This window comes from Panthera leo, chromosome B3, assembly GCF_018350215.1.
Source record: "Panthera leo isolate Ple1 chromosome B3, P.leo_Ple1_pat1.1, whole genome shotgun sequence".
Lineage (NCBI taxonomy): Eukaryota > Metazoa > Chordata > Mammalia > Carnivora > Felidae > Panthera > Panthera leo.
Window position 1 is genome coordinate 119,584,226 of NC_056684.1, and position 71,020 is coordinate 119,655,245.

The window sequence follows — 71,020 nt, forward strand, 5'->3', positions numbered from 1 at the left end:
GCCTTTTATTATTTTTAAATGTCAGAGCTGGTTCTCTCAATGAAATCTGATCAAAATACATCAAGCCATCTACCACGGTACAGAGATGACTGAGACACCCTCCTTGCCCATAAAATGCAAACAGTGGAATACCTAGCTTGCAGGGATTGTCACACAGAGGTTTAAGTTTAGTTAGAGAAGGACCATCAAGTGAGATGTAAACACAATGGAATGAATCCTGTAGCATGGGATGAGAAGTTTGCATGGTTCATTCTGGAGACTATGAGGAGCTATATTAATTAGGGCTCTTCCGTTTCAACAGGCAGGAACCAATTCTGAGTTAACCGGACAGAAAATGGGGGCAATCCGTTAGAAGGATATCGGGGAGTTTACAGAATTGAAGGAAGAACTGATCAGGCAGGAGGAGATCTCCAGAGTATGAACTCATGACTCAATTTCAAACCTCCCCTTCCTGAATCCCCACTGAAAATTCAGACGTCCAGGAGAGTCTGATTGGCATCGCTTGGGTCTTGTGCCCACCTCAGAGGATCTAGGATTGATTGTCCTCCAGAATTTTGCAGAGCAGGGAGAGGGAGATCGTTCCCAAAGGAAGAGATGCCAGCCAGACCACCACTGGATGCTTCTAAGCAGAAATGATGTGACCCAGCAACGTGGGCACATTTATTAACCCCTATGTTTGAAAACGAGGAAAACCGCAGTTTTGAGAGATAACATGACTTTTCTCAAGAGGGAGATCTCTTTTTGAACACCAAATCCTGTTTCTCTCTCCCATGCGATTTTCCTATTCTTTAGAACCATTGGTTCGGCTCTAAAGTGTTTAAAGAAAGAGAGAGGTAGGAGAGGAGTTAGCAAGCTGTTAGAGCCACACAACGTGGAAAGAGTGAACCAGGCTGGGCCAGTGGGAACAGGAAGGAAGCAACTAGACTTGAGACACAAGGGCTCAAAGAGTAGTTTGCAAAATAGACTGAGCATTTGAACCATCGGGCACCTTGTTAAAAACACCAATTCCGAGAGTCCATTTCTGGCGTGAACCAGAACGCGCCCTGGGTGGCGACGGAGAGTAGAACACACACCCAGCCTGTGGTGGTAATCGTTTTGCAATATATAAGTATATCAAATCAACATATCGTACACCTTAAGCTTACACAATGTTATATGTCAATTATATCTCATAAAGCTGGAAGACATTTAAAAAACACACACCCATCCCCGAGATAGGTGATGATTCTGCAGGCAGCTGGACACTGGTCTGTAGACAGGCATTTGGAAATCACTGACCTATTAGACCTTTTTTTCTAAATGTCCTCTGGTCCAGTTTCTTGTCTTATCTCCCTGCTGTTGCAGTTAAGAATTATCAAGGTATAGCTTTGGAGTCGTTGCAATTTGTACTCATTACGTTTAGAATCACATATCTGCAGTATCTCTTCTGAGGTCTGAGGGATGAGAATAAGGACAAAGAGGTAGGGTGGCTCCTGGCTGTCCCCTTATTTTGTCAGTGTGTCTGGGGCTTGTGGCTTTTGACAGGAACCCTTGGGAGATGACTTTGCCAGCTTTCCCTTTGAGGGAAAGCTTTGAGGAGAGCAATCCTGGGCTCTTGCCCTCCCTTTCACTGTAGTAGGTCTCCATAACAAACACACCCAAGTCTGGTATTTCTGAACTTGTGGCTCTGTGCTGAATACATGCTGTTCCTAGATCGAGGCTCATTTTTCAGTTTCTCCTCCCCACCGTACCCTTTGGTCCTGCTGATGGGCTGATTCAGCCTTGATGTGTGATAACCTCCCTGCAGGCTCTGGGAGTTCTCTCTTTGACACTGTGGTGCAGTTTAGACTTCCAGTAATATCTGGAGGCAAAAGGAAAGGTGGTGTTTGGGAGTGGGGCCGGGTATAGGTTGAAGAACAGGATTTTTGATCTCAAGTCGCTCCCCGTCGCCATTTTTACAGTGAGGGGACTCATCAGAACGAGTCACTAGGCTAGAGTTTCCCAAAGCTCGGTCATCTGAACACTATCCTCACGGTTTTTGCCAACTCTGTGTGCCATCTTTCTGTTATTTACTTAATATTTTTTGTAAGATCAATTGACATGTTCTGCTGGAGTATTTGCTACCACTCTAGCCTTGCCATAAGCAACGCTGTTTATGAGTAATTTTTAACAATTTAGGTTATGTCATTCACGAAATCAGGCCTGATATGTTACCTGTAAATTTTCTTCTAATACACATTAAAATAAGTACACATCTGTTAAAATTGCGTAAATGTTCACCCGTGTACTATTCAAAATCCTCCCATAGAGGGAGGCATATGTATCATTAGGAATGTATGTATCACACTGTGGGGATGTTATCCTAGAAAAGCTCATGTGTTATGAGGCATGTGGCTCCATACTCCTCAATTCATCACAGTTTGGATGTCGACTTTGGCTCAGGTCATGATCTCGCGGTTCCTGGGTTCGGGCCCCGCATCGGGCTCTGTGTTGACAGTTCAGAGCCCGGAACCTGCTTTGGATTCTGTGTCTCCCTCTCTCTCTGCTCCTCCCCCACTCACACTCTGTCTCTCTCTCTCTCTCTCAAAAAAATTTTTTAAAAAAGAATATTTTTTGAGAAGGGTGCCTGTGTGGCTCAGCTGTTAAGCATCTGACTTCAGCACAGGTCATGATCTCATGGTTCATGAGGTCAAGTCCCACATCAGGTGAGCTCGAGTCCTGCTTTGGGTAAGCACAAGCCCTGCTTTGGGTGAGCCCCGCTTCTCTCTCTCTCTCTCTCTCTCTCTCTCTCTCTCTCTCTCCTCTCTTTCTCTCTCTGCTCTTTGTTCACTTGTGCCCTCTCTCAAAACAAAAAAAGAATATTTTGAGAGTCTATTTAGTGAAAAACGATGCTTTTATACCCTCTTGCTGCAGAAGTTAAGTTTTAGAGCAGGAAACAGAAGCCACTCAAGGTATTTTAAACAAGCAATATATTAATAATTTTATAATTATGAAAAGGATTGGAGGACTGAGCACCCTCTTGGAATGAATACAAGAACACCGCAGAACTGGCCTGCCAGGGGAGCTGCAACTCCTCTAGAACCAGGAGGCTACTAATAAGACAGCTTGGTTTAAGAATTCACCACCATGGCTGTAATCCAGGGATCACTTACCACCTGTTCCTCGTCTGTCACAAGTTCCACTTGGCACTTGTGGCTCTGGAAATTGAACACTGGAATGCTGCTGTAGATGTCCAAATGGCCTTGACATTTCTTGTCAGCAGAACATAGCCAAAGTATCAGGAAGGTGACCCCAGACTCTCTTCTGCCTTTTAAATCTCTCATGAGTACTTCTAATTAATGGAACTTAATTTATATCATTCAGAACCCTAGCACAAAGGAGTACGAGAAACAGAGTTGATAGCTCTCTAGCTTTTTTTTAAAAGTTTATTTATTTATTTATTTTGAGAGAGAGAGAGAGAGAGAGAGAGAGAAGTGAGTGGGGGAGGGGCAGAGATAGAGGGAGGGAGAGAGAGAACCCCAAGTAGGCTCCACACTGTCAGTGCAGAGTCTGACGCAGGGCCCCAACTCACGAACTGCAAGATCATGGACTTGAGCCGAAGTTAGACTCTTAACCGAATGAGCCACCAATGCGTGCCTATATATAGCTCTCTAACTTTTAAGAAGACCCAGTGAAAAAGTGGGACTGGATACTGAGAGCCAGCTAATCATATCCAATACATTGCCTGTCAGTGGCAGTTCTGCTGTGAACTAAGGAATCACTAAGCCAAGGGAAAACACAAGGTCAGTGCAAGTTCTTATATCGTCAAAGAGTTGCTCTTTTGTGAATTGGAAGTGTGTGTGTGTGTGTGTGTGTGTGTGTGTGTGTGTGTAAAGGCAGGTGTGTGTAATCTGAAGGTAGACTCACAAACATACCAGCTAAGTCAATAGAAGTGACCTTGAGCACAAATTGACACGCCACACCCAAAACCTCAATGGCTCCTCACTGCCTGTAGAAGTGAAGTCTAGTAATAGCCTTGTGTTCTCTGCCTTTTGCAAGTTGGCCTTAACACCCAGCAGGTTCTGTGACCGCCCTTCACTCTAGGCAGAAAGGTCTGGAAATGGACAAGTATCAGTCCTTCTCTCTGGTCTTTCCTGTCAACAGGGCCCCACCTGAAAGGCTGTTTCCTCTTCTCCACTTACTAGACCTTAATCTTCTTTCAAGGTCCAATTCTGTACTCCTTCCTCACTTCCTAAAACAGGCTTTGCTCTCTCACTCCCTGCTCCCTCTATTAGTACAAACTGCTTGCCTCATTTGGGACCTGGTTTCCACTCTCCGAATCACCCTTGCTGGTCTTCTTGTGACCTGTGACCTGCTTGAGAGGTGCTCAACCCTGTGTCCCTATTACACCTGCACTCCCATCCACAGCGCAGGAAACTGGAAGAAGGAAACCACCTTCATTCACCCTCGCTCCCACAGGAAGACAGAGACTTGGGAGGAGAGCGGTCTTGACTTAAGGACTGAATCCAGTAGATCCTTATATGTGATGACAGCAAAAACTTTAGCCAAACCATCAGCCGTGCCAAGAAAGTCTGGAGCTGAGGAAAATGGAACTTTTGTGCCTATGATAAAGGAGGAACAGGTTGGCTTATGAGAGGTAGGAAGAAGTAAACCAGCGTGAGAAGGGAAGTTGGAGAGAAGAGAGGGCAAGGGGACCAAGAATCACAGAAGACCCTGAAGGAAAGAGGTGTTTAGTGCTACCAGGGGGACTCTGGGGTGCGTATCTCAAACCTCAGTAAGGCCTGCTGCTTCCACCATAACACAATGAGTGGTTTTTTGTGCATAGGCCAGAATGGGATGGAACTCCAGGTCTGGACTGTTGTGGAACATCACAGGGCCCCTTTATGGGGATGGTGAGAAGATTCACAGACTGATCTAACACAGAGGAAAGAAGAGTTTGGCCCCAGAAGTAGCCAAGACCACCAGAATCCTACAGGAAATCAGATAGATCATGAGTGGGTATGAGACCTTCTTTGACTTCGTGCAATCACCACAGTGCTCAGGCACGCCTCCCGGGGGGTCATCAGAATGCAGACTCCATTTCTGCCCTTGCTACAAGTCTCCTTTGGAACTTTAGCTGCTGACCAAGCCCTGCCAGTTAGGATTCCAAACCTTCATTTAGATTCCTAGCTCTTGTAGTAGACAGAATTTCTGAAATGGTCCCCCAGTCCACATCCATAGATGTCCCAATCCCCCGAACCTCTGAATAGGATGAGAGATCATTCCTGTGGTTGTGGTATATTGTATAGCACAGTTGACCTTAAATTAAGACAGGGAGATCATCCAGGTGGGCCTGATCTAATCTCATGGCCCCTTAGTAGAGGAGAGCTCTCTGTGGCTGGTAGAGAAGAGGAAGTTGGAGATTCAGAGCACAAGGAGGGTGTGATGTAGTGTTGCTGGTTTTGAAGACGTTAGGGGCCACTTGGGAAGGAGTGTGTGTGCCATCTAGAACAGAGGGCAGACCCTGGCTGGCAGCCAGCAAGGTACATACATACATACTCTACAGCCATAAGGGACTGGGTTTTGCCAACACCTGGATGAGTTTAGAAGTGGGTTCTTCCCGGGGGGCCTCCACGTAAAAGCTCAGCTTGTTGATACCTTGACTTGTGGGAACCCAAGCAGAGAGTCCACCTGTGCCTGCTGGACTTCTGAGCTACAGAACTGTCACCTAATACACGGGTGTCATTTGAAGTTTTTGGTGATTTGTTATGCAACAAGAGAAAACTAATATATGTACCTCCCATCTCCCACATGGTGTTCACCTTAGCATCATCTCCTGGCTCTATGGGACTCACGCTTTTATCATAGGATGCTTTAGCTGGGACCCCTTCCCTTAACCCCTCAATATTGGTCACACTCTACTGATCCTACCTGAGCACAGGTCCGGCCTCCCTTGGACTGTTCCATCTGGAGGATCCTTGAGCTGTACCCACAAGGCCTCTGATGTATCATGCACCTCTTACCTCCAGTTGTTGAGTAAATACAATATCTAACTGACCCGACCTGGAGTCCCATATCTAATGGGATTGGGACATTTATTACCCATATCCTCAACACCTAGCATGGTGCCTAGCATATAGTTTGCGTTCAACAATACGTGTTGATGATGTTGATGAATACAGAGAGAAGGAAATCTCTGGATCGTCACCATCAAACATTCCCAGTGTTGGCACAGGAGGCTGTAGCCATGTTACACTATGTGCAATTCTCAGGAGACACCATGGTCTCCTTTGCCCCGGAGTCCTCTACCCCTACCTGTTTTTCCTTCACCCTCGTCCCCTGTACTTCCTCCCTCTTTCAAGTGGCTAAATCTTCTTATTCTCCAAGTCTCAGCTCAAATATAATATTCTCTGAAAATACTCTGGTCCCCCAGTTCAAGATTAGGCCCTCTCTTGTTCTCTAGCAGTACCCTATCATCGCGTATGCCTTTGTAACTGTAATTGCCATTTTGCTTGTCTGGAATCCCTACCAGACTCTATGCTCTTTGGTGGCGAGATGAGCTTGCTTTTCTGAGACTCTAGCACCTTACATAGTGTAGGTTCGCAATGGCCATGCTTCTTCAACGCCTGGGGATCTGTTAAAGTACAGATTCTGATCCCTATACCCAGGTGGGGCCTAGAATCTGCATTTCTTCTGCTGCTGGTCCATGAAACACACTTTAAGTAGCAAGGTAATAGGATAGGCACTCCCACCATTACCCCATTCTGGCAAAAAGTTTGCATGTAATAGAGGCTGGACAGGGTTTAGGGTGCAAGTAATGGCCACAGGTCAAAATTTCCCCTGTCATTGCTAAGCCAGCTGACTCACAGACAGACGTGAAACCAATAACCTTGGCCTTATTAGCAACTGAGCTAACGGCCACCAACCAATAAATAACAACATTTGGCTAATTTGCATTTCAAAATCGTTTCCTTCCCCTGCTCTCATTCTAGAGCAGGTGCTAATGAACCATGAAATGTCTAAAGCATTGGCAGCAAGGAGGAAAAGAGGCAGAATTGACCCATGCCTGAAGAATAATAATCCTTAAAAATCAAGAGCCACAAAATGCAATGTGGTATCTGGACTGGATCCTGGAACAGAAAAAGGGCATTAGGAGAAAAACTGCAAAATCACAATAAAGTAGGGAATTTAGTTAATAGTAGCGTACCGATGTTTGTTTCTTAGTTTTGACAAAGGTGCTATTAAGAGAAACTGGGTGAGGGGTATCTGGGAACTTTGTGTATTATCTTTGCAACTTTTCTGTAAATCTAAAATTATTCCAAAATTTAAAGTTTATGAAAAGAATCAAGAGCTAGACTGTACAGGATTTCTTTACTTTGTGTACTAATAGTATTATAAAGTTCTGAACATGTGGAACAATTGCTGTTGACTTAACAATAAAAAATTGGAAATCTGCACCTGAGTGGCTCAGTTGATTAAGCGTCAGAGTCTTGATTTCGACTCAGGTCACGAGCTCATGGGTTGTGAGACTGAGCCCCACGTCAGGCTCTGCACTAAGTACAGAGCCTGCTTGGGATCCTCTCTCCCCTCTTCTCTCTGCCCTTCCCCTGTTCGTTCTCTTTCCCTCTCTCTCAAAATAAATAAATAAACATTGAAGGGAAATGGGTGTTCATGGGGGAAAAAAATCTCCAAGCAAAACTAAGTAGCAATTAGGGAAGGAGACAGAGGGTGGTTGGCCCCAACAGCATACCAGGTAAGGTAGCATACCGGGAAACCTACATTCCAGAAGTGCTTTCACACATCATGAATTTCAAGATATTCTGACTGCTATTTCCTCCTGATTCATGCCTTCATTTCTTTAGTATCTCGGGAATTTCTTCACTCTTGAGAAGCTCTTGATTCAGGGTGGCTTTTGTTTATTTGTTTGTGTAACATTACGTGTTATCTTACAGACTTGGTCACCGTATCACATTTTTGCCTTAACTGTGTTTCCTTACGTGCAGAAACTCTAAGGCTGGTGAGGCCAGGGAACTGGAACGTATCCACCATTGCATGTGCAGCACCTGACTCCAAGTTGGGCACATGGCAGTTGCTTAGTAACTATTCGTTGGAGGGATGAATAAAAGAGGTGCTTCCGCATCTGACGTAAATTTCTGCCTGAAAAGCATGGATTTTCCAATGAGATTTCATTTTATAAATATATCCCTTTGGTAGACCTTGATGGTTCTTCCTAGGTCTTCAGGTCTTGGGAAAAAAAAAAAAACAACTTGTCAACAGGCCCTTGCCAACTCTGGTGAATTCACAGGAAGTCATGAAGATACTATCACGTCTTATGGAAACAATGTCTTCTACTTAAGCAGTGCGTAAGGAGTGGGCTGGTCTCAGGAGGCTGCTTCCCAGGACCTACACTGAGGCCCAGACTCTGGGCTGACCACAGAGGTATAATCAGAGGCTGTGCAGTCAAAGGTTTGTACGTTTATTGCTTTCTCTGTTCTGCAGTCCCGGCTTCCTTAAGGAAGCTGCTTCTCTTTCACTCCAATGTGGTGGGAGAGGAGCTCATGGTTCATCCACCTCCCTGGTGGACCTGTGACTCCTGCCAGGCCAGCCGGCCAGGCTTCTCTGTGGTTTTTAAAGCTTGGAGCCGGAGGAGAAGGGGAGTTGCCTTTTAGAACGTGGAACTGGGAGGATGTGATGCAGAGTCAGTGGTCTGCCAGCTTCTCTGCCATGTGGAGAAAATCTGCAGGAGAAGAGAAAGGGGGGTTGGTCAAGATTGGGAAATGGAGAGAGAAAGAGAGACCTAACATCCCTATTTGTGTCTGGATCCAATCGTACTTCAGGCAACTTCAACCCCCTGAACTTCCCAGGCATGAGAGCCCCAAATATTCTTCTTTCTTAGCTGATTTGGGTTTCTGTCAGTTGCTGTGGAGAGTTCCATGACGCTGGAGAAAAGTGTGCAACTCCCTTCCCACATCTAATGAGACTAGTACCCGCTCAGCCAGGGAAGGGGCTATCTGGGCCTCTGCTTGGCCGGGGTGCTGGGCAGAGATAGCCAGCCCTCCCTCCCCCCCAACACAGCTCAGGCTCTCCCTTTCATAGCAAGACTGTCACTGGGGGATGGCACCCCACCCACAGACTACAGCTCCTATCCTCTCTTCCATCTGTGTGGTAACGTGACTAGCTCTCACCAACGGAATGTGAGTGGTGGTGACAGGTGTTGCTTCCAGGCTGGAAGGCATTTAAGAAACAGTGGTCCCTTGGGACACCCGGGTGGCTCAGTCGGTTAAGCATCTGACTTCGGCTCAGGTCATGAGCTCACTGTTTGCGAGTTCAAGCCCCACATCGGGCTCTCCGCTGTCAGCACGGAGCCTGCTTCTGATCCTCTGTCCCCCTCTCCCTCGCCCCCCCTCCTGCTCATGTTCACTCTGTCTCTCTCTCTCTCTCTCTCTCTCAAAATTAAATAAATATAAAACAATTAAGAAACAGTGGTTCCTTCATCGCTCTCTCCTTCCTCGCTACCTCCGAGCTGGATAAGGAGGATTCCGAGGCCCCTCAAGGATGGCAGAGCCACAGCTGGATGGAGGTTGGGTCCTGCCTTTGGGCCAGGAAAACTCCCATTTGTCTGTTATACGAGTAAGAAGTAAACTTTTATTAGGTTAAGCCACCGAAATGTTAGGATTTGCTTAAGGGAAGGAGGCCGAGAGACAGAAGAAGGAGAACTGCACTCTAGTCAAGTCCAAGGGACGATTTCAAGGATGGAAACAGGAGCCAAAGCTGAGCAACCAGGGAGGACTAGAGGGCGATAGTAAGTGAGGAATAAAAGCAGAGACAGATGCGAGGGAACAGCAAGCCAAGTGGGGGTGCCTGTGGATGGGCTGGAGGGCTGCCAGCAGCGTGGAACATGGGTGGGTCTTCTGGGTTGAGAGGGGCAGGGGTGGGGTGGGCAGGAAGCACAGGTAACATGGGGAATGGTGCCAGGTGTTGAGCCAGGGGGATGAGTCGAACCCACAAACAGGAAATCAGTCGATGACAACAGAACATCCAAGGCTTGGGGACGAATTGGGATGTAGAACAGGAAACACGTCAAGGCGAGTGGTTTAGAACTAACGACCGAGGTATTTTGGAAGCCTCATTCTCTGCGGAGTCCTAGGATGGAACTGGCAGGTAAACTGAAGGAGGGTAGCAGGCCAGGTGGGGATGAGGCCAAGGCAAGGGCACATGCCTAGCCCAAGGGGGCAGCTGCCTCTCAGCTCCTGCGGACTATTGCCATGTGGACATGTAGCCCCGATGTCTTCAGATCTTATCATTTTTTCAAGAAAAGCAGGAAATCCTGATTTGTGTGTGTGTGTGTGTGTGTGTGTGTGTGTGTGTGTGTGTGCGCGCGCGAAGTCTCTTGATTTTTAAATGCTGGCAACTAATAGAAAATTTTAAAAAACACCCTGTGGGCCAAACAAAACACATTCACAGGCTGAATTGGCCCACAGGCTGCCAGCTTTCGGCCTCTGGCTGAAAGGAAATGGGTAGAACCAGAAGCATGTAGAAAAACAAAAACAAAAAACATAACAATCATTCAGAGTGTCCCCGGATTTCCAAGCACCACAGGAAACAGAAGAGCTTTGCGACAATCACCCGCAAAACACAATACGTGTGGTCTTCAGAAAAGCTACGGGCTTCTGGAAGTTGCCAGAGATATACCTCGTAGTCCCCCAAATCTGTTGCAGTTTCCTAAAACTTGAATCCATAGCTCTGATGGAGTATGCTCATTTTCTTTCATCCTTCTCTCGGGTGCGTCAGTTTTTAGGGTTACTTTCTTTTCTGAAAGGCCATCAACTTTATTTTGACAGCCGAGTTTCCAGTAAAAGCAATCACTTGAGTGAAGGCAATTTAGAGAAACAGAACTTGAGCCAAGTAAGAGCTTGGCTAACTAAATTTTATGATAGGAAATGCTTCCAGGCCAAAACCTCAAGAAGTGTTCAAAGGTTTTCAAAGACTGCATCCAGCTAGTGTAGTTTATTAACCTTGGCCTGTGTCTGAGCCAGGGTCGTGCTCAGAGGATGTGGCAAATGCAGAATCTGATTTTTTTTTTTTTAATGCGGTGTCTTAGAGGGTATGTATTAACGTGACTGGCTGCCGAACTCTTTATTGGTGCCCCAACTTAAACTGTAGTTCAAGGCTTTGCACACCCCAACTGTCCTGTTTGCCCAGGACTGACTAGCTTCCTGAGATGTGGGCCCTTCAGTACTAAGACTGGGACAGGCTTGGGCAGACCAGAACACCCTCCATCCATAGGGTCCTTTCCTCAGGGTTCATGCTATAAAGCGTTGACAGTTTCTCACACCTGAAACTAACAGACTATTGTATGTCAATTATACTTAAATTAAAAAAAAAAAAAGTTTTGCCACTTTTTGATTGTCTCCTAAAAAACCAAAACCAAAACCTCTTCCATGTCAACTGCAACGGCTATGTGCTCTCCTGGTTCTCTTCCTATTTCTCTAATTGTTCCTACTCATCTCCTTTTGGCTGCGATCTCTTCCTCCTCCTACCTCTCAACTGTGAATCGCACCTCAGGGTCCAGTCCTCGGGCTTCTGTTCTATTTTCTGCCCATCTCAGTGGACTCATCTTAACGTGGACGATTTCCACATTTAGATCTTGAGCTCACACTCTCACCCGAGATCCAACCCTCCAGCTCCCACGGCTTCACCAGCATTTCCCCCTGGGATGTCCTTGATCGTCTCAAGCCCTGAGTCATCATTATCTTCCAGCCCCATCCAGCTCCCACTTACTCACCAAGTGTCGTCTTCCATTCGAGGCAACACCACCTTTTCAAGCCTTTAGTCTCAAAATGCTAGAGACGCTAACTCCAAATTAGCACCTGCGCACTACGCGTGTCCTCAGCAACTACCATACTGCTGGGCACATTGGAAGGGCTCAGTAAATGCTCCGTGAATCAAATCGGATCTTGGGGAATGAGTCCGAGGAGGAAACCTGTAATAGCATGCTATCAGAGGCTCGCAATATCCAAGTCATTACCGAGAATTTGTAGGGAGAAGCAAAGTGAAGGTCTGACCGACCTGCCGACACAGCTAATTTAAATCTTTACCGAAGCAACTTCAACCGTAGTGTCATGAACACGCTATGAAGACGCACACAGTTGTGTCTTTCCACAATGTCAGCTTTATTCAGTCATAAAGCAAGGCTAAAGGAATTACAAAGGAGGTTTGGAGGAGTGCCTGGGTGGCTCAATGGGTCGAGCAATCGACTTTCGTTCAGGTCACGATCTCGGGGTTCATGAGTTCGAGCCCCATGTCGGGCTTTGCGCTGACAGTGGGAAGCCTGCTTGGGATTCTCCGTCCACCTCTGTCACTCCCCCTCCCTCACTCACGCTCTCCCTCTTTCAAAAATAAATAAACATTTAAAAAAAAAAAAAAAGCAGCTTTGGGATTCCAAACTCAATGACATTTCCCCGGGTGATTAACTTGGCTTCTTCCAGGCACACACGGCAGAACACAAGACGAGCCACACAACAAACAAGATAGAACAAGGGGTAGGAAGTTAACAAACCAAGTGTGAAGTCAATCTGTGTGTGCGTGCGGTTGAGATAAGGCCTCAGTCCGGTCCGGGTCAGCTCTCAGCACTTACGGCTTATTATGTTCAGGCAGTGAAGGATCTCGGTTCTGTTCCGAGATCAACTGGGCAGGGCCTTCAGTGGCAGCTGCCTTTTTGAAGTGATCAGACAAAGAGGGGTCATGTCTGAAGAGTCTGACCGTTTGCTGCAAAAATCTTCCCTTTTTTGAAAGGGATTTAATTGATCTTGGGTCCCTGCAGACCTCCTCTGCTTCTGCTTAACAGTTCTAAGTGCGTTGTCAGCTGACTTTGGTCTCGGTGATAATCTGGTAGCTGCAGTACCCTTACCTGCTGTGTCATTGCTCGAAACGGGCCTCTGCTTGACATGAGTGACTCCATCTTGCTCTCTACACAGAAACATTTGACCACCTATGAGTTAAATAAACTCAAGGGTTATTAAATTTCTAGCTCACTTTTTATGGTGTTGATTTTTTTTTTTTTTTTTCAGGCAGAGTCAAAGATATTTCCAAGGTTCCAGACGATTATAAGGATTAACATGAAAAATACGGATTTTACTCTACTGGTTTATTTGCTGGGTTCCTGACAAAAGGAACTTTTAATTACCAAATGCTCAGAATCAGAGCAAAGCTAGTGGTTATAAACCAAGTCTTTCCTCTTCCGTCCTCTACCCTTTCCTAGGTTCTTAGAAGACAATCACTTTATTTTGTATTCTTTTTCAACATTTATTTTTGAGAGAGAGAGAGAGAGAGAGAGACAGAGTGTGAGCAGGGGAGGGGCAGAGAGGGAGACACAGAATCCGAAGAAGGCTCCAGGCTCTCAGGACAGAGCCCAATGTGGGGCTCAAACCTACAAGGTGTGAGATCAGGGCCTGAGCCAAAGTCAGAAGCTTAACCGACTGAGCCACCCAGGCTCCCCGAGGACAGTTGCTTTAAAAATACTCCTGAAATAGGGGCACCTGGGTGGCTCAGTCGGTTAAGCTTCCAACTTCAGCTCAGGTCATGATCTCACAGTTCGTGGGTTTGAGCCCCACATGGGGCCCTGTGCTGACAGCTCAGAGCCCAGGCCCTGCTTCGGATTCTGTGTCTCCCTCTCTGCTCCTCCCCTGCTCTCTCTCTCTCTCTCTCTCTCTGTCTCTCAAAAGAAATAAACATTAAAAAAAATACTTTTGAAATAGATCTATAGCATGTTTTGATGGGGACCAGCAGCTTGGAAATAATGCTGCTTAGGGAAATTCTCCCCCAACAGGTCTTCCTTTTCAGATATCCCCAAGTCTGGGGATTCCTCAGAACCCCTTTTATTTGCATTTGTAAAGCACAAACATAACTTAGACCCGAGTTAGTCAATCTTAGGCACTATTGACATTTGGGGCTGGATGATTCTTTGACAAGGAAGGTGCTTTCCTGGGCATTCTGGGGTGCGTAGCGGCATCCTAGGCTTCTATCCACTGGATGCCAGCCTCACACACACACACCCTCCACTTATCACAGGCAAAAATGTCACCAGGGGTTGCCAAATGTCTCCTGAGGGACAACTTGCCCATAGTTAATTCTTTTACTCAGAAACAATAGTGGAGCCCTTTTACCTATACTCCTGAAATGTCTCTTTGTTATTTGAATCTCTCTGGCCAAGACCCAGACAGTTGCATTCCCAGGGTTGGGAGGAGAGAATTATCTCCAGGCTGGGCCCAAGGCTGGACCTGACAGGCCCATCCATCAAGGAGGCTCTAATTGGACCCATTACCTTATCTGAGAGCAAATTCTCCTCTGAAAGATCACCCTGCACCACAGTGCCTCTGGGGTAATTTGCTCTGGGGGATGGGACGGAGCTGGGTGCTGGAGAGGGAAGGTCAGCTGGGCTCTTAAGACGCCCTCGAATGGGTGGCCTGAGTCAGCAGAGCTGCTCCAGGCCTCGGGGATTTCCAGGGGGAACTGGGTGGACAGAATTCCCCCTGGATGATGGTCTAGACAGGGCTCACCCTTCCCTCTGCTCATCAGGGGTTTCTGCTTCCCCTTTAGGAAGAGGAAACACCCTGGCTGTTTATTTTGGGGCTGCAGATCTGTTGTGAATAAGCCCCAGGACGGGCAGCGGGACAAGTCTTCTGCGTGTGGGGCATTTTAGGAAACAGGCTGCACTGACTGCAGCCCTTGCCAGAGGGCTCCAGGGGGGCCAGTAGATGAATTACGAACAGGAAGATAATGCCTGGGATCAAATCCAGTAAATAAGAAAATGTAACTTAAAAGCAGTTTAGAGTTCTTGCTAACTTTCCAAATCTTAAAAAAGCAATTGTTAGAAAATACATAATCCCATAGCCACCGACAGCCATTTATTGAAATACCTTCCATGTGCAAAACAGCTGGGCTCGTATACATACTATTACATAATTTTTCCACTTAAAATATGTCTCCTAAACACGATTTCATTTTAACAATTATATATGCTCTATCACTTTTTAAAAAGCAATCTCTATGCCCAATGTAGGGCTCGAACTTACGACCCCTGAGATCGAGTCGTGTGCTCTATCGCTGTTAAGGACTAAAAAATTTTTCTTTTTTTTTTCCTTTCAGCTTATTTATTTATTTATTTTGAGAGAGACAGAGGGCACGAGCAGAGGGGCAGAGAAAGAGAGAGAGAGAGAGACAGAGAGAGAAGCTCAAGCAGGCACCATGCTTAGGACAGAGCCCGACGCAGGGCTCGAACCCTTGCCATCTCAAGAACCATGAGCTAAAGCTAAAACCAAGAGTTGATGCTTAACCAACTGAGCCACCCAGGCGCCCCTAAAACCTTTTTCTGTGGTACAAATATGCCATAATTATTTCAACTAAAATCTATACCCAAAAATTTTAGTTGTTCACATTTTTGCCATCATAAAGGATGCCTGGGAGGCGCCTGGGTGGCTCGGTGGGCTAAGCACGGCTCAGGTCATGATCTCATGGTTTGGGTTGTGAGTTCAAGTCCCAGGTTGGGTTCTGTGCTGACAGCTCAGAGCCTGCAGCCTGCTTCGGATTCTGTGTCTCCCTCTCTCTCTCTGCCCCTCCCCGACTTGCGCTCTGTGTCTCTCTCAAAACAATGAATAAACATTGTAAGAAATTAAGAAAAAAAAAAAGGATGCCTGCCACAAACATATTTGTGCAGAAATTCTTTCTTATGCTTTTCCCAATTATGTTCTCTAAAACTTTTCATTCATTTTCTTTCTTCCTTTTTCCACCTTTTTTCTCTCTTGCTTGCGCCCTCCTCCACCCAAATGAATGTCGACACCTAGTACACATATTTGTACGCCTTTCTCTGTGCCCAAGCAACGACGTGCAGCCTATGTACGCACAGGGGGCTGATTTGTTTGGTCACCTGTTTAAGAGTAACGGAGTGCTGCCCCAGATTCTGAGTGATTTGGTTTTCTCTCTTGATGAGAAACCCTCTACCTCTAGCAGGTTCTTTCTTAATAAGTTATTTATTTCAATTATGTATATATATTTATATTAATTAATTAACTAAAATAAATAAATGAATGAATGAATGAATTAATTAAATAAACTTGTACTTGTTCTGTGGCAGCCAAGAAACATAGCAGACTTTATTTGCTGTTTTCCAAACACCCCGAATACTTTCCTGCCTCTGTGCCTTTGCTTATGCCATTCACCTTGCCTGGAATGCCCTTCCACCCGCCTCACTTATCCAAGCTCCACTTACCGCTTAAGGCCCAGTTCCAATCCCGCTTCTTGCCTGTAACTACCTCTGAAGCCTCCAGCTGGAAGTCAGCTTGTCCTCAGGACATTTTTATTCTCTGCATTCCTCTCATTCATTTCCTTGCAGTATTCGGCTTTAAGCTTTTAAAATCTGAATTTGAAAAGCTCCTGGGGACAGGGACCGCACCTCATGTGTCTTGTGTTACCACAGGGTTCAGCACCATCACCCGTAATGTACTCAAATAGCCAATAGCCATGGAACCCAAGAACGAATGAAATGAATGAATGTGTGAGCGCACGCGCGCGCTACTCTGTCACCCGAATGCTCCCTACGGAGAGTTTCAGAAACAGATTCGAACCCGGGAAGATTCGGAACACTTTGAGAGACAGATATTTTAGAGGTTCTTTATAATATTTTGTCCTCGTTGGAAAGCATTGCCTTGTGGAAAATACAAAAAGGCACGAAGAGTAAAATGAAGATCACTCCTCCTTCAGTCAGGTGGAGAAAATTCACCATTAACATTTTAGTGTATATCTTTTTAGTGTTTCTACGCATATATGAACTTATAAGATATGATATATACATGTATATGTGCACGTATACATGTATGCACACCACACACACAACTTTAAAAATTGGGGGGGTTGGCGCCTGGGTGGCTCAGTCATTTGGGCGTCCAACTTCGGCTCAGGTCATGATCTCACAGCCCGTGGGTTCGAGCCCCGCGTCGGGTTCTGTTCTGACAGCTCAGAGCCTGGAGCTTGTTTTGGATTCTGTGTCTCCCTCTCTGTCTCTGCCCCCTCCCCCACTTGTGCTCTGTCTCTCTCTCAAAAATAAATAAAAATTTTTTAAAAATTGGGGGAGGGGGATAATGGAAGGAGCAACTCTTGGATGCCCTGGCCCCTGCTCCTGGGCTCTTGGTTAAGGGCAACAAGTTCCTGGGGCTCTTTGTGCTCAAGAAGTCATTTAGGTGGGGGAGGAACACTTTGCTAAGAGCTGAGGGTCCCTGGGTTCCTGCATCCTTGTGTCCCACGTGGGACAGAGAAGCAGTGTCTCCCTCGTTTATCACTCCCTCGCGTTCTTGCCCCTCCACGGGGAAGCCCAGTTACCCCAGGAGTTCTGGGTCTCACTCATCCTAGAAAACCTTAGCCCTCAGGCAACAATTTCCCTGCCGTCTCAGCCTCTTCCTATTGGACCCGCCAAAAGTACAAGAATTACCCAACAAGTGAGTGGGTGAATGGGTTCTCCCTGGGAATTTTGACACTCCCAGAGGAGAGAGGGAAGTCCACCCACTCCCCAGAATGGATCCTCAGACAGACTGTGGCTGACGGGCTGAAGGGTGTTCTTGGGGTGGGGCAGTGGATAAGAACTCACCTTCCTTGGGTGTTGACTCAGCGCAGGACACCGCTAGCCCTTTACGCACCTTCTCATTTAACTTTCAAAAAACAAAACAAAACAAACAAACCCTCAAGGTGGTATCCTCATGCCCAGTTAACAAAAGAGGAAACTGAGGTGGGTGCAGAAACCTACAATTAAACTGTGTGATCGTGGCTGGCCCCACCTACGTGGCCACACTACTGTGGCCTCATTCTGTGAGAGTGATGACCTTTCTCCTCCGAGGAATCGAGGAAACGTCCTTGACTCACTCTTTCCCTCGCCTCCACGTTCGGCCCCTCCGCAAGACATACCCGCTCTGGCTCCAAGCCTCTCCTGCGTCTTCCGCACCTCCCCGTCCCCACGGCTCCCACTCTGGTCTCAAACACCTTTACTTTCTCCTAAACTATGTCCTGCTGCTCTTATGGTTTGTTTTCTACACCCCAGCCAGAATGATCTTCTAAACAGATCACAACACTCCCCTGCTCAAAAGCTTCTAATGGATTCCCAACGAACCTGCAACAGACCCCAAACTTCTTGCCTTGGCTTATAAATCCCTACAGGATGTGGGCAGCTTGCTCCTTAGACCTCCGTTCTGGCCACTTCTCCCGACCTCTTTGCTCCAGCCACACTTGTCTCTGTTCCCCCAACTGTGAGATCGCTCTGCCCCGAGACCCTGCAGTTGCTGTTGTTTACTTCTGGTGTAATTTCTCCCCTCAATCCTCACGTGGCTTCCTTCTTGCCATTCAGGACTCTGTTGAAAGACACCTCCCCAGAGAGGTTCTCCCTAACCACCTGTTCCAAGTAGCCGCTCAATCACTTGCGACCACATCATCCTGTCTTTTTTGTGTGTGTGTGTGCTCTTGGCGTCCTGTCTTAATGATCTGCATAAAAAAAAAAAAAAAAAATGATCTGCATAGTACTTAGCACTATGAGTCACTTTAAAAATGCCATCATTCATTCATTCATTCATTCATTCACTCCCTGCATCCTCCCACTAGGATCTATCCCCAATGGCAACAGTGCCTGGCATATAGTGGTTGCTCAAGAAGTCTTTGTTGAATAAGTTAGCAAATGAATGAATGAATGAATGAATGACGTTTTTTCCTAGTTCATGAATTTAATGTGCACTTACCATCTGTTAAGGACCAGATGCTGAGCTGTGGGCTATGTGAAAAGTGAAAATGAACACGACACATCAACCCTCAAGAAGTGTTTGACTTATGATGTCTGAGATGTGCTTTAAAATAATCTAGAGAAAAAAGAAGGGGGAGTATATAAAACAAGGCTGATCAAATGTCGATGACTGTAGAGGTAGCATGATGGGGAAAGGGGGCTTTATTCTGCTCTTCGCTTGATTTTTGTGTATCTTGGAAAATGTCCAAAATAAAAAGTTTCTTAAAAAAAAAAAATCTCCCGGGGCGCCTACGTGGCTCAGTCGGTTAAGCATCCGACTTCGGCTCAGGTCATGGTCTCACAATTTGTGGGTTCGAGACCGGCGTTGGGCTCTGTGCTGACGGCTCAGAGCCTGGCTCCTGCTTCAGATTCTCCCTCTCTCTCTCTCTGCCTCTTCCCTGCTCATGCTCTGTCTCTCTCTTTCTTTCTCTCAAAAATAAACATTAAAAGAAAAAAAAAAGCTTATCACCAGGATGGGGGGAGGTATGCCAACTGGTAATCAAGATACACCCATAACTGCTTTGCTGCAGGCTAGTGAGGAATGCTACAAATGAGGGGAGACTGTTAATGAATCAGCATTTATCACACTGATTGAGCATCTAGTGTGTGTCAGGCACTGTGCGAAGTGCCACGGGTATAATGGCACACACAGGGCCTGCTTTCGTGCAACGTACGATCTAGCCTATAGACATAGGGACGGTAGCTGAGGAAGAAGGACAAACACAGGGTGCTGAGAGAGTGTGTAAGAAAGAGCACTCACTTGGTCTGGAGTTCAGGAAAGAGAGGGAGGTGAAGGGCAGACAGGGACGGCCACCCAGGCAGAGGGAACAGCTTGCACAATGGCTCAGTGGCTCAGTTCCTGCATCTCAGGACCCAGAGAAGACTAGCATTCCAGGGCAGACAGAGCAAGGAGGAAAGTGGAAAGAGATAAGGCTAGACCAGTGAGCAGGGCCCAGACCCCACAATGACACGAAGGTCCTATTATACGTTTGGGACTCCATCCCCCGCCGCTGAAGGAGTGCGGGGGGAGGTTTCTGGAAGTGGGTGACCAATGAACTAGGCTTTGGAGTTGGGGAGCATCGCAACCGGGTAGCAAGGGTAGCCCCCCAAGGCGTTCCTAGTGAAGGTAGCACGGTGAACTCTGATCCAGAGGGAGAAGAGTTCAAGGTATTGAGGAAATAGTGGGTGGCCTGGCATGGGAGGGGCACATGGTATTGTGCGGAGGTATAGCAGGCAATAAGGCTAGATAGGAAGGTCAGAGACAAGCACCAGACAGCAGGCTAAGGAGTTTGGACTTTATTCCTCAGACAATGGGGAGCCACTGAAGATCTTTTTGATCATTGGACAGATATGATCAGAGCTGCCCTAAGCAAGGATGGATTTGATGGGGAAAGCAGGCAGGACATTATTATATATGTGAGAGGCAAAGTGGGTCTGATTTTAACACTCACCAATGTATTAAGCACATACTATGTGCCAGGCATTGCATTGAAAGCTGAGGATACAAAGAGGACAAAGGGACTGCCCCTGTCCTGCCCTACAGAGCTCTTAGATGGCCAACGTGACAATGAGAACCCAGTGTGATACGACTGTGACATGACCAGGATGTTATGGAAATCCGTAAGAAAGGGGGCCACTGGGGGCGCCTGGGTGGCTCAGTCGGTTAAGCATCCTACTTCGGCTCAGGTCACGAACTCACGGTTCGTGAGTTCGAGCCCTGCGTCGGGCTCTCTGCTGACAGCTCAGGGCCTGGAGCCTGTTTCTGATTCTGTGTCTCTCTCCTCTCAGTTCCTCCCCTGCTCACACTCTGTCTCTCTCTCAAAATAAATAAAGATTAAAAAAAATTAAAAAAAAAAAAAGAAAGAAAGGGGGCCGCTGGACCTCCCTGAAGCAGGGGATGTGGTCAGGAAAGGCTCTCAAAGAGATACAAAGCCTCCTTGAGCCTCTCTTGAGGGATGAATTACCAGAAAAGATTGGAGAGTAGCATTCCATGACAGGTGGTCACAGCACAGGTAGAAAAGTCTGGAAGTCTGAGAGCAGAATGACTGTAGACTTGACCAGAAGATGGGGAAGGCAGTGCTGTGTCCCGAGGGGAGGCCAGGGAGATAAGTGGGAGACACAGGGAGGGTTTGCATGTCAAACCCATTTGTTTCTCAACATTAATAGCATTAATAGCATGAACAGTAATAGCATAAGTTATCCCAACTTCTCCCCCTTGTTCTGTCAGCCCTGGGGGTGGTGGTTGTCGCTCCCGTGATACTTCAGATCTTTCTGTGTTTTCAGTGTCCTCCTTGATAACTTTAGACTTCATCAACAATTGATCTGAAAAATTAATCTGAAATCTTAACTGAGCTCTGTTAGAATCGTCCCTATGGGGGCAGCTGGGTGGCTCAGTCAATTAAATGTCTGACTCTTGATTTCAGATCAGGTCAGTTTCGAGTCCTGCACCAGGCTCCGAGCTGCCAGCGCGGAGCTTGCTTGGGATTCCCTGTCTCCCTCTGGCTCTGCCTCTCTCTCTCTCTCTCTCTCTCTCTCTGTGTGTGTGTGTGTGTCAAAAATAAATAAATATTAAAAAAAAATAGCTGGTGTGATTTCAGTTCCCTGGCAGGGCCCTGACTGACAAAGAGAGCTCGAGGGATTTTAAGAGGAGATCTGCATTTTAGAAAGGTCTCTCTAAGAACGATTATAGAGAATGAAGCAGGGAGGCAGAGCCTGTTCAGGCAGTGGTTGGAGTATTGGAGGGGAAGCGGGGAGACCAAGGACAACAGCCTGCAGGATGGAGGTGGAAAGGAGAGGATCCAGTCAAGAGTGAGTAGGGACATTGAATATTGACAGAGGTTGGGGACTGTAATTGGAGGTTTGCTTAGGCTTTTGGCTTTGCATGCAGTGCCATTTACTGGGGCGCAAAATCTAGGAGAATTAGGTGAGTGTTGAGGGGATTGAGCCTGAAGGGCTGTGGAACCACGGGTGGAGATGTTCCAGAGGCAGCCGCACGTCCAAATCTGTGGTCAGAAAAGGAGTGGGAATGGGACAGATGGATTAGGCGATCAAGTATGAATTGTTGGGGGTGATGGCCCTGGGCACGAGCCCCCTGGGAGCATATGGAAGACGAGGAGAAGATGGCCAGGGGTGGAGCCCCGGGAACTGCAACACTTAGGAGTGCCCGGGGAAGAGGAACCCACGGAGAATCCTGAAGAGAATCATGGAAAGCACGAAAATGGCAGAGGGAGGACCAGGCAGGACATTTAGAAGGAGGATGGTGTCTGGGCACCTTGTGCTTACCAAGGGGGTGTGCGTTACACGCACAAGCGTACGTGTACATTTTTAAAGTCATTCCTTCCCCTAAGTTTGGAATATTAAGCAGAAACTTGTTCACCTCAGTCCTGGTGTCACCATGCGACCTGGCCCAACCCTTCATCATTGTCCAACTGCGTCAGGAGAAGCCACCTGGCAGGAAGGAGCCAGGTGGAGCAGAGAGCAGCCGGGTCTTGAAGTCAATAACTGGTGATAAGGCCAGATGTGTAGTCATAGCAAATAATAAAGAACCAATGCCATCCCAGGTAGGAAGAAGTGGTCAACTGTCTTCAGCCAGGAGCAAGGAAGGGGCGGAGGGGTGTCCCAGACACCTGGGAGGGGAAGTGGGAGGGCGAGCACATTTATGGAGTGGGCCAGGCCTCCTGCTAGGCTCTTTGCATGTTATCTCAATTAACCTTCCCCTTTCAAAGATAAGGAAGCTGAGGCTCAGAGAGGTTGTATAATGTGCCCAAGGTCATATAATAATGGGGTGACTTAAGATTTGAACCCAGGGGCGCCGGGGTGGCTCAGTCGGTTAAGCGACCGACTTCGGCTCAGGTCATGATCTCACGGCTCATGGGTTCGAGGCCCGCGTCGGGCTCTGTGCTGACAGCTCAGAGCCTGGAGCCTGCTTCCGATTCTGTGTCTCCCTCTCTCTGCACCTCCCCTGCTCATGCTCTGTCTCTCTCTGTCTCTCCAAAAATAAATAAATGCTAATAATAAAAAAAAAAAATTGAACCCAGGTCAAAGCCTGTGCTGCCTCAGACGAGCCCTTAGTCTCCAACCAGATCTATTTTCCTGGTGACCTGAAGGGCCACGTTCTTTAATTTTTGGGCATGGAGACAAAGCTTCTTGTTGAAGCTTGAGCTGAGTGATGGCTCAGCGCCCAATCAGCGGCCTGAGTTAGGTGTTCTCCATGAGTGGCTTCTGATGAAACCAGACTTCCTGTTTCATCATGCTGCGTATTGTCTCGCTCCTGGGTTTCTTGCCAAATATCTTCCTTGCCACTCCCGGATAGGGGTGAGGTGACGGGGGAACAGGCTGTAATGAGGTGTCTGTCAAGACCTGCTTACCTTCCAGAGACCCTAAGATCTGAGGAACAGCCAGCAACTCTGGAGGCAGGTCAATTGCCACCCCATGTCTGAGACCCTGAAAGACCCCCTTGGAGCCTGATTATGGGCCAAACGATGATAATAGCTAAAGGGCACTGGATGGCTTTCTGTAAACCAGGCTTTGGGCTGTGCATCTTACATGCATTGTTTCTGTTTCATGTAGTCCTTAAAACAATCCCGTGAACTAAGTGATTATCATGCCCCCTTTGCATGCAAGGGAACCACTCAGAGTAAGGTTGTCTATACCCAGTAAACATCAGGAATGTCTGAAGCAAAGGCATAGAGAGAGGCCTGCCTTGCCACCCTCACTCTCTCTCCTGTCCTTGCCCCAGGGTCCTCGGTTTGGATTCCCTGATCCATGAGAAATTCCTCTTTCTTTTTTTCTAAGGCCAAAGGAAATTCTGGCCAGCATTGCAAAATGGTGGCAAAGGAAACGTGTGCCTTGGGGGTATCCAGAGTCCCAGTCAGGAGCTTTCATTCCACGGATCTTTTTACATAGAGAGAAATATGAAACTGTGTCCCCTGTTACAGGTATTTCGTATGCCTGTACGAAGGGGCGGGGTATGCATGTATGTCTGTGTCCGTGTATGTGTTCACATGCGTACATGAGGGCAGGGTAGGAATTAGGCAAATCAACCTCAAAGACCTGTCGCCTGCCTCTATGGCCATACGTGGCTTCCGCGACTGCATTTTCTAAGCCAAAGTCAGGACACATGGACCGGCTGGTATAAGTGCCTTTGCAACAATGAAACTGATACCATTCACAGGAGATACAGAGGCTTTTGGCCAACAGTTCAGCAGAGGTGCTCTGGTGTGCTTTGGGGGATGTCCTAGAGGCCCCTGGGAGAGACAAGGTTTGGCTAAGAGTTGAGACCGGAGTATGTAAGTGTGAGCTTGCCAGCTGCTCACAGCCCACTAAGGATTAGCATTATTATATGTGATTTTAAAGATGCGGTTACGGGGGATCTGATATTCCCAGAACATCCAAGAGAAACATGATAGCCTAACGCTAGTAGGAAGATCTGAAACAATAGCTTGTTTTAGGGGCTATTATGAGATGCATCACATTAATAATTGAATCTTTATATACTCACAAAATGTCATGGAGAATTGAGCCAGGCTTACACAGGAGGTCAAAAAGATTGCCTCTGCTTAAAATATCCGGTGAGTGGAGATCAAAGTGATTGGCTTTGCATGACGCGAATTTAACAAGCATGTATTGTTTCCTACCACTGCTCCCTACCAGCCTCCAGATCCCGGGTGTCAGGCCCAAAGAGGACTGAGACGGGGTCTGCAGAGGTGACAGGGGTGACAGTTGTGCAGGGCTAATTATGATGCCATGTGACGAGGGTAGCTTATAACAGTGGCAAGAGTGGAGTCCACGGGTGCCTGGGTGGCTCGATCGGTTAAGTTGGCCGAGCCGACTTCGGCTCAGGTCGTGATCTCGTGGCATGCGAGTTCAAGCCCCGCGTTGGGCTCTGTGCTGACAGCTGAGAGCCTGGAGCCTGCTTCGGATTCTGTGTCTCCCTCTCTTTCTCTCGGCTCCTCCTCCACTCATGTGTGCTCTCTCTCTCTCTCTCTCTCTCTCCCTCAAAAATAAATAAACATTAAAAAAAAACAGAGGGTGATTAATTCATTCGCAGGAGGGGTCTGGTACTAGCTTTCTCCTCATTTGTCACATAACACATTACCACAAACTTAGTGGCTTAAACAGCAAACATGTATTACCTCACAGTTTCTGTGTGTTGAGAGTCCAAGCACTGCTTAGCTGGATCCTCTCATCAGACTGTAGTCGAGGTGTCTCTTGGGCTGCCTGCCTTTCTGGAGCTTGGGTCCTCTTCCAAGCTCACGTGGTTGTGGGAAGGATTTCGTTCCTTGTGCCTGGATGATTAAAGCCCCTCTTTTCTTTCTAGCTGTCGGTGGGGATACCCTCAGCAACCACAGGCCGCCTCAAGCCTTTGTCACGTGACCCGTTCCATAGGCCCTCTCGCGATATGGCAGCTTACTTCTTCAAGCCCAGCAGGAGAATCTCTCTGATTTCAGGGAGGGTCCCAACCCCTCTTTTGAAGGGCTCACCTGATTAGGTCAGACCCACCCAAGATAACCCCCCTTTTGATTACCCCCAAATCAACTGATTAGGGACCTTACTTACATCTGCAAAATCCCTTCTGCCAAAATCAAGGGGGTGATATCACATCATATTCACAGACCCTACCCAAACCACACTCAAGGGTATCCAAGGCATGTACACCAGAGGGCAGGAAACTTGGGGGCTATCTTAGAATTCTGCATACCAAGAGTGGGGGAGGGGGAAGGAAGAGGAAAGTGCCAGGGCACACAACCTTTATCCTGAGTACTGAAGAATGAATTTAAGTGCTTCTAGCACTCCAGGGCTCCAAGGGAGGGAGGCTGTTGGGGAGGGGAGAGAGAAGAGTGGCAAGAACATTATGGAGACAGAAGACCATACATACAGTTACAAGGGCATAAAGAAATCTGCTCGGTGGCAATCGAATTGTCTAGTGGGGCCATAGACTTCAGGGGCGTGGGGGCCAATGTGGAGAAAAAATAGAATATTAAGTCATGAACACCATGCTCTTTCAATGAGTTCTTGGCCTCAATTCCTGAAACCAGACAAGGTGGGCTAGAGACAAAAAAAATGTCAGAAAAACAAGTCCTTTCCCTGGAGGTCTCTCTCCAGGGATCCCTGACCTCACCCATCAGTGCCTCATAGTCCTGTTGTTCTAACAAGATGCATATCCACACTCTTCCTGAACCCTCATGCCCAGGCTTCTAAGGGGGACCAGAGTCTTGCTTACTGAGTCAGCTTCTGGATGCTCCTTTGTGTGTGTGTGTGTGTGTGTGTGTGTGTGGAGAAGACAACCAGTGAGCATATTGGAGAGAACTAGAGGAAGCCAGAGATGCTAGGCAGCCTACACAAAAATGAAGAGCTAACTGAGAAGAAGTTGGAAGAGGGAGAGAAAAATCCATGAGGGCTGGGTGTCTGGAAGTTTTAGGAGACTCAGAGCAGCTACAAGGTCTAGAGAGGAGAAGAATGGGAAGGTTCAGAAGTGTGGCTAGGTTTGGGGCTCCTGGGTAGCTCAGTTAAGCGGCTGGCTTCAGCTCAGGTCATGATCTCAAGGCTTGTGAGTTCGAGCCCCGCGTCGAGCCCCGCGTTGGGCTCGGAGCCTGGAGCCTGGAGCCTGGAGCCTGGAGCCTGGAGCCTGCTTCTGACTCTGTGTCTCCAGCTCTCTCTGCCCCTCCCCCACTCATGCTGGCTTTCTCCTTCTCTCTCTCTCTCAAAAATAAACGTTAGAAAAAACTTTAAAAAAAAATAAAGAAACGCGGCTAGGTTTACCGATCAGATCTTTTTTTTCTCTTCTCAATATTTAAATAAAAATGGGAATTCATTTTTAAAACCAGTTTTTTTTTACGTTTATCGATTTACTTTGAGAGAGAGAGAAAAAGCGTGGGGGGGGGCAGGGCAGAGAACAAGAATCCCAAGCAGGCCGCACTGTCCGCGCAGAGCCTGATGCGGGGCTCGAACCCACGAAACCGTGAGATCATGACCTGAGCCCAAGTTGGCCACTTAACCGACTGAGCCACCCAGGGTCCCCTAAAGCTGGTTTTAAAGCAGTTTAGATTATTTCTCCTGCGTACAAGTGGTTTTGTTTTGGGAGATGATACTGTGCAGATCCTGGGCCACCTGAGAGCTCCAGGATATATTCAGGTTACCTTAAAAGGAAAAGAATCTGACACATCTCTGATACCTCAGTGTGAAGTGGTTTAATATGTTAACCTCTCTCCGAAGTATTTACTTAAAAGACAGCTCAAAGGTCAGAAACACCCCTACTCCCCAGGAGTGGATGTGCATATGCTAGCAGAATTTCAGAGGTAATAGGGTAAGATGATGACTTTCTTCAAAAAAAAAAAAAAAAAAGACAACCCAGTTTGATTCTGTATTGTTCTTCCATACTATTCTTGTAATTTCTCTGGTCTCTGGTTCCAAGGGTCGTCTGCATTTCCTCCCTTGGAATTTTTTTTTTTAATTTTTTTTTTAATGTTTATTTATTTTTGAGACAGAGAGAGACAGAGCATGAATGGGGGAGGGTCAGAGAGAGAGGGAGACACAGAATCTGAAGCAGGCTCCAGGCTCTGAGCTGTCAGCACAGAGCCCGATGCGGGGCTCGAACCCACGAACCGTGAGATCATGACCTGAGCCGAAGTTGGACGCCCAACTGACCGAGCCACCCAGGCGCCCCTCCTCCCTTGGAATTTATATGTGGTCCTCAGCGATCAAAATGACAAACCTATAAGTATACATTTTGGGGGGGGGGGGACGACAAAATCTTTCACCCTGCCTTTCCTCAAGCAGAAAGAGAAACCAAATCAGCCAGCTGCCTCAGCTGGCCAGCATTTCTGCTCGTCACACCTGTGAGCAGGGATTATGGCTTCCACATAAGGCCAAGGCCTTGAGGAGGCCTTCAGAATAGTCAGCCAAATTCATCCAGCCTTGTCCCCTTCTCTCGACTTCCTGGCCTAACTTTTGACCTCCGGATTGTGTGCGTTTGGTTGAACTTAAATAGACACGGTGGGGTTTCGTTTTTGTTGTTGTTTGTTTGTTTTGCAGAATGGGGTGCTAAAGGGCGGGGGGGGGGGCAGGGGAGGGCGGCTATCCTTGACCTCAGCCAACCTTGACCCCACATAGGCCAGAGAGAGGTGGTGTGGAAGGAAGTGAAGAGGAACTGCGAAGGACAAGAGGGTGTGGAAACTGACTCCCCCCCAACCCCCCCCCCCCTCCCCGCCGAGGCCTGGAACATCCTTCTCAAAGCCCCATACAGCCAAGCTCCTTGCACCAGCTCCTGGCCATTCCTTTGAAATGTTCTCAGAGCAGGGCTCCACGTGGTGCGCACGTACGGCCCGAGTACACACGCCACACACACGCGCGCGCACACACGCACACACCCCCCTCTGTCTGGCGACAGATGGGGCCTGAAGGATCTGGCAGTGTGCGTGGCCGATGGCAGAGAGTCGAGCTGGCTTCTCGCTGTCTCCCTGGAGTCCCGCTGCAGACGCAGGTGCGCGTCAGTGCCTGCTTTAATTTTGTCCCCGGTTGATGGAGGAGACTAACCGAGCAGCAGGGAGGCTGCTATTTTGGGTCTCTCCCTGGCTCTGGGTTATATAAAGCCTATTGCTGTGACCTGCATTGCTTTGTGGCTGTGCCTCACTCTTGCTCCTTCTGTCACAATATGTCATCAGTTCAGACATTCACACACACACCCCCGGGGCTCTTGGGGAATGAGGAGGGAGGTATGTGCTGGCAGAGTGTGTGTGTGTGTGTGTGTGTGTGTGTGTGCACTCTCCTGCCAGCTCACTGCGGGGAGGACGCCTGCAGATACAACCAGGAGCTGGGGGACTGTGTATGAGGAGGTTTGTTTCTGAAGGAAATGGAAAGATCTTTCTGATGGAGGAACGTGAGTGTGTGCGCTTTGGGCTTTAGGACGGAGCACGTTTGTGAGATGATGTTATGGGCCCGCGGTTGGCATGGTGATAAGACGAACTTCTATTTCAGTAACTCTTTTTCATTTGGAAGGAGCCCAAGAGTTTCATAAATTATACACAAACAGCTCTGCCTCTGAATGGCAGGAATTAGCGGTGGCAGCAGGACGCACAATGTAAAAGCGTGAATTTGCGGATGGGTTGATGGCAGGATATGGTATTTCCCACATCTTTGGGGGCAGATTTTACCTGGAAAAATTTCCGTATGGATCCAAAAACCCTTCTTGTGCTAGTATTGCGGCCACTGTGTACAGACAGGTGCTTGCAAATGTTAGCGACGTGTGACATCTAATTTATCCTTGTACTTCCCAGTATTGAACCTTAATAAATATTTTTAGGGCCATCTGGGTGGCTCTGTCGGTTAAGTCTCTGGCTCTTGATTTTGGCTTAAGTCATGATCTCTCGGCTGTGGGATGGAGCCCCGTGTTGGGCTCCTCACTGACAGTGTGGAGCTTGCTTGAGATTCTCTCTCTCTCTCTCTCTCTCTCTCTCTCTCTCTGCCCCACCCCCTCTCAGAATGGATAAGTAAACTTAAAAAATATTTTTAGATATGTCAATTTTGATAAGGAATAGACAACAAAATCGTAAAATAATATAGCTTATTAGTCTACGAATTTGAAAGAGCCAGGTTTCCCAAGATATAAATTATTCACCCAGGATAAGCCTAACAGAGCTCGATGACCTTATCACACAGGTGTTTATCCCATCCCCCGATACAAGCCAGGGAAAGGAGATGTTCTGTTCTTGGTGAGCTACGTGTTTCCCGTATATAATCTCCAGGGTACATTCTGGCTGACATGATGAAGCTCATAAGGCATTACCCAAGGGCGTGAAGATTTATTTGACAGCTCGGCTCTTGGAGCCTGACAGAATGTGAGACCATGGTTCTCATTTGGGCTTTCCCGTCACCGGCAGTTACCATAGCAGGTGGGGCTCCTGTTGCTAGTAACTTGACCATGGCACTGTTTCTCAGCTGCTTTTGAAAGGTGTTGAAGACCCTTCTCTTGCACTGGCCAAAGCACTTCTAAGGGGTTTTGAGGAGAAGCAGCTCAGGAACTTTTCACGTAGACCAGCCTGCTACATGGGACCTGCACCTTAGAGCTTTCCAGTGAAGGGAGTGGCTTAGGAAGCAGGAAAGGGAACCGGACCAGAATCAGAGTGGGGCTGGTAGAGGCCCGATGGGGAAATGAAGCTAGGAAAGGGGAAGGTGTAAATGAATCACTGTGTGTCAATAATTGACTTAAGCCCCTCCTCTCTGCTCCCGGCTGGGGGCAGGAACTCACTCCTCTGGCTCCTTGATGGTGTCCTCACTGCTCCCCAACCTCTCCTACCTGCCCCAACCCACCACGGTCAAAGTGGCCTTTCTGAAACCCAAATCTGCTCACCCCACTGTGTAAATCTCTTCAAAGGCTCTTCATTTTTCTCTCCAGAGAAACCACATACGCTTTCCATGAGCTGGGGCCTGCGTATCTCTCTGGCTTAGGTCAGATAACAACCCTTTCAACCCTCCCTGAAGGGGGTCTCCTCTCACCCCCTTCATCCCACCCCCTGACACCTTAAACCTTCTTCGGCTGCTTGCAATCCCGTACATGTGCTAAACTCTCTTGTCTTCCATGGGTTTGCATGGACTGTTCCATCTACCCGGAATGCACTTCCAGTCCTTTTCTCCCCCCCTGAGCTTCTTTCAGGCCTCAAATCAAGCATCACCTTCTCCAGGAAGTTGTGTTAACCCCTCCACGCCTGGATCAGACACGAGGCTCTCCTCTGGCATCTTTGCTTCCCTCGGCCAGAGTGCTTAAGTGCCTTGCAGTCTGTCCTGACCGGACCATGGGCTTCTAGAAGACGAGGACTGGACAGCTCCTGACCCGGCCCACTGCTCAGCCTGTGACAAGTGTCTGCTGAATGAATGACTGAATCCGAGCAGAAGCCACATTTCCGAACTACGAGTTCCCCAAACGTCATGAGGTGTAGGGATAGGGACAGGGTTGGTAGGACATGTCGACGACGTTGAAGAGGAGAGGGAAATCTGGGAAATCTGGCCCCAAGGAAATCTGGTCCTGGGAAATCTGACCACGAATGGCACCAGTGGGCCTGTAGGCGTCTGGCTCTGAAGCCGAAGGCAGAGGGCCCGTCTGGCCTCAGTGCTGCGTCTTGCAAACAGGCCTGTGGCTCCGGGTGGAGCAGTTCGCGTGCTGTCTGCACTAGCATTTCTCAGCACCCTCCCCACAGTCTGCTCCCGTCTGCCTTTTCTGCGCTCCGCCCCACCGCGCATCTGTGGTGGGAGGGGGCGCAACTTGCATTTGGACCTCAGTGTCCCGCCTCCACCCACGCGCGCCCTGCGGTCACACCGAGAACTGCCGAGGTAGCGGTGATTCTGGCACGACCCTCAGGATCTACAGCTCCAGCCCACCGGGCCAGCTGCTCCTTCTACCAGGCCGTGCCCTGGAGAGGCTGGCCTCGGACACAGGACAGAAGCCAGCATTCTGAGCGCCTCACACTTGGCTGAATTAGGCCAGGCCAGCTCGGGTCAGGGCATTTAGCTCAGCAGTTCTGCTGGTAGCGGGCACTTAGATATTTCTGAAGAAACGGAGACAGCAGTAGAAGAGGCCTCATACTATAAATCAGATTTCAAATGCAGTGAGGGCGGCTCTTTCATTAAATCCCCGAAACACCTTTCATACAGGAAATACTGTTCATCGTCACTTAATTCATCCGTCTTAATACTCACATTTTCATTTATTGGGCTTTATTAGTCTACTTTTTCTGTGCTCTCAAGGCATCGCTGCCCCCAATATTTGCATTTAATTCCGTGTTGGAAGCTACCTACTGATCTTCCAAAGACGACTCTGTGTGTGCGTGTGCGTGTGTGTGTGTGCACATGCGTTGTCCTGAGTCCTTTGTCCCTGTTCTCAGAATTGTCCCGTGATATTAGAATGATAATGCTATTAACCCAGGAATAAACCGGCTGTGGGGGAGGTGACAACATAACTGGCATTTTCTGGGAAAGCAGAATTTTAAACAGTGCCTTTTTTAGGCTCCTGAATCCTGACACTCACCCTGCTGTGACAGAGAGGGGCGGCAGAGAGCCTGCCTGAATGGGAGCCTGGGGGAACAGAAAGGAAAGGCCATCTGTTGGCAGTTCCACAATTTTAGGACAGCTGCAGGGGTTAAAGGCGCTCCCTCTAAATGAGATGACACTGGGCCACGGAGGGGAAGGGGGAGAAGATTTTGCAGTTGATGACGAGGAGGAGAGGGGACTCGGTTTACACCGTGGGTGGGTAGTAAGGAGATTATCTGTAGTAGGTACTATTACCATCACTGGGAAAGGCATGGGTTTTCCCTGCCAAGAAACTGATAATGAATTAGAACACCTTCCAGGGATCAGAACAAGTTACAACAAGATATTCTGTGCTCAGTATATAAGATATTTCAAAATCAGTCGTGCATTCAGGTTTATGGGGCACGATGAGTGAGAAATTGTAGAAGATCTCATACTTGGAATTTATTTTGGTTTCTTTTTAAAAGTCACATGAGGGGGGCGCCTGGGTGGCTCAGTCGGTTAAGTGTCCGACTTCGGCTCAGGTCACTATCTCGCGGTCCGTGAGTTCGAGCCCCGCGTCGGGCTCTGGGTTGATGGCTCAGAGCCTGGAGCCTGCTTCCGATTCTGTGTCTCCCTCTCTCTCTGCCCCGCCCCCGTTCATGCTCTGTCTCTCTCTGTCTCAAAAATAAATAAACGTTTAAAAAAAAATTTTTTTTAAATAAAAAAATAAAATAAAATAAATAAAAAAAATAAATAAAAGTCACATGAGGGGTGCCTGGCTGGCTTAGTTGGGAGCGCGTGAAACTCTGGACCTCAGGGTTGTGAGTTCGAGCCCCACGTTGGATGTAGAGATTACTTAAACAAACATTTTTAAACAACTGAAAAAAATACGAAAAGTCACATAACGGGAGTAGGGCGCCTGGCTGGCTCAGTCCATAGAGCATACGATTCTCAATCTCAGGGTTGTAAGTTTGAGCCCCATGTTGGGTGTAGAGATTACTTAAAAATAAAATCTTTTTAAAAAAATGTTTGTTTATTCTTGAGAGAGAGGTGAGGGAGACAGCATGAGTGGGAAAGATGCAGAGAGAGAGGGAGACACAGAATCTGAAGCAGGCTCCAGGCTCTGTGCTGTCAGCAAAGAGCCCGACGCGGGGCTTAAACTCATGACCCGTGAGATCGTGACCTGAGCTGCAGTCGGCCGCTTAACCGACTGAGCCACCCAGGAGCCCCCATGATGGGTATTCTTACTACCCAAATTTTACAGATGGGGAAATGAAGCCACAGAGAGATTAGGTACGTGCCCAAGACCACACTGCTAGTAAATGGAAGAGACAAGATTTAGACCTAGGCAGCCTGGCTCCAGCTCCCAGACTCGTAACCACTCTTCTATACCAGCGTGTGCCCTCTTCAAACTGTCTGATGATGGCATACGAGGTGTGCGTTTTACCTCAATGCATAAGAAATCCTTTCCAGTATGTGGAAATCCTGTACGAACGTCAGCATGGCCTCATCATTAATAAATGCTTATGGATCCGTGTCAGTCATGTTTCTCAGGGCTTAGCAGCAACTCCACAGAAGACTCAGAGTAAGTCTTATTTCTTGATGCCCTGACCCAGAGTAGTCAGCAAGTGATCCCTTTATTTACTCAATATATGATTATTGAGCACTTATTCTATACCAGGCACACCGACTAGGCTCTGGAAATAAAACTGAGACTAAGGCATAGTCCTTCGCCCTCAAGGAGCATGTAACGCCTGGACATCTCTCAGTCAGTGGCCAACAGGTTAAAAGCACGACAGCATCCTAAAGGCTAACGGTCACCTGTTGCCTATTCGCTACCCCCTCAGATGTGGGGGCAATTCCTGTTTGCCGGAGACCTTGCGGGCAACCCAACACCTCAATGGGCCGACACCTCTAAAAGTCACCCGCGTCCAGAAGTGTTTTCCCAGCAGTTCTGAGGGCTTGAAGTTCTTATCAGGGGAATGACATGGAGCGACGGTAGTAAAGACAGACAATTGTGAAAAGAATGTGTAGCGTGAACCTACGGTGGCTTGAATACAAAGAATACATACATGGAAAGGTTTAGGGGCTAGTTTCTAGCGAGCCACTCATGGAACCGGAAAGTCTGAGGGGCGATCCTCTGTCAGGCAAGGCTTCATCTAGGAGCTCTGGGACCCAGCTCTCGAGGGAGAGGGTCAACTCCACAGAGAACACGGGGATTGAGAGCGGGGAGGGGTGATCCCTGGGGTGGCGGGTAGAAGCAAGAATGAGTGTTGGGTGGCAAAACAAGAGGTCTATGCCATCAACTAAGCAAACTGTGCAGTTCAGAGGAAGATCTGATGGGGCCATAGCTCCTCAACTCACTTGCTCTTCCAGAATTTCCTAGTAGGTATCCCTCCCATCCACACTTACCCTGCTGTAAAGCGAAGACATGGCAAACTTTCCTCATGCCCAGGCTAGGGCAGATTATGAACAACTGTCTATATTGGGAGTAGCAGGGACTAGTGATCAGGAGGCCTGTGCAGGGAGGAGCAGGTGAGAAGGAAAGGCTTGCATATACTGGAGAAGTTCAGTATACACCTGTCTCCGTGGGAGTGGCAGCTTTGTGACTGTCTTTTAGACATTGGACAGAAGCCTGGAATTTCAAACGCCCCCCAGGGAAGGCAGATCAGTGCAGTGGCTGATTCACCAAACCAGAAACTAGTGCCCGCCTAAAGGGGGCGGCTGTCACCCCCTATCACCGTCTTCCTCCTAGGGAGGCTGTAAATCCAGACTGTGGGCTAGAACAGAAAAATATGTCAGAATCTAGTCTGTGGACCCGTCAGGTTGTGATGTCTGCTAGGAGCCATATTGTCACAGAGCCAGTGAAAGTCCCTTCTCCACTTGTACAATTTCAAATCTGTGTGCTAATCTATGCGCAAATCAACAAATACCCAGTGACAACCCGTGCCCAAGTTCAGCCCTTTGATCTACACTATCTAACTAAAATCTGAAAAACACCGTGTGGGCCTCGAAAGGAGAGGGAACATCACTGTGAGAACTGTTCTTTCATTTCCTGGCGGGGGTGTGGTTAAATTCACAACTTTCGGTGTGACACTAACCGTCGGAGGGTTTTACATTCGATTTCCTGTTTCCTTTTCTCAATAAAGAAAGGAAAAGCACCCCCCTCCCCCGTGGTAGTAAAGGTAGGCCGAGTTCCATAGGAAGACACCATGGGGGTTCCGATTTGGCCACAAGCAAAAACAAAACGTCACCCGAGACCTGGTAAATAGCAACATGCCAGAAGACTGTGGATCGTATGGTTGCCTGGGATTGTTTTGATCATCGCCTGCAGCAATTTTCCACGGCACCCTTGGCAGACTAGTGACCAAAGTCCTTTACTTTTGAGTGGCTGGAACCATTTCCCGTGGAAAGTTTAGAAAACAGTAATGGTGGTAATGATAATCACAGGAGCTGTAGTGTGCCAAGGGCTGTGAGTGAGTGGGCATGCCTCACATGGCTCTGATCTCACATAAACGCTCCAAGAATGCCCCCCATTTTCCAGAAGGAAATGGAGATTTGGAGGATTTTCGATAATTTGCCCAAGTCACACCACAGGTGAGGGAGCTGGAGTTTCATTCTTTGTTTTATTCTCGAATATTGATTCGTCACCTATTTATTGGCCAGGCACTCCGAAAAGATTGATAGATGAAAGTAGCTGGGCTCAAAATGACTCTCACTTGCCGAAAATGATCTCTGTGCAGAGGTACCATTTGGAATATTTATCTTGAGTTTTCTTTCGTTTTGTTCAGACACCTCGTGAGTGTCTACTGTGTCCACAGATCTTAGGCTGAGTGCTGGGGGGACTGCAGTGATCCCGACTTTTGGAGGCTTGTAATTTAGTTGGGAGACAGAGCCTGTGCAATACGACACTTGAATAATCACACAGGATCATGTGTGTTTCAGAGCCAGAAGTTCAGAGGGTGGAGTTCAGAAAAAAGTTCAGAGGGTGGAGAGACTTCCTTGGGCTGGAATGGGTGGGACAGCAGAACATTAAAGAAGGTCTTTGAGGGATGAAAAATTGCTGAATGGCCAGGACACCCTCAGTAGGTGTGCAGAAGAAAAGGGCAACGCACAGCACAAGCCATGGTGTAGATGGGGAAAGGATACGGCGATGCCGTATAATTTGGTGGGTAAGCATGCAATCTGGGCAGTCACATCCTACGGTCTCAGGTGTGAATCCAGGCTTGACACCTTTCTACTTGTATGATCCTGGATCCATTATTTAACTTGTATGAAGCCTCAGTTTCCTAACCTGGGAAGGGGGCATCATGAGTGAAATGAGGCAGATAAAGCAGGCTCTGGCACATGGGAGGCCCCTGTTGTAAACTTGGTCTCTTTGTGGGGCGGGGGGGGGGGGGGGGGACCTCGGGGCTGTTCCATCTGAATAGTGGAGACAGATATGTGGCCAACCTGAAACCATAACGTAAGAGCCCCAAAGGGGACTGGAAACTCTACAGCCATGAACTAAAAGCAGCAGGCATCAGCCCCAGAATCGGATAAAGCCACCAAACCACAAATGTGCTGCTCAGGTCTTTAAAGTTCTACGCCAGGGCAAGACCTGCTGTAACTTTGTGTGATGGAGTCAAACCACACCTTTTTTTTTTTTTTTTTTTCATTTTCTCATCAGACTTCACAGGAAATATACTCCTTTGTTCAGATGTGAGATAAGGTACCCCCTCGCCCTGACTCTCCTTTGTGGCATTAACTCACCCACTGGGTCGCTCACTTTCTATCCTAGGCCCGTGTCATCATCAGCTTATATTTAGCAGGCACGTGGGTTTGTACTGCTCTTAGGTTAGAAGTCAAACAGAAGTTAAATCTATTAAGACATGGTTTGTCATCAGACTGAGATGATAGTCTAAGAAGAGGAGGTGAGAGTCTCCGGGGGGACTCAGCCAAGGGGGGGGGTGTTTTTATAAAAGGGCTATTTGTTTTGCCCTTTAACTTACGATGGAATTAAATTAATTACATCTTTAGCATTTTAGCTCACAAATAGGATTTAGCGATCCTCTACACTGCTGTTGCTCATTAATTATTTTAGCTTTCATGACTTTCGACCTAACTCCTGTGCCCCACAGAGAGGATCTATACCGAGGTGTTGACAGTGATTTCTCAGCAGCTGTTACAAATTAATAGCTTTGGCCGCCTTCCCAAGTGGACCCATTAAAATTGTCAAGAAAATTGGCTTTAAGGAATTACCCAAAGATCCCTGACCTAATCTAATGGGATTTCTTCCCCATTCTAGGAGCACCCACTCCTGAATCTCTTCAGGAAGGACTACATAAGGATTGACAGTCAGAGGATATGAGAGGAGGAATGCAAACGGTAACCCAGTTGGAAGTAGCTTACAGCCAGTTGTCAACAAGATTTTCTCATATCCAGAGAAAAAAGGATGCAAAGAGGGAAGAAACTACTGCAACAATAACAATGCCTAACATGTATTGAGCATTTACCATACCCATCCCATGCATTCTCTTTTTGACCTCTTAACAGCGCTGTTACGGAAGGGACTATTGCCATCCCCGTTTTCAGACAAGGAAACTGAGGTACAGGAAGCTAAGACAATTTGGAAGATAAATACTTTGCAAGTAAGTGGCAGAGCTAGGATTAAAACCCAAGGAGTCTGGCTCCAGGGCCGGTGTTATTAAATAATACCAAGGTGTGTTTACGTGTTATTGGGAGGAGGTGGAGGGAAATGAGGTGCTATAAAAGGGCCAGGAATAGAAAGGTGCCTGGAGGGTTTTGGCTTTGGCCTTGTATGATGCCATCCTAGTCACAGCACAGATCCCAAGCCCAGATGGACAAGTCTCACTTCCAGCCATAGCACAGAACCCAAGCCCTGTCTGCGCAAATACCCAGAAATACGACACTCACGGTTTTGTACTTAGGTAGTCTCTGCCTCCATCCTGCTCTATGCTTGGAGGGTCAGCAAGGTTCCAGCCCAGTTTTAGGCTTTTATATGGGATCTAGTTAGCCTGAGGGAATTACTGGAACCACCTCTGGCCCATGTTGCTCTAGACTGGCCAGTCAGAATCTGGGGGCCAACATCAGATCACACTTCTGGAGGACCCAAGGATCCCCAGTAAACTGGATTTGGGGGCCTTGAACCCCCCAGTCCAATATGGAAATGTCTCAAGACTTCTTCCCGTCCCCATGTCCCCACTGATTCAGAGGACGGGTCCTCACTTTGCTTTAGATAGTTAAGAGAGCACACTCTTGGAAGTCAGCCATTCCTGGGTATGAATCTCAGTTATCGCCCGTCGAGACTTGGAGAAGCTAACTTCTCTGAGCCTCCATTTTTCATCCAGCAAGTGGAGATAATAACAGAACCTACTTCATAGAGTTGTTTTAAGGATTAAATGAATGAATCCATATCAGCCACATAAAGCACGCTAAGAGCTCAATAACTGTGGGCAACGGTAATTATCTACACCTCGTCTCCATTGAAGAAATAATTGTTAAGTGTCTCAAGTCCACAGTGCACATTATCACATCCGGTAGGGAGTGGCCTTGGAGAACAAAGCCTGTGGCCTTGCCAGGCCCTGCAGCCATGTGGTCGGGTCTCTCTGGTAGAGGAAATGGTTTCATCACCTGGCTGTCTAGGTCAGGGCCACTTTCTTCAGGGAAGGGCTCTGTGGCCTTGCCTGCTGGACATGACTCAGCCCCCCCACCTGGCTCTGCCACCCCTCAGTGTGCAAAGGAGCGGAGAGAGGCACACGCCTGCCTACCTAGTTGAACGCTCTTTCCTGACAGAACCTGAGTGTAGTTGTGCAAGGTTTTGCGCTTGTGCCCGGGGCAGGTAAGGATCCCGTGGAAGCCAGTGCACTTCTGAAGGTGCACTTCCTTTTACTGACCTGGCTGCATGACCATGACTGTCACCTTCACCTAGGAAATGCCTGTCTTTCCTCGAGTAAAGGATGAAGGGCGAGGGTAGTTTCTAGGCTTGATAGAAAGGCCCTTTCGAGTTGACTCGGGAGCCTCCTAAGTGTCAGGCTGACAGGGTAGGGACTGGGGGCTGCGTCTGTGTCTGCTCTCCATGACATCTCTAACCCCTGACACAGCGTGGGCCCTCTGGGAACGTCTCTACCACATCGCGGTTGAGCACACGGGTTCCAGAGCCGGACTACCTGCTGTGGAATCAAGGCACTGTTGCCTATTAGCTGGTGACCTCTGGCAATTCCCTTCCCCTCTCTGTGCCTCTGAGCCTCGTCTGTAAAAGAAGATGATAATAACAGTACTCACCTACTCACCTCTTTAGGTTGTTTTGAAGCCTAAACGAGTTTTCATAAAAACGCTTAGAACAACGCCTGGCGCCTTGTAGCCTAAGGGTTAGCTGCTATTTCCCACGTGCTAGAGATTTCAGTACTAGATAAAGGCTCAGGTAAATAAGTGGGCAAAGCCAGAGTTCTAGACTAAGTATTTGACCTTGAAGTCTGTTCTCCTTGAATGTCATCACCTTGTCTGAGAAGAGTCCTTAGTTTGGGTGGTTTAGGAGAGTCTAGATTTCAAAGTAGAACCCAATTGTCAGGCTTTGGATTTTTTGTTTTAGACCCAGGAGTCATGGTGCCCATGGGTACTAGGTATCCAGGGTTATCCGGCCCAAATGGACATAATCAACCATCCCCTGGTCCTGGATCCCAGGATGATGGGAGTCTGGTAAGCCTGCCCTTTGACCTGAATCTGAATGACGTTAGTAATACAGGAATAGGTAAAATGCCAGCCACACCTGGCTGGCCCATAAAGAGGAAATACTTCCCACACCTTGCTTTTGCACACTGAGGGCCCCCAGGTAAAGGCATCCCCAGTGCAAGCCGCTTGCTTTAATACCTGGGTGTGTCTGCAGGAACCACCCAGTACAAACCGGAGTGAACCTGCTGCCCTTTCCCCTCTGAGCTGCCAAGTCAAACAGAACACAGGGAACACAAATAGAATCATCATAATAAACCGGTTGTTGGAGTCAGACACAGGAGAACCCACTCCCTGGCACTGCCACCCCCTCCACGGGTCCAGACAGGATGAGGTGCTAGGAGGGCTGAGGAAGGTGCGGCCTGTGGGCATTCCTGCCCAGCAAGCAACCCTTTGGCTCCTCTGGACTCAATTGCCACCCACGTGGATCTCTGCGGGAGCTGCCTGCCAAGGCTGGGAGGGAGGAGGGTCTCCCCTTCCTCCGGGGCCCTGGATTGACGGGAAATGCCCTTCCCACCCACTCAACTTGACTAATGCTGCCGCTTGTCAAGGAAGGGAACTCTTTAGACACATTAAAATCCTAAAGGCATCTGAAGTTTGGAGGAATTCGTGCTGGACGTGCCTCTCTGCAGGGTCAGACGTGGGGGAGGAGAGAGGGGAAGGAGGAGGGGCCAGGCCCAAGTGACAGCTTCAGATGAATCTGGCAGAACTCTCCAGGTGGTGCCCTCCCTAGCCTGGGGCAGGTCAGAGTCTCCCAGAACTCGCCCGAACTTTTCTGCTGCCTGTGCTCTGGGGCATGTCTCTCTTTGTCTCTTGGATCTCAGGCCAATGAGGAAATATAGGTTAATCCCAGGAGGCAGGGATGGGATCCAAGTTCTTGCTTTGTGGTGTCAGCACCTTTTCATGAAGTTCTAGCAGATCTCACAAAAGATCTTCAGTCTCCCCTCGGCCTTTTCTTTTTCGTAGGTTGGGGAAAAAGGGCCAGAGTCTCCCCGGAGAGAAGTAAACTTGCCATGTGATCCCAGTAGAGGTTTTCTGTGTATTCCACTTCGTCCCAGGATGCAGGAAGAGCAAAAGCTCTGAAAACTGACCCCTGGATTGGAAGCCTGGCTCTGTACTCCATCCTCGGGCAAGTTACTTAATTGCTGGAGCCTTGGTTTCTTCAGGTGTCAAAATGGGTATAAAAAGCTCTAGTTCACAGGGAGGTAGAGAGGATAAAATGAGGTGCCGTAGATGGGGACATGCTAGACGCTCCTGGTACATCAAAGGCCTAGATAAATCTTGCCTTTTTCCCTTCTCACACCCTCTCTGTCAGCGGCTTGCTGGGACCTTGATTGGCCAGAAGAATAAGAAGAAAGACCTAGAGAGAGAGAGACAGAGAAAGAGAGAGAGAGGATCTCACAGTAAACAAGACGGTCTCATTCTAACTTAACTCTGAGTTTCAAGTAGGGACATTAGTAACCACTTTTTTTCTAGGTGGTAAGATTGGTCATTTATGTGCCTCGGGGTAAATCATAGCAAAGCTTTCCTTTCCCATCTGAAACAAAACACAAGCCACTTCATTACCAGGCCCAAACTGATTCAATCTAATCTACCCTCAAGACAGGACTTCCCATTTACTTGAACTTGAGGTTTCCCTCTTTTCCATTTGTCTTATGCTTTAGGTGCAGTACTAGGGGTGGGGAAAGGGCAACTGAAACTCCCAGGGGCTTTAGCTTGACTATCAGTTGTCAGAAAAAAGTTGAAGTTATCATGACTCCCCTGAAAATGTCAGAACTAGTAGGTCGCTCCCTAGCCCATGGTCCCGTAATAAGCAAAATCTGCCTAATGCTTGGATACGTGGCACGAATCTCAACTACGGTCTGGGGACTTTTTTTTTGAAGTGCCGATGATGACTTTATTCTGCTCACTGTGCCCTTCTTCCCGCGTTTGGCCTACATTTACAAAAGGCTGCCATCCTCTGCTTAGTAAGGACTAGACAGGAAAAACATTATGGTGGAGACGGGTGGATGGGACAAGGGTTTGGGGAGTGCTGATCAACTGGGTAGACACTTGGGGAGTGGCAACAGAGTGGGAAGGGAATTAAGGGAGAACTGTTTAGAGAAGGGTGTCAGGGAAGTGAGTAATAGGTAGGTCAGAGGATGGAGAAAAGGAATATTGAAAGAGAACGGATATGCTCTGTGGGCAGGTGGTAAAATATCTGAATGGGAGCCCAGGCAGGGCTAGCAAGGAGTAATAGGGAGGGAACTCGGAGGTGCTGATTTGTCAGAGGAAAATGGGATTGGGTATGCTCCGGTGGAGGATTGGAGGGATCCCAGATCAAGCCCAGATGCCATTCATTTTAATGAAATCCTTCTTTATGCTTCTGCCATTGGAAACACACACCATGTGCTCATCCCAATGACTTATTATTTTTTTTAAAGCCCTGCACTTTATGGTTGTGACTTTGCTATGTGCCTTACTGTTTTAGTTTATTTTTTAGTAATCTCTGCACTCAATGTGGGGCTCAAACTCACGACCCCGAGATCAAGAGTTGCATGTGGTCTTCCGAATGAGCCAGCCATTGGAGGCACCCAATGGCTTATCTTTTTTAATGTTTGTTTGTTTGTTAAGAGAGAGAGCAGGGGAGGGGCAGGGAACGGGAGAATCCCAAGCAGGCTCTTGCTCAGATCAGAGCAGAGCCGGACACAGGACTCCATCTCATGACCTGATCATGACCTAAGCCAAAATCGAGTTGGGCGCTTAACCTACTGAGCCACCCAGGCGCCCCTGCGATGGCTTATTTTTAATTCAAGAACATAATAGCCCCTCTGCTTTCCCTCAAAAAATTAGACACAATGTAAATGCAGCTAGGCTGGATAAAATTCAAAGTCTCAGACCCTTCAGCTGTGCCTTATCATTCCAATGTTATAGAGCAGTTGCCTTCATACAGTCATCTTAACCCCTCACTCCTGATACTGAATCTCCTTTTGTTTACAGTTGTTCTGCACCCTTCCTATAACTTTCGAGAGACTCGTGTGAGGAGAAAGGAGGCTGGCACCCTGAGATTTCTCACACTCCGCTAGCTTGTATACCCAACACAAAATTAAGCAATACAGAAATCAAAGCTTCTCTTCCTATTGGCCTGGGTTCTTCAGGCCTTCCCACTTTTCAGTATCCAGTCCTCCTGGATTTCTAAATTTTCCCTCCCTTTGGGAGGATTGTTCCTTGAACGGGGTTATTAGATCGCCTCCCTCAAGTCTTCAATAAAGCGCCAAGGCACGATAACGTGCTGCTTTTAAAGTATAAACGACATCCAAGCTTCTGATTCCCTTGATTCTGGAGTCGACTGCAAGCAGTGGGAAAGTTTTCTGTGCTGGGTTTTGCTCCTGTCTCCTGGGTCAGGCAGTTTGGCCAGTGGTTGTTCTGTGGGCTGGAGGAGACTGCGGTCTGGGAGGTCACCCTGACAATTACCGCCAACTGAGCGTGGAGGGAGTGGTCTAGGTTTGGCCCTCAGTCTGGAGTCACAGGCAGCACAGAGATCTTGGCTCAGGACCCGGGGCTGAGGCGTGCTGGGACAGCCTTGGGGGTGTCCTGGCTTTCCAGGGGCTGGGGAACCCTCTCTGGCCCGGGGGCGGGAGACGCTGTTCCAGAATCTGTTCTGGCTCCACTGCAGTCTCAGCACTTTCTAATTCCAGCGCCAAACAACAACAGCCGCCCAGCTGCAGCCATGGCAACAGGCCCCGCCCACCAGACCTCTTTCCGAGCCTGCAGCACGTGACCGCAACGTCTGCGTCGCTCCCTCCGCCTCTGGCGCGGCGGGAGGGCGGGGAAGTGCGGGGATGACGTTTACTCAGTCGTCTCCATGGATATAATGCATAGACGTCAACGTCGCCCAGTGTTTAGTGTGTAACGTTCCTCCGTCTCCATGGGAACGTCAGGCGGCCAAACACCAGGCCCCAGCAACAGGCTTCTGATTGGCCGAGTCTTCCAAAGGCGGAGCTTCGTCGCCCGCGCCAGCTCTACCGTGTTGCTGTTTTGGTTGTTTGTCTCCCATTTGTTTATTTCTCAAACAGATCCTGGAGGCTGAGGTCTGGATCCGTCGCCAAGGATGAGATCCAGGAGAAAACGTGCTCAACGTGCAGCTTGCATTTACAGATTATACAGCCTCAAGATGACATAGGCCCTTTGTGACCAAGTCCATTGTGAGAGTCACGGCCCTCAGGCCTGGCGGCTGTCACGGCCCAATATTTGGAGTTACATCCCCGACCCTCCCCCACTTCACACCTCAAAAATGCTATTCCCCTCTCAGCCTCATCCCCGAGACTGTGTTGCCTTCACAGTTACACTTGTTCACCCTCCCAGAGCAGTCAGGGCCTTCCGTACCTAATGCCAGGATTCAGTGCTACCCCCTGCAGGATTTGGCTACGGTTTCCCGTCTGGTCCTAATTCTGTTGAATGACATCATTTATCCGTATTCCTACCCAGAGATGCCCAGATTGCTTGTACCTTGAGCAAATACCAAAGGATCCCAAAGGATAGGGGTTGGTACTTGTATTCATGGACTCATCGAATCTTACGCTTTTCTCTTTGCCTATTTTAATTCGAAACGAGGAGGGGGGCACTTGACTTCTCCAAAAGAAATAGAAATAAATTGAGGACAGAGATGGGGGTGGATGGAGTGGGGGAGAATTCTGATCTGAAAATCTCAGATTTCTTCATATATGAAAGTAATACACTGATGGAGTTAAACGTTCGGAGGCACAAATAATGTCTCCAGAAACAGTTTTAACCTTACCCTGAGCTCCCACCAGTGAAGCCAAGTTAATATCTGGCAAGAGATAGGGATCTAGCCTCAGGGGTTTCAGTCAAGTTGTGCTTAAAAGAATGCCTTAAAATCTTTAGTTATGGTGTCAAATATAATAAATCTTCACCAGCTCATGCACATACAAGTCTGAAATGTTGCATAAAAGGTTTAGATGACCCGATAATATGTTTTCAAAACCCAGAAAGGGAGAGAGAGACACTGATGCAAACCTCAAGTTAAAAATAAGAAAGTAAAATTACTTTCACAGATTGGAATTGATAAGAAGGGCATCTTGTTCTCTCTGCTCTAATCAGCCCACCACCTCCTGTCCCCTTTATCTGTTCTGGGGAAAATCCTTGCTAAGTGTCCTCCCTGGCACTCCTTGGCCAGCTTCTAGCCTACAATTTCCTTTGGAGATATGAATGAAATTGGAAGCCTGCTCAATACAAATAGGACCAAAGGGCACAGCTATTTATTGTAATGAACTTCATTCTGATTAAGTCACAGAGACTGCAAGTGCTTACTATTTACCCAGTAAATATATTAAATTGCCAGGCAAGTCTCCCTCCTGTCCTGATGCTGCCAAGACATATCTGAAAGTCTGATATAAGATCATTTTTAGACCATCGAACATCCCTTTTGAATTCTATCATCTGTCTTTACATTTCTAGGAATACAGAGCATCTTGGTCTCCGAGAGCCTATCTACCTGGGTTGCAAAGAAAGAGTAATAATGAGACAATATTTACACTGTACCTTGAAGATGGACCTGAAAAGCTAGGAGGGGTGACTGAGGGCGTTTCTCAGTGTGGACGAGGAAGAGGGGAGTATGATGGAAAATGACAGAATTTCTAAGTACCTAGATTTGACTCTAGCACATGAGCTGGATTTTATGATTCTGTTGAAAAGCACCAGTTACAACCTCAAAGCTTCCACGTCCTTCTCCATCCCCCAGGCTTAGTTCTGGAACTTTCTTCCATTTATTTATTTATTTGTTTGTTTATTTATTTATTTATGAAGGAGAGAGAGAGAGAGAGCATGAGTTGGGGGAGGAGCAGAGAGAGAGGGAGACACAGAATCCGAAGCAGGCTCCAGGCTCTGAGCCATCAGCACAGAGCCCGATGCGGGGCTCGAACCCACAAACTGTGATATCATGACCCGAGCCAAAGTCTGACGCTTAACCGACTGAGCCACCCAGGCACCCCTTGACTTAGTTCTTTCTTTTTGTTCTTTTGACCATGACCCAAACATGGTTGTGGGCCATAGAGTGTGGCAGGGGAGTTTTTAATCCGGGAAATACCAAATAGATGATAGTTTCGATGGTACTCAAAGCAACAGTTGGTTTCCTATGTGTCTACATGCACACACACATGCACAGACCCTCCTGCCCCCGGGGTTTGTCTGAGCTGCTCCGCTTAGCTGACCAAATTCAACCTAAAGACCGTGATGTCCTGCTCTGCTGCTGAGTTCCTCAAACGGCAAGAGGACTAAATTCCTCCAGCATATTTCCTCGCCTGTAACATGGGATCTGGAGAACTTACTGACCCTACATGTTTGCTCAGCCCTAAGAGAATTACAATGATGGAGCGGTTATTACTTGGTACTGTGGGAATACCAAATGGCATATAAATGCTTGATTATCATTAATGGGCACTATTTCCCCCCAACACCTTCCCATCTTGGTGTTGAGTGGAGCCTGCACCTGCCAGGTTTCCACAGCAGACAGGCTTGTCTCAGGCCCGGAGGAGCAGCGACCCACCTGGCCTTCCAAGACCCAAGTGCACATCATACCTCTTGCACATCCCAGCTGTGACTGAAATTGAGCTCTTCAACTCACACTCCTCCTGTCTTCAGTTGTAGAAGTGAAGATATTGTGGGGCACCTAGGTGGCTCAGTTGGTTGAGCATCCGACTCTTGATATCAGCTCTGGTCATGATCTCGTGGTCATGGGATCGAGCCCCACGTCAGGCTCTGTGCTGAGCGTGGAAGCTGCTTGGGATTTTCTCTCTCCCTCTCTCTCTGCCCCACTCTTGTTCATGCTCTCTCACTCTCTCTCTCTCTAAATAAATAAATAAACATTAAAAAAAATTATAAAATGAAACAAAGATGCTGCTACCTTCCCTGCTTACCTCTCAGCACTGTTATGAGGGTCACACTAGGGAATGTTCAAGAAAGGGCTTTGAAAACCATAAAGCAGAAGGCATTCAAGCTTAAAAATGTTTTACTAGACAAGGTGACCTATAAGTGGAACAGTGTCAAGGTGGGCTTGGGTGTCATTCATAGGCAGGCTGGATGAATGCCTACCTGTGCGATCTGATACATCCCATGTCAGGGCATGCTCCCTCACTCTCCCTAAAATTCCATTATCAGTGGAATATGCCTTTGGAGTCAGCATCTACCACTCTCTTCAAGTCTTAGGTTGAAAATACAAATTCTTTGATGAGTGAGCAGTAAACTCCTAAAGTTTAACATAAATTAGGTTATCAGACATGTTCCACCCTGACAGGTGAGACAGCACCACATAAGAACACTGGGATCTTAGGTGGGTCTGAAAAACAGGATCCTGGGAGCCTAGGGAACATTATTCATTTTAATCAAAGTTGCCCCTCCAAGTTGTGCCATTTGGTGACAGAGGATACTTGGAGCCCACCCAGCAGATCTGGAGCGCTACTCATACATGAAAAGGAGAGACTCTTCTCCCTGTCCTTACCCAAAGCCTCTGAGGCCACTACAGCAATCCAGGGGTTCCCACACTGCTGGATTTTAGGGGCTGGCAAAGTTTTTTAAAAGTTGGTGAACTGGCGTGGGGGAGGGGCACCAGTCAGTTGAGCGTCCAACTTGGGCTCAGGTCATGATCTCACAGTCTGTGAGTTTGAGCCCCGTGTGGGGCTCTGCGCTGACAGCTCAGAGCCTGGAGCCTGCTTCAGATTCTGTGTGTGTGTGTGTCTCTCTCTGCCCTTCCCCTGATTGTGCTCTCTCTCTCAAAAATAAATTTAAAAAAATTTTTTTTAAAGTTGGTGAACTTGGATGTCTGGGTGGCTCAGTTGGTTGAGTGTCTGACTCCTGATTTCGTCTCAGGTCATGGTCCCAGGGTCATGGGATCGAGCTCTGCATTGGGCTCTGCTCTGAGTGTGGAGCCTGCTTGAGATTCTCTCTCTCCCTCTGCCCCTCTTCCCCATTCACTCGCTCTCTCTCTCTCTCTCTTTCTCTAAAAGAAAAAAAAAAGTTGGTGAACTGACATAGGTTGTCAGCTCTCAATTGTACCAAACAATCACCATTTGTTATCACCATCATTTTATAAATAAGAGGACATTTTAACATTAACGAAAGTCAGAAAGACATAATCTAAGACTTAGGGACAGCTCTTTTAAATTGAATGTATATAGCTCTGTGAAAACTCCTTGCTTTGTCATTTTTTTCCCTATCTTCCTCTGACAGTTCTATTCCTTCTTTAGTCTCCATGGCGTATCGTTGACAGTGGTAGCAGACAGAAGCATCAAGGAGAAGTAAAAATCGAATTCAAGGGTTGATTAATTTTCCTAATCAGACTGACCACTTCTTAAACCACGTGCCTTTGGATCACCAGTTTCTGTGGCAAAGGGGTGTGACACAATCTCACCAGGATGGGGAAGAGTGCAATACAATGGTGGGAATATAATACTTTGCGTAGTTCCTTTGGAATTACACCCAGTCTGGGTGGGTCAGTTTGTTTCCAGTTGGTCTGATCCTTGCTTGGACCAGGCCCCACCCACCCAAACACTTCCAGGTTTACGTGAGGAGGTGGGATTTTGACTGCTCTATGCCTGTTCAGCAAGATCAGATGGGGCTGAGTGGTGAAGATCGGCATGTTCCCCGGAGGAGGGAACAAGCCTGCCTTCCAACTGGTGTCCCAGGCAGGTGCAGGAGACACTGGCAGAGCCAGTTTAACCAGCATCTCGGGCAAGGTTTGGCCCATACTTTTTTCCTGCTTGAAGTTTCCTCTAGCAGAAGTGGAAACGCTCTTCTTGGCAGGTTAGCTCAGTTAGAAGTGGCAACACTCTACGTGTTCTGCGGCTGTATAGGAACTGAATGCAGCCAGCATTATAGCACTGTATATATTGCTGATAGAGATATCACTATATATATTATTATATATTATATATGCTTTCCTTCCAAAACCCAGTGTAAACAGAAGCTGAGGCTATCATTTAATTCTAAGCAATTTAAGAATAATTAAAGCCCACGAGACTTTCTCTCTCATCAGTAACTCCCTGCTAGATACCTAGGGAAATAAATTCACTTATTCAGGTCACCAGGGCACTACCTACCTACTATACTGGGGAGAAAACTGCACAATTATCTATTGTGGAGTAGTGAATTATAAGATCATTATTTAAAGAGATGTATTGAAACTACTCAGCCAAAATGGCATAATAATGTATCATGGCACTTTGGTGAATATTAAATAACGTAACGATATCTGTAAAACATTCAGCACAATCCCTGGGCAGCACTCAATAAATATTAGCTACTGTTATTTCCATTTATTCGAGAAGTATTTTTTGAGCAGCCGATACATGGCCAGAAACCATATTATGGGCTTGCGAGTCCATCATGGGTGAAATAAGCAGGATTTCTCTCCTTCCGGAGTGGAGAGACAGACACCGAACAAACTCAATCAACAATTAAGGCCTACTCATACGAGGCCTTCTGTGGGCGTTTGGGGGTTCATCAGATCCCAAAGATCCCAACCTTTGTAGAACGGATCTCTTAGATATCAGCCCCATTGTTTTCTAAATAAGTATGCATTATTAGAAACAGTGATCAGTGCTATACATGCAAAGCCTGGGGCGAGCGAAAGACTTCTAGAGGGTTCCTAATTCAAGCTGGGTGCTCAGGATACAACATTTCAAGTTTGAAACCTGGATAAGAGTAGGTTTAGCCGAGGAGGAGAGAGGGAGATGGGGGCAGAGAACACAGGTTTAACACTAGTAACTCACATTTAATTCGTGCTTTCCGCGGTACAATGCCTTTTCACAAACGTCCTGCATCAGAGGTTTGCCACCGGAGTGAATTTAGTCCCCAGCTCCAGGATGCATGGCAGCAGCTGCCTACTTTGCTCCTTTCCAGGAGGTCACCAACGTTTGACAGTTGCTGCCTCAGTTTTCCTTGCTCTCCATTGCCTGGAATAGTTAGTATCAGTTACAACAAGGATGACTGCTGAGGCCCGAACGCAGCTTCCTTTACTTGTAATGAAAGCCACCCTCGTGCCCCCAGGAATGTGTTAGCAAACATTCGCTGCTGGGTTTAAATAATCAAGTATGGGCTGAATAATAATCAGTCTCCGAGGGCTGAGCTGTCTTCTTTCTCCAAAACATACATAATCCTTTAGCCCACTTTTCCCTTTGCCTCCTGAATTTTCTTGCCTTCAGGTTTCAACGCTCCTCTTATTCCTACCAGCAAGTTCCACAGCCTGGCTCATATTCCAGCTATGAAATAGTTCACATAGTTCTGGGTAGACATAATATTTACGGGAACTGAAGATGGGCGGATTCTGATAACGGCTTGTGGAATAGCCTTCAGTGCAGTCAAAATAACAAAGAATTTAAGAAACTAATGCGTTGAGACTTTTAGTCTCCCATAAACTTCCCAAATGTTCTTACTTAAACCCTGTGGAAGTATCAGCAGAATCCAGGGGAGTGTTGCCCTGGGTGAGAAAGAGTGGTTTGTTCAGCGTTCTGCTGTTTTACAGCACAAATTCTGAGCCGAATTCTGTTTATTGTCAATAGCTCTCTAACAAAGGGCAAAATGGAATGTGCCTGTTTTCAAATTCCTGTGAAAAAGGGTCCTGGAAGACCTCAGATCCTGGTCTAGGGCAATTTGCGTCACTGTTTTTCGGGGCTCTGCATGAAGACTCTAAGCTGTTGAGAGAGATCTTACCAAACATCAACGTTAGCGTGGAGCCACTTATCAGAAGGATCTATATAGGTTGTTACTGCATAAAAACGAAATAGAACTAACTGTCCGTGCCTGGTTCGAAGTACAGTGATGGCTAGGGAGGAAAGTAAACCGGGAAGAGCTGGGACATTTCTAAATTTGGTACCATTGATCCAAAATTTGGTGTGTATCATCCGGGGGAGGGAGAGATGGTTCGGGGGCAACTCAGACACTAGAGCTTGTGGTGCGCATTTTAAGGACAGAGGGTTGCTGGGTTCAGAGGTGAGGAAAAGTCAACGGTTATGTTTCCCAGTACTTAACTACACTGGGAAGCATTTCCTCTGCCCAGAATGCTCCGTTTCTTGTCTTCCCGTGGCTGGTTCCTTCCTGTCATTTATTTCTCATCACAAAAGTCACCTCCTTCCACCTAATCCAAACACTCACAACATATCTCTCCATTTTAATTACCTGCTAGCTTTTATCTGATATTTTGGGTTGTTTTCTTGTTTATTGCTAGACTACGAGCTTTGCTTTAATAGGAAGCTTGTCCGTTTACTATGGATTCCAGCAACTAGCACATAGTAGATACTCAATAAAGATACTGAACGAAGAATAAGGAATAGGATAATTGTCCCTGTACAATTTGAGTCATGAAAAAATTAACTTTGTAGAGGTCTTACCTAGTACCTGCAGGTAATTTTCTGGTTCTTATGCAAGATAATAATAATTTGAGGTAAATGAAGCCCCTTTCATCCCTGGCAGGGATTCTGAAACCAATGGAAAAGTAGAAGGTAGGATAGAGATTTCTGATAAGACCACAACTAAATTGGGGCACTTACATGTCTCAAACTCTTGATTTTAGCTCAGGTCATGATCTCACAGTTTGGTTTGTGGGACCAAGCGCTGTGTTGGGCTCTGTGCTGACAGCACGGATCCTGGTTGGGATTCTCTCTGTTCCTCGCCCGCTCGTGCTCTCTCTCTCTCTCTCTCTCTCAAAAATGAATAAACAGACACTAAAAACAGAACACCACGACTAAATTAATCTCGAACACCGCGGGGCTGCTTGATCTAAACATACAATCTAGAATCACCTCATTTGAAGCTCTTCGGTATTCTCCATCACTAGGGTTTTTTTGTGTACTTCTCTGGTCATCTTACCACACGGGCCAGAAACGGGTAAGACGTGTTGAAATATTCACTGTGGCCGGGAGCTGCTGTTTGGTAAGCCTGCTGATCTGGGAGGCCAATGAGTGGAGTGCTGCTTGAAAACACCAGGTTTTCTCCATTTCCCCAGCCTATTTCACAACGTCTTGCTTCACTCTTCTCCAAGTTCCAAGCTCAGACAGACACCAGCTGGATGAACACCAGACTTGGATGGCAAAGTCACAGTAGCAAATGAACCCCCGAAGTCCCGCCTCCTGTGAACTGTCCCATTCACGACAAACAGAGGCCAGGAGAAAATGAAGATTCTTCACCCGCAGACACCCTCTGGGCAGGTTCCCCACAGTTGATTCCAAACCACCTGATCAATGTGGAAGAAGGAATAGAATGGTTTGGCCAAACTGTGCAAATGAAGAATCCTGTCGGCTGATCCCATCCACGGAGCTAAGCAATCCTGAACGGGGCAGGAGTGCGTGGTCCTCTGTTGTAACCTTGAAGTTCAGCTCCAGCCCAGATAGGGCTGATGTAGGCCCTGCAGCCAGGCCTCAGGTGATCGTGTGGTCTGCGATACTCCAGTCCTGTCCAGTGCAAGTCTTACAATCAACAAATACTGACCGAGCCCTAGCCACATGCCCAGTCATGGCTAGATTGCCCAAGAAGCCAAGTAAGAACATGCTGGGGCCAGGGCAGGGCCAGGGATGGGGGTAAGGGGCATTCAAGAAAGAACTGGGAAAACCGTAGCCATCATTCTGTTTATTGAGTACTTTGCTGTTGTGCAAGGCACTGTTTCTGGCACTGGGGAACCCGCAATTTTTCCCTCCCGCATGAACTTACATCCTGGCCTTATTTCAGCATACTTGTGAGTTTTAGCTTTTGAAATAAAATTTTATTTTGCAATTTAATGTTGTTTTTATTTTGAACCCCTTGGGAGAGTACCATCGTCATTTTAGTATTGGGGCCATAAAAATTTTATTACGGTCTATTCCCCGTGCTGTTAAACATACAAACAAAAAGTTAGGTTTTTAAACCTTATGCCCAAATATTTTCTTTTTTTTTTTTTTTTTAATTTTTTTTTTTTAACGTTTATTTATTTTTGAGACAGGGAGAGACAGAGCATGAACAGGGGAGGGTCAGAGAGAGGGAGACACAGTATCTGAAACAGGCTCCAGGCTCCGAGCTGTCAGCACAGAGCCCGACGCGGGGCTCGAACTCATGGACCGTGAGATCATGACCTGAACCCAAGTCGGCCGCTCAACCGACTGAGCCACCCAGGCGCCCCCCAAATATTTTCTAAAAAAGTCACTTGTCGTATTAACTTCAATTTGTGAAAAAGAAAAGATTTGTGGGAGGGGGCGCGCTGCACTTGGGTGACTCCGTCAATTAAGCATCCAACTCTTGGTTTCAGGAATGATCTCATGGGTGTTGAGTTTGAGCCCCACACCGGGCTCTGCAATGAAGGCGAGGAGCCTGCTTGGGATTCTGTCTCCCTCTCTCTGCCCCTCCCCCACCCACTTTCTATCTCTCTCTCTCTCTCTCTCTCTCTCTCTCTCTCTCTCATAAATAAATAAATATTCAAAAAGAAAAAAAGAAAGAAAGAAAGAAAGAAAGAAAGAAAGAAAGAAAGAAAGAAAGGAGAACCTATCCCAGACAGATTGTCTCATTGTGCTGATCACTGTTTCTGAAGGGGGTGGTTGTGGATTTAAAACTACAGGTAGTGGGAGCATTTAGACAGCAAATATGATGGGTGTATGCAGTTCTAAGAATGGGTGTACCCATGGGCTTTGGAAGCATTTATATTATTATGCCTGATAAAGCAGGTGCTGCTCAGGATTTTGGTTCCCCTCACCTCCGGAGAGTACAGGTAAGAAGTCACCCATCGAGCCCCTTTATCCAAAGAGAGAATCCACGCTGCCTTCTCTGAGCTTTCTGTTTACTGTTCATTCTTTCCTCACACATTTATTGAATGCTTTCTAGTGTCACGAAGCTAGGCACCAAGGGTAGTTTCCTACCGAATGAGACAGATAAGCCCCCTGCTTTTGTGGAAATCATGGCCTAGTAGAGGCAGACAATGAAAAACGACATAAATAAAACAAATAGGGTACCATGGTGCTAAGTCCTGGACAGAAAATGACAGCAGGTAATGTAACAGAAAGTGACTGAGGGATGCCACATTGGACGGGGGACGGGACAGGCTTCGTGGAGAATTTGATATTTGAGCAGGCATTGATCATGGGGAAGAGTCAACATGTTAAGATGTGGGGGGAAGAGCGAGCAACAGATAGAAAGTCTCAGCTACAGACCCAGCTTGGCAGGTTTGAGGAACAGGAAGAAGGCCAGCGTGGCTGGAGTGGAGGAGATGAGAGAAAGTGTTTCAAGATGAGGTCGGAGGGTTAGGCAGGGGCTGGGTCATACACTTGGTAGACCTCAGTAAGGAATGTAAATTTTTTTTCTACAGTGTGATTCTGTAAATTGGCCACTAAAACAGGTCTGAAGGGATTGATGGTTTAGGGTTTAGTGTTATGATTTAATTCAGAGCCCCACTAAGTGGGAGAGTAGACTTTCGGCGTGCGATCTGTCCCTGTCTTCATTGATTACCTCTCAATCTCCGGCGGGCCAGAGTCTGAAGGTGGAATTCTTCAGTAAAGTCATTTTGGGGATGTTAGCCAGTGATCTCTAACTCACTGACACTCCATGTGAAATAACAGCGGAGAAAATCAGACCTCAACTGGGAGTTTTCTGGTAGGGCACAAGCAGATACTGAGCTAAGACAAAAAGTGTTCATACCTGAGGATGAAACTCGAACCTATAGATCAGAAGGCAGCGTAACTCTGAATGCCTACATACTGGCCAGGATTTTCCTGGTTTAATGTTTACTTATTTTTGAGAGAGTGAGAGAGAGCGCGCGAGTGAGCGAGCACGTGCGTGCCTGAGTGGGGGAAGGGCAGAGAGAGAGGGAGACACAGAATCGGAAGCCGGTTCCAGGCTCCGAGCACCAGCAGAGAGCTCCATACAGGGGCTCGAACTCACCGACAGAGAGATCATGACCTGAGCTGAATGAAGTCAGACGCCTAAATCCACTGAGCCGCCCACGCGCCCCTTCCTGGTTTAGATTGGGTTGTTTTTTTTTTTGTCGTCACAATTATTACCGTCTCTTTTAAGGATCTTTCTTGCTGAGCAAGGCTGTAGATAAAATGGTGTCAGCTATGCTTGAGATGTCTTAACTCCTTGGAGCGCGTCGCGTGCTAGCCCATGCTGGCCATGCCTGGCCCTACCCACGCTGACTCTGGGATTTTCCCCGTTGGATGGGAGTCCTGCAGCTGCAGTGTTTAGTCAGGGTGTGTCGTTTTCCTATAGGTTTAGTGACCTAGATGGGCTTCTTCTGAAAGTCCAGCAGCTAAGTCCACCAGAGCTGCAGAAGTTCAGCTCAGGACAGCTGAGGAGCCAATGACCTGGAGAAGACTCGCTGGTCTGCCCGCGGTGAGCTCTGCTTTCTACAGGAAGTGTCAGCGTGACTGACAGTGAGGGTCCAATGATGCAGGCTGTGGTGAGACAGGCTGCAAGCTTGGGCTGAAATGTCTCCTTCTCAGGCACTGTAACTATTCCCCAATGTCCTCAGCTCCAGAGGGAGCCTATCCCAGGGACCACACTGAGCTTTGTTTAAATGCTCGCATTAGCAGAAGGACGGGGATCCCATTGAATCATCATCTCCTGTCAAAAAGCCAAGGGTTGTTCCGAAGGAATGCAGCTTTTCCCAAAGAGGCTAAATCCCTAGTACTGATTAGTCCTGGTGGCCACGGCGGGGGTGGTGGTGGGGGGGGGAGGGCAGCGGTGCGTATGTTTGTACGTGTGTGTGTGCAGCGATGGTGGTGGTAATCCCGTGCCTCCACTGTTTTAAAATAGGAGCAGTCTTTTTGCTCACTGTCTGAGCCATAGGGTGAGTAACCTTGACCCCTAAAGCCCTCCACTGGGTGTCATGTGTGTGTGAGTCCTGCCCCTCCTTGGGTCCAGACATTTAGAATGAATAAATTAGAGGGTGGTGGTAACATGGTCATTGTCACTGCAGACAATGTGGCATTTATGTATGGGCACTGGCTGTCTTTATCATGGGGCTCAATAACAAGGGCAAGTTTGATCTTTCATCACGAACCACTGGGGTGTTCTTTAGGCCCAGAGCCTGCAACAGCTGAAAATAGCCCTAGCATCTTGTTATTTTCTCTTTCCCAATTTTTGCCTATTCATACCCAAGAATAAAAGACACAGCCTGTTCAGCCTTTCCAAAGATTTAAAGAACCTTATCTATTGATTTCTAAGTACCCATAAAGGACAATATTTGCCTTGCTTGGATGAGGGTATTCATTCATTCATTCATTCATCCGTCCATTCAGGAGATATTCATCAAACACCTGTTACAGGCGAGGCACTGGGCTAGGTACTAAGTGAATATCAGTACATGAAAAAGACAAGGGCCAAAGCATGGGGATAAATCTAAGAAGCGACTTCCCCAAGTCCCTGAAGGAGTTGATTTTGCTATACACATCTTCCTGACTTCTGGTCCCGTGCTCTGACCACAACCCTTCACCGCTAGACCACACTTCCCCAAATAAATAACTACTTCTGCATGCTGGGGACGGATTGTGTGCGGCAGCATTTACGTAGGCAGTACAGACAGCAGCCTTTCACTTAATGTTGCAATAACACCGGGCTAAACAATGTGCACTGGCTTCCAGAGTTGCTGAACAAATGCTTGATGTGGGTCAGGTCTCTTAATTCAAATGCCAGAGAAGTACAAAATAGGAAAAGTCTCTATCTGATAAGGAGCAACTGTTGAGGAAAGATATATTTGTTGTCAGTTTGGGTTAAAATCAGACACGGGATTCTACCCTCCTCTTCACTTCTGGATCCCCACAGAGGAGGAACTCCGCACATAGATAATCACAAACTGCGTAAGTTTTGGTTTTATATGCTCAGACTTGTCCTGAACACAGAACCCCTGCCCTGCTAGAAGGCAGCACTATGTTCACAGAGGCACACGCACATCTGTCTCTAAGTCACCCTGACCTTGGCTAATGGCAAAGATAATTTCGTGCATCGGTTCTGATTTCCCTCTATTTTAAGGCTACATCATGTGAGCTCCACATTGAAAATGTGATTTTGTAGTCCTGAAGCAGATACCATGAGCAGATTCAGATGTGAGAGTACGTTAGGGTGATCACAGATTCAGATGCTCTGGCATTTCAATCTTTATCATGTCACTTCCCAGAGGACAGTGGGTCCAGGTCCCATCTCTGTACCATAGTCACTTCCTCTGATACTGGTCTCTGAGCCCTCCTCTGTGTTCTTACCTCTGTCAAAGCGTTTGCTGCTGCTTTGTAATTCTCTCCTGATTTGCTGATCTTCTCCCCAAAGCTGGAAGGTCTCTGAAGGTAGGGACAGGTCCATTCTGTTCTGTACAGTAAGTGCCAGCCCCCAGAACTCACAGGAGTGCATGGCCATAAGAGGCTGTCAGTAGTTCCTGGATGAATAAATAAAAGAATTATGAATTCATGGTTCTGTCCTTTTCAGAGGATGGGTTTAAATCCCCAACTCTCAGGTCGTAATGGTGCTGGGAAGGAAAGAGTTAAGCTATCTGGAGGGGACAGGTTCATTCAGAGACCCCTTTCCTTTTATTGGCAAACACAGGATAAAGTGATATATGAGATAAATCCTGGGATATAAAATCTTGACACATCCTTTAGGTGCTGAGTTGAGCTAATTCAAACTCTGAAGGGGAAATAAATGAAGTCATTCTAGGTTTTCTCTTAAGCGGCCTGAGATCCAGTTATGAATGGAAGGCAAGACCAGACCCAGGAATTTAAAGCTTGACCTCCTTTGTCCAAGCTAATAAGAGAAATGGATTTGCCTTCATGACTTTTTTTTTTTTTGTAAATAATCAAGAACAGTGAAGTAGCCTGACAGATGATAGAATTAGGAGAACTGAAGGCCGGAGAATTGTTTTACGATTCAAGGCAGCTCGGAGAAGTCTGTTTATGTATTATGTTTTTCCTTCTCGCTCTCCTTTTTTAAGTGCGGAGGTTGGGGGGCGCCTAAATTCCCACCAACATAAACCAGTGCCATACAATGATGAAATTCTGTTTTCACCTCTGCCTGTGACAGGGAATGCAAAAAATAGCAAGTGGCCCAGTTCCACGAATCCCCGCCTCCCTGCCCTCCCAGCTCCCGCCGGGTTCTCATCTCTAAGAATGGAGGTTAGCGCACCGCGGCGCGCGAGCCGCACGCAGTCCCAGGACCCGGAGGATGATGTCAGGCGGCGGGAGTGGCCGCAGCCGGGCCGGGGAGGCCGAGGCCCCGGGGGAGCGAGTAGGGAGGGCGGCCTGGCCCGGCCGACGGCGCGCCCGGCCGCGCGGCGTCGCCTGGAGACAGCCCTGGCGGCGCAGTGTTGCTGTAAACAGCCGCTTCCCTGTTACTATCTATAGCAGGATCGCCTGGCTCCGGGGTGCGGCGGCTGAAGGCAGGTCGGCGGTCCGGCTCCCCGCGCTCCCCGAGGGATCCGCCCGCTGCCCTGATCCCGCCTCGCCCCTTTCCGTGAGCCCCTGGCCCGAAGAGTGGGGGAAGGGACACAGAGGCTCTGCTGGGATCTGCGGCTTCGCGTCCCGGAGGTGGCCGGCGCGCTGGGACCCAACCAGGGGCAATGTGACCCCAGCTGTCCTTTGCAGCGGAGCAGGAGGCTGGGGGCGTCAGGGGGCGCAACGCACTCCCGAGCATCTAGGCGCCCCAACCCCGTTTTCCAGGCCACGGGGCCGCGTCTTAGGTCCCAGTGGCCGAGGTCCCCGGCCTGGGCGCTGCTGGCCACGGTCCTTCCAGCGTGCCCGGTGCTCCCCCCTCCAAGTCCTCGCTGGAAAATCACCCGCTTGTGGGCTCCCAGTAAGCACAGCTTCCTGGGGGAACCGAACCACATCTAACTCCCCCGCTTGGACTTGCGCTCCCCCAAGAGCTCTCTCCACCCGGTACTCCCAACTGACCACCTTACCCACATAACATCCCCCCACCCCCACCCCATTCCTCGGGCCCCAGCTCAGAAGGAGGCAAACGAACCCATCAGACATCCTTGCGTGGAGGTTCTGCACAATGTTTACTGGCTAGTGTCTCAGAGATTTGACAGTAACACTAACATCCTTAAGTATGGCCGAGAAAAAAAAATGCGTTTTTTCCTTAAAAACAAACAAAAAATTAAAATCAAAATGCCCAGCATCGTAGGTAAAGTAGGTTATCGTAGTCCCTTATTTTGGATCTCCGGACTTTCTGCTTCCAAATGCAGTAACAGTCCTAGTATTGCTCGAGAGTGGGGGCTTAAGGGTCTGCTTCCACAGTTTGCACTGAATTAGGGCTAGAATTTGGAATGTCGTGGTGCTGGGGGGCGGGGGGGGGGCGCATTCCTTCGGAGGCCGAGGCTTAAGCCCTCGGGCTCTGTACCTGTTTCTCCTTTACCTTAGCCCCAGCACGTTTCCGGGGTTCCGTATACTGGTAAAAAGTCGCTTCCACCCCATCCCCCAACTCCGCTCCGGGAACAAGGGTCCGCATTGAACCAGGTGCGAATGTTCGCTCGCGTTCCTCGCCTTTCCCGCCTCCCCTCCCCCGACCGCGGCCCCCGCCTCCCCCCGCGCTGCACCCTTGGTGTTGGCTGCAGCCCGCGAGCAGTTCCCGTCAATCCATCCCCCCTCCCTTACACAGGATGTCCATATTAGGACATCTGCGTCAGCAGGTTTCCACGGCCGTTCCCTGCGGTCGTGGGGGGAGCTATCCCCGGAGTCCCTCATCTTAGGGGGTCCGTGAGACCCCTAAGTCCTAGGTTGCTAAGCATTGAGGAGATAAGGAAACGCACCAAGACGGGAGACGGGAGGCTGCGAGGGCGGCGGAGGCGGCAAGGAGGCAGCAGAGGCGTCCAGGTCCGCTCGCCACCCCCCCAGCGCCACGATGGTCGCGCCCATGACGTGTGGCTGCTCATTCATAGAATGCTGTTATAAAAGCAGTGGCTGCGGCGCCTCGTACTCCAACCGCATCTGCAGCGAGCAGCCCAGAAGTCGAGACAGAGCCGGCGGCGGCGGCGGCGCAGCGAACGAGCAGTGACCGCGCTCCTACCCAGCTCTGCCCCACAGCTCCCACCTGCCTCTGCCCCTCAGCCCCTCGCCCGGGCCTAGACTCACCGCGACCATGATGTTCTCTGGCTTCAACGCCGACTACGAGGCGTCCTCCTCCCGCTGCAGCAGCGCCTCCCCGGCCGGGGACAATCTCTCCTACTACCACTCACCGGCCGACTCCTTCTCCAGCATGGGCTCTCCTGTCAATGCGCAGGTGAGGCTGGCTTCGCGCCGCCGCGGGGCCCGGGGCTCGGGGTCACCGGGGAGGAGACACGGGGGGCGGGACGCTCGGGGAGACGAGTCGGGGACCCCTTGGGCCGGGGAGGGAGGCTGCCCCGGCCGGAGCAGCCCTATCTCGGAGAGCCCCGGACTTGTTCCGAGTGCACGCACGCTTGTCATAGTAAGAATCGGTCCTCCTCTCCCGCGGCAGGCTCATCCTGAGTTGCCCTGGGACCGCGCTCTCTGACTGGTCTCTGACATGAGCTGGGGCAAACAGGTCCCAAGCAAAGATTCGCGAACTCGATCCTGGCTCCTCCGGGAGGCGGCAAAAAGCGGCGATTCCCCCTCCCCTAGCTGCCTGGAGCAGGGAGGAGGGGCGGGGGAGGAGGGTGAAGCAGGCGGGTGTGTAAGGCAGTTTCATTGATAAAAAGCGAGTTCATTCAGGAGACTCCGGAGCGGCGCCTGCGTCAGCGCAGACGTCAGGGATATTTATAACAAACCCCCTTTCAAGCGGGTGATGCCGAAGGGATAACGGGGACGCAGCAGCAGGGTGGAGGAGAAGGGCACTGCGTTGCGGATTTCTTGGGAGGAAACGGGGAGACCTTCCATCCAAGATGAGGGGCATATAAAAAGACGAGAGCAGTCCAGGGCACGCTTCTCCCTCCCTCTCCCTGCTGCATGCGGCACTGGAAACTCGGCTGTCGCCACCGGTGTCCGGAACCTGCTCACTCACGTCAGCTCTCCCCTCCTGTCTTCGTTCTAGGACTTCTGCACGGATCTGGCCGTCTCCAGCGCCAACTTTATCCCAACGGTGACTGCCATCTCCACCAGCCCGGACCTGCAGTGGCTGGTGCAGCCCACCCTGGTCTCCTCCGTGGCTCCTTCTCAGACCAGAGCCCCCCACCCCTATGGAGTCCCCGCCCCCTCCGCCGGGGCTTACTCCAGGGCTGGAGTCGTGAAGACCGTGACCGCAGGAGGCCGAGCTCAGAGCATTGGCAGGAGGGGCAAAGTGGAACAGGTGAGGAGTTCTTCTGCGCCTTCTCTCAGCAGGGGGCATGGGTTGGCGTGGGTGGAGACCGGGAGCACAGTAGATAGGGCGAAGCCGCGGATGGAATTCACCGCGCATCCCGAACGGGGACCCCTGGCTCCAAGCCATCTCCACCCCAAGCCAGACTCTGGTAGCCCTGCCCCAAGAAGTACTGCAATAGTTTCTTCCCTGATAGGTTCCTACCTCCTGCTTTTAGACCGGGCTCTTTGTTCCGATTTTAAATGTAAGTCACACCTAGCCCACAACGGCAGGTTGGAAATGGCTTCCCAGCAGAGGTGCCAGGAAGCTGAGAAGCACCAAGGGCCAGTTTCCCTGGGGTGGCTGAACAGAGCTGATGGCAGACCTTGTCACTGACTGTTGGCCTTTCTGAAAATTATTTTTCTAGTTGTCCCCAGAAGAAGAAGAGAAAAGGAGAATCCGAAGGGAAAGGAATAAGATGGCTGCAGCCAAGTGCCGGAACCGGAGGCGGGAGCTCACGGATACGCTGCAAGCGGTGGGTAGATCCTGGGGAGGGGAGGTCACTCCTTTTTCAAACTTTGGGAGCAAGTTGGAGACTGGGTATAGGGGAGCTTGAGTAAGCCTGTGTCTTATGCTTTGCTTTATCCCTCTGTGTGCAGGAGACAGACCAACTAGAAGATGAGAAGTCTGCTTTGCAGACTGAGATTGCCAACCTGCTGAAGGAGAAGGAAAAACTAGAGTTCATCCTGGCAGCTCACCGACCCGCCTGCAAGATCCCCGATGAGCTGGGCTTCCCGGAAGAGATGTCTGTGGCTTCCCTAGATCTGAGCGGGGGCCTGCCGGAAGCTGCCACCCCCGAGTCGGAGGAGGCTTTCACCCTGCCCCTCCTCAATGATCCTGAGCCCAAGCCCTCCGTGGAGCCGGTCAAGAGCATCAGCAGCATGGAGCTGAAGGCCGAGCCCTTTGATGACTTCCTGTTCCCAGCATCGTCCAGGCCCAGCGGCTCTGAGACCGCCCGCTCTGTGCCAGACATGGACCTGTCTGGTTCCTTCTATGCAGCAGACTGGGAGCCCCTGCATGGTGGCTCCCTGGGGATGGGGCCCATGGCCACAGAGCTGGAGCCTCTGTGCACCCCGGTGGTCACCTGTACTCCTAGCTGCACTACTTACACGTCTTCCTTCGTCTTCACCTACCCTGAGGCTGACTCCTTCCCCAGCTGTGGGGCTGCTCACCGCAAGGGCAGCAGCAGCAACGAACCCTCCTCTGACTCGCTCAGCTCACCCACGCTGCTGGCCCTGTGAGCAGGCGAGGAGGGGAGGCAGCAGGCACCCACGAGCGCCGCTGCCCGAGTTGGTGCATTACAGAGAGGAGAAACACGTCTTCCCTCGAGGGTTCCCGTAGACCTAGGGAGGACCTTATCTGTGCGTGAAACACACCAGGCTGTGGGCCTCAAGGACTTGAAAGCATCCACGTGTGGACTCAAGTCCTTACCTCTTCCGGAGATGTAGCAAAACGCATGGAGTGTGTATTGTTCCCAGTGACACATCTGAGAGCTGGTAGTTAGTAGCATGTTGAGCCAGGCCTGGGTCTGTGTCTCTTATCTCTTTCTCTTTAGTCTTCTCATAGCATTAACTAATCTATTGGGTTCATTATTGGAATTAACCTGGTGCTGGATATTTTCGAATTGTATCTAGTGCAGCTGATTTTAACAATAAGTACTGTGTTCCGGCAATAGTGTGTTCTGATTAGCAATGACCAATATTAAACTAAGAAAAGATATGACTTTATTTTCTGGTAGATAGAAATAAATAGCTATATCCATGTACTGTAGTTTTTTCTTCAACATCAATGTTCATCGTAACGTTACTGATCATGCATTGTTGAGGTGGTCTGAATGTTCTGACATTAACAGTTTTCCATGAAAACGTTTTATTGTGTTTTTAATTTATTTATTAAGATGGATTCTCAGATATTTATATTTTTATTTTATTTTTTTCTACCTTGAGGTCTTTTGACATGTGGAAAGTGAATTTGAATGAAAAATTTAAGCATTGTTTGCTTATTGTTCAAAGACATTGTCAATAAAAGCATTTAAGTTGAATGCGACCAAACTTGTGCTCTTTATTCTGGAAGTTTTGTAAGATCCTGAAAGGTATCAGAGACCAGTTTGTCAAGAAGGGTAGCTCCTGGAGGGGGACACGCCCCTTCGTTTGATCCCTTATTGAAAAGCAAAAGGAAACTCTAAAGCTGATGTTGGGAATATTTTACAAATATGGGTTCATCTGGTGAGGCTAAGATTCCCTAGCAGATTCTGGGGTAGCAAATGACTGTACTATATAGCTTTTGAGGGAACGCGTCTTCCTGCTTCTTTCTCTGTTTTGGAAGTCCAAGGGGGAAATATTTAAATCTAGTTGTGCCAATATTAAACCGAAAGGTCTTGATCTTAAAGGAATCCTTTTAAGCAAACAGAATTGAGCTTTGTACAAACCACTTTAACTTTTTATTCCCTCAAAATTACGTGAAGGGTTACTCTCACCCTCAAGGTGAGCAAATTGAAGAAAGTTTAGAATGCATGCCTTTCTCAGTGTTCCACTAGTGAGATCGAATCTTAACTTCCTCATACCTTATCCCTAAGGCTGAGCTGCCTCTTAATATTTGGTCTAAAAAAAAGAAACAAAACTCAGGCCTTAAATCGAGCATACATTTAGTTGGGCTATTTTTATTCTCACAAGGAAGGGAGGGCTACTGTCCTATCCCTTGGTAATAAATGCATTGTAATTGCTGACATTCCTTTAACATCATATGCCCGCCATTCTGTTTACACTGGGGGAAGAGAAAACTGGCCCTGAGAATTTGCAAGAGAACTTGAACAGTTCAAATAATGGTTGATCAGTCGGTAAATAAAAAGTTACATAACAGCTCATTAAGGAGAAGTCAACATGACTCTGAATAAGCTTTAACTTAGAATCTTTAAGAAGAACATGACCTTTGTCTGGGACACCTCTAGTAATGGGGCCCTGACACGCACATGCACAAACCACAAAGAAAAGAGCCGGGGCCCTTCCCCACCCTGTTCTCAGATACCAGGCCGGTACCCTGTGTGGAAGCCAGAGGCCATGCTTCCCCACACCTGCTCTGTGGAAGGGGAGCTTCGGTGCCAGCCTCCCTATGCTTTGGTGATAATGAAAATCACTGGGTGGTTATGGGGTGTCACACTCAGTCAAGTTGAAAGTTTTAATTGAAAATGACAGTTCCATTGAGGTTGATGTTCTCACCTACGGTCTCCCTGTGCCTGCAGAATAATTGACATTCGAAACCCACTTGCTTTAGGCTCTTGAGAACACTGATAGATCACATACGACTGCATATTACTTTTGTCTGTCTTGCAGTGATGAAAGTGGCTTTAGACTCCCTATTTGCTGTTCAGAGGGTAAATTTTCTGTAGCCTTTAAATGAAGCCTAGACTAATTACAAAATTACTGTAATTAACACCCAGATCTGAAATAACAAGGTGAGATACCCCGTAAAGAAGCTAGCCACCCCCCTCCCCTGCTTTCGCATACAGGAATAACAACCCACAGAAGATTTCCCAGGTGGAGAAGGGTGGCTGGACCTCAGCTTTGGACACTGAACTGCTCCCACAGGACCTGGCTAATGGCCCCTGTCAGTCCCACGCTGACTATAGAGAAAGAACATTGCTTTCCCTTTGACAGCCTTATCCTATGCCCAGACACAGACCATTCTTCTATTTCACCATGACCCAGCGAAGAACAGGTTGCTTCATCGACAAGACCGCATTACAGGTCCAGGGAGAGGTACTTGCACACAAGGAATCCCTTACCAGGCTTCTCGGAGGACAGAGTATCCTCCATAGGGTTGACATCTCACCCAGCTCCCTGCAGACTATTCTCATGGGATCAAGAGAAGAAAGGAATTCCCTCTCTTTCAGCCAAAGGGCTCTTTCCAAATCTTCCTTTCCTGAGTCAGGATTCAACAATTCCCATGGATGATGGATACTAGGAATGTCGACTTCTTTTTGGGAAAGACTGATCTCTACCCACAAGATACGACCTCACACTGGTCTCAACAAAACAACTATCCCACAATATACAAAAGATACACATATGACAGAAGGGGATGGGAATGAGGATGGGAGGGTCATTTTCTTATGGGGGAACATGTCTGGTTTGGCTCATCAATGGATCCCCAGACCTGTCTCAGTGTCTGGGGTTTAGTACAGGGATAATAAATACCGGCCTGGTGGCTGAATGCAGACATTCTGCACTATTTCCATGAGCAGAAGTACATTCCACACATATTCTCTAAATTCTCCTATTCCAGACCCTTTTATGATATTAAGCAATGGGGATTTCACATCTTTTATGTTTGGCTTCAAACACATACCCCACTTCTATCCTTGGCTCTTCTGACCTCTGCCCAATTCAATTTCAAAGTGAACACCCTGCCATTGGGTTTCCAGCTCCAAATTAATTTTAGATAAAAAAAGAATAGAAGAAAAAATATTTATCTCTATATAATGGTGGATTATAGATTCTGTACTGTCTTTGCACATCCCTGCATCTTGCTCAATTATTAAAATTAAAAGGTAGCATTTAGCCATTTGTTCTAAGAACAATAATTTCGTATCAACAGCAACTTTCTAGGTGTGAATGAAAGCAAATCAATTACGCCATCTTTAGTTAAAGGACAAAAGCGAGACCGAGGCAAAGTAAAAATTCTCGGATGATTACTCTTAGGAGAGCACCTGAAGTTTCAGTGTTTTTCAAACAAAAAAAATCTAAAACAAACCAAAAAATCAACCTTTAAACTGTGTCTGAGGCTTCCTCGAAGCACAGAATAGTCAAATAATCAAAAAACAAATGAGAATTGAGGATCATTTGAATGCTGAACATCAGATCGCTTTAAGGTGTGCTGTTTTGCTAGTCACATGAAGGAGCTGTCAGTCCCATGCTGACTATAGGGGAAGAACATTTCTCCTCCACATCCCCATCTTGTCCTTTTCCCCTACAGCCCCTGCTCACCAGCCTTCCTTCCTTTCCAGACACACAGCAGGCTTGATCGTGCTTCAGGGCCTTTGCACTTGCTGTCTCTCTGTCTGGGCCTCTTTTCCCAGGTTGGCTCCTTCCTGTCATTCAGGATTCAGCTCAAAGGATACCTCCTTCAAGAGCCCTTTCCACATCATTCTATCTGAAGTGATTTATGCACACATTTCCTCTCCATGACTCTGTCTTATCATCCTGCTTTGTTTCTCCATAGCACGTGTCACCGTCCGCGACATCTAATTTATGTTTTCTTTTCCTTTTTAATGAGTTTTGGCCCTTCTTCACCACTGCATTGTAAGTTCCATGTGAGCAGGGATCTCTTCTGTCTTGATCACTTCTGTTTCCCCAGTATCTATTAGGCGCTCGAATGCTTGTTAAATGAATGAAGATGGATGAATAAATGAAGGCAGGTGAAATTTACAAAATTAATCTAAAGGGAGATAAGTAGAATTCAAAAGTGAAGATAAAGCTGTGTACCTCACGGACTTCTTCCTGGATAGAAAAGCATTTCCTTTGTTTAAAAAAATTCCTGTCAAGGGTTCTACAGTATTAAGGTAGGGCACTAGCTAGAGTGGGAAAGAATTTTAAGAGGTCCCCAAAATACAAGCATACTGCAGGTCAGTGTCACTTCGAGACAAATTTACAAATTGAGAAGTTCAACATCAAATGAAGAATGGACATATGGTAAATATAGGCATAACCATCTTCAAGGCTTTTATTTACTTTTGAGAGACAGAGTACAAGTGAGGAAGGGGCAGAGACAGAGGGAGACACAGAATCCAAAGCAGGCTCCAGGCTCTGAGCTGTCAGTACAGAGCCTGATGTGAGGCTCGAACTCACAAACCTAGAGATCATGACCTGAGCCAAAGTCAGACGCTTAACTCACTGAGCCACCCAGGCACCCTGGTATAACCATCTTCAAAGAAACAAACAAAATTATGGTTTTCACCCTTATTCTTATGAAATTTTATTTTATTTTTTAAAGTTTATTTATTTATTTTGAGAGAGAGAGAGAGAGAGAAAGAGAGTAGGAGAGAGGCAGAGAGAGAGAAAGAGAGAGAGAGAGAGGGAGAGAGAGAGAATCCCAAGCAGGCTCTGCACTGCCAGCACAGAGCCCAAGGTGGGGCTCAAACCCAGGAGCTGTGAGATCATGACCTGAGCTGATACCAAGAGTCAGAAGCTTAACCATCTGAGCCACCCAGGCGCCCCCATATGAAATTTTAGACTATCACACAAACCCATTTGGAGTACCTACAAACTGGTATGCTAAATTAGTTTTATAATAAATAGAAGACTGGGCACCTGGGTAGCTCAGTCAGTTGAGCTTCTGACTTCGGTTCAGGTCATGAGCTGGGGGTTCGTGGGTTCAAGCCCCACGTTGGGCTTACTGCTGTCAGTGCAGAGCCCGCTTTGGGTCCTCTGTCCCCCTCTCTCTGCCCCTCCCCTGCTTGCTCTCTCTCTCCCTCAAAAATAAAGAAAAACATTAAATAAAAAAAAGAATAGAATAAGGGTTAGCTGTTGTTACTATCATTACTGATATCAACCTTATCATCATAATCATCATTTACCAAGAATATGCCCAGACCTGAGGAAAAGCAGTTGGTAATAAAGTGTATTGAATCCTGCCTGATGAATGAGTTCAAAATCCCTGAAGGACACTGGCTGGATAGATGGCTACTTTCTTTGCACCCAGGAGAAAGCGACAGAAGCATAAACTGGTTTAGTTCAAAGCAATTCATTTCAATGACTCCACACACTCATTCACTAAGTTGCCTTTCCTTTGCCCAAGGGCAGAAAGGGTTCTTGGCCACTGTCCCAAGGAGGCTGCCTGGCTTGGTGGCCATCAGTTCTTCTTGACTAATAAGCCCTTTTTACTCTCGGCTCACACTGAGAAGGCAGCGCTTTGCTTGGTCCAATCAGTTGATTAGAATAAGAATCCGGAGGGGTTTGATCCATGGTTACATTAGGAGCAGGGCCTCGGAAGGAGGTCTTGTCAAAGGATGAGGAGCAGAAGGCCGCCATGTTTACTTTGGGGGAACAGTTTGCAGTCAGATCTACGGGAGCAATGATTGATTTGCAGGCTTTTTGATCAACTACGAGACTCTCATCACAGCTTCAATTACCAAAGCAATATAAGTTAATTTGGATTTGAGGAATTGGATCCAATATAGCAGAGTGGTTCAGAGCAACGGCTCAGGTTTGAATCCTGGCTCCTTGACCTTGGGCCAGTTACTTCACCTTTCTGCACCTTAGTTTAAGTAAAAGGGGGATAATTGTACCTTACCTCTTGGGGTTGTTGCAAGTATTAAAAAAAGTTACTATGTCTTGGGTGCCTGTTACAGTATAAAAGTGTTTGCTATTATTTATTATCTCTATAATTAAGGGAGATGGGGGTCAGGGGAGAAAATATTTACCCTCTCGGGCAAGCATGGGTTTCATTTAATGCAATAAAAAGTTTCTGGATGTCTATTATTTATCAGGTGCTGGTTTCAGATATGAGAAAGGCATAGGCCTGTACTCAAAGAGTTCATGGTCCAGTAAGGGAGAAAGACACGTAAACATGTGCATCATAATACACCGTAACGGTGAAAACATCAGATGCAACAGTTGTGCAGAAGAGGGAGTGATGAACTCTATCTGGGGGCGTCTCCGAGCCAGTGATCTCTGAGCTGGGCTTTGAAGATGGATGGAGTTTGCCAGATGAGCGAGTGGCCGGTGGAGGGATTTCAGGAAGCAGAGGGATATCCCCGTAAAGGCACACACTCCTGAAACAACACACTTGCTTTTGCTGGACTATAAAATATGGGTGGAGGGGGGGAGGAAGGAAAGGAGGGGGATGTGATTATAGAGCATCCCCGAAGTGCATTTGATTTCATTTACATTAATATTGCAGCATCAAAGCGGAGGGGGCTGGAGATAGGTCAGGAAGAGGTAACTGTGGCCAGATCATGAACAGCCTGGTATTTACTTGCTTCAGTTGTGTGTAGGCTGGTCCGGGGCAGTGGTGGTGGGAATGCAGAGGGAACAAGAGGTAATTAGGGGGTACGACTGTTGGGACCCGGTGACTGAGTGGATGTGGGAGGTGAGGGAGGGAGAGGAATCCCAGTCACTCCCAGGTTCACCGGGCTCGACATACATGGAGGCTGTGTGACTGTGACTGCAGGAAGAAGAGTAGGTTTGGGGAATAAGAAAGTAAGTTCCATGTTGGACATGTGGAGTTTGCCAAGCCTGTGGGATACCCGGGGGCGGGGGTGGGGGCGGGGGCGGGTGGTGTAGGCAGTTCACTTATACAATAGATGTTCTATGATGTGGGCTTATGGAGCTCGTCTGGAGGCACGTGGTTGTGATCGGACCTGGAGCCCTAGGATACAATAGTGATAATGGCTAACATTTCACATGTGCTTGTTATATGCCAGGTTGTGCTATGCACTTCACAGGCAATGCTAAATCAGGGACTGTATTCGCTTCGCTAAGCATTTTACCTCTAGTAACTGGCCCATACTGGGCATACGATAATTATTTTGTTGAATGGATGCTCTCGTTAAGTCCGCACCACAGCCCGATGATGCAGATATTATTAGGATCTTCATCTTACAGATGAGGAAAATGAGCTAAAAAAATATCACATTGCCCAAGGTCACACACTTATGAAGTAGCAGATCAGAGATTTGAAATGAGTTCTTTGTGACTATGAAGTCTGACGTGCTGAACTGTTTTGCTAGAATGTTAAAATCTGCTCCTAAGTAGGTACTTGTGGGGCTCCTGGGTGGCTCAGTCGGTTAAGCGTCTGACTCTTGATTTAGGCTCAGGTCATGATCTCACAGTTTGTGTGCTCGAGCCCCACATTGGGCTCCTGTGCTGGCTGTGCGGAACCTGTGTGGGATTCTCTCTCTCCCTCTCCCTCTGCCCCTCTCCTGCTTGTGCTCGCTCTACCTCAAGATAAGTAAACTTAAAATAATATGTACTTATGTGACTTAGGGTGAGCCTCTAGCCCCTCTGAGATTACCCCATCAGGAGTGGATTTCAAAAATCTCGGAGCTCCCTTTCCAGCTTCAAAACTCTGACGACATCAGGTGACCACGGTGGAAATGCACTGCAGGGGCCCATACCCCACCATTTAGGATGGAAGGCCCGAGAAGTGTATGTAGTGCTAGGTGCTACACCACAACGGCGAGGTGGGAGCTGTGTGGGCGGGCAAAGCGGGCGGATTAGGGTTCTGCGTCTGCACAACAAATTATCGCAAATTTAGCAGCCAGAAGCCACACGTATTTCTTCATTTCTGTGGACTGCATGGGTAAGCTCCGTCCTCTGTCCATGGTCTCATAAAGCTGCAGTCAAGGTGTCAGCTGAGCTGAATTTTCAGCCGGATGGTTGAAGGGAGAAGAGTCTGCTTCTGAACTCATTCTGGTTGTTGCAGACTTTATTTCCTCATGATTTTTGTAACTAAGGCCTGACCTTCTGCTGGCTGTTGGCCAGAGGCCATCCTCAGATCACAGAGGCTGCGTTCTCAACATGGTTGCCCACTTCGGCAAGCCTGCCAGGAGAACCTACTAGTGTGTGCTGGTAAAATGGATGTATATATCTCCTTTATATAGAAATAGATACAGGTGAATATATAAATATTGCAGATTATTTATCACAGGAGTAACATCCCATCGCCTTTGCCATATTCTATTGCTTAGAGGCAAGTCTTGGGTTCCACCTGCACCCAAGGGGAGGGAATTACACAAAGGCATGGACACCAGGAGGTAGGAATTACTGGGGGGGTCAACCAAGGGCCTCTCATCCACAAGAGGTCACATTACATGCTGAGAATGTAAAACTAATAAAACCAACTAAAGTTGGTCTGCTTTTTTATTAATGCCATGAACTGTCAACTTTAGGTGTGACAAAGTATTTCCTGAAAAGAACGTCTCTTGTTGCTTCGAGTTGTAAACAGTTGCTGGGATTACTGTCAACTTTTCATAATGTGTAGGTAAGCTTCATTTTTAAAATCACTGACACTTTAATGCATTGTATGCTACGTGGAAGGAAACTCTCAGTTATACTAATAGTTGGTCCCCAACACGTGGACTTAGCTATATGCCTTCATCTCAAGAGTTAAGTTTGTAATGGTTCAGAGTCATTTGAAACTGTTTTGGGTGCAATGCACATCTCCAACCTATGGTAGTACACAACACTGTGTTTAAATAGATTTGAAATAAACACGGACAACAGTGAATGAGAAATTGAA

General features: G+C 47.9%; 1 protein-coding gene and 1 long non-coding RNA gene across 5 annotated transcripts; one reads left to right on the plus strand and one right to left on the minus strand.

Moving 5' to 3' along the window:
- Positions 1 to 7,577: 7,577 nt before the first annotated feature.
- Positions 7,578 to 52,397, minus strand: LOC122222953. Of its 4 annotated transcripts, none has more exons than XR_006203956.1 (3): positions 51,295 to 52,397; positions 49,267 to 49,449; positions 7,578 to 8,695 (listed from the first exon to the last, which is right to left on the minus strand). It is a non-coding gene; the product is annotated as an uncharacterized LOC122222953 (long non-coding RNA). The 4 variants fall into 4 exon arrangements; XR_006203959.1 differs by lacking the exon at positions 7,578 to 8,695 and adding an exon at positions 36,179 to 40,862; XR_006203958.1 differs by lacking the exon at positions 7,578 to 8,695 and adding an exon at positions 46,309 to 46,346.
- A 7,023-nt stretch (positions 52,398 to 59,420) lies between these two features.
- Positions 59,421 to 62,830, plus strand: FOS (Fos proto-oncogene, AP-1 transcription factor subunit). Its single transcript, XM_042943831.1, has 4 exons — positions 59,421 to 59,713; positions 60,482 to 60,736; positions 61,152 to 61,259; positions 61,384 to 62,830. The coding sequence occupies exons 1-4, from the start codon at positions 59,573 to 59,575 to the stop codon at positions 62,023 to 62,025; spliced, it is 1,146 nt and encodes a 381-aa protein (XP_042799765.1). The 5' UTR covers positions 59,421 to 59,572; the 3' UTR covers positions 62,026 to 62,830.
- The last annotated feature ends 8,190 nt before the right edge of the window (positions 62,831 to 71,020 follow it).

Bases quoted from the DNA above. Each gene is read 5' to 3' on its own strand.
- FOS (XM_042943831.1), top strand. From the start codon at position 59,573: ATGATGTTCTCTGGCTTCAACGCCGACTACGAGGCGTCCTCCTCCCGC. The intron at 60,737-61,151 runs GTGAGGAGTTCT...TTATTTTTCTAG, and splicing joins GGAGGGGCAAAGTGGAACAG to TTGTCCCCAGAAGAAGAAGA. The intron at 61,260-61,383 runs GTGGGTAGATCC...CTCTGTGTGCAG, and splicing joins TCACGGATACGCTGCAAGCG to GAGACAGACCAACTAGAAGA.